The sequence below is a fragment of the Vulpes lagopus genome, chromosome 23, assembly GCF_018345385.1.
Source record: "Vulpes lagopus strain Blue_001 chromosome 23, ASM1834538v1, whole genome shotgun sequence".
Classification (NCBI taxonomy): domain Eukaryota; kingdom Metazoa; phylum Chordata; class Mammalia; order Carnivora; family Canidae; genus Vulpes; species Vulpes lagopus.
Window position 1 is genome coordinate 20,383,016 of NC_054846.1, and position 61,960 is coordinate 20,444,975.

At 38.8% G+C, this 61,960-nt stretch overlaps 1 protein-coding gene across 2 annotated transcripts; it reads left to right on the forward strand.

Moving 5' to 3' along the window:
* Nucleotides 1-15,269: 15,269 nt before the first annotated feature.
* Nucleotides 15,270-60,507, forward strand: OTUD4 (OTU deubiquitinase 4). 2 transcript variants are annotated; one of them, XM_041738246.1, is made up of 21 exons: nt 15,270-15,428; nt 20,797-20,880; nt 23,379-23,429; nt 29,789-29,835; nt 30,512-30,584; nt 32,635-32,716; nt 34,459-34,591; nt 37,323-37,380; nt 37,616-37,733; nt 37,828-37,892; nt 40,517-40,611; nt 41,813-41,916; nt 42,036-42,222; nt 47,423-47,585; nt 49,390-49,513; nt 49,810-49,865; nt 50,383-50,460; nt 51,874-52,012; nt 52,737-52,997; nt 54,003-54,043; nt 55,435-60,507. In XM_041738246.1, exons 1-21 carry the CDS (start codon nt 15,270-15,272, stop codon nt 56,641-56,643), a joined length of 3,327 nt encoding a protein of 1,108 aa, XP_041594180.1. In that variant the 3' UTR covers nt 56,644-60,507. The 2 variants fall into 2 exon arrangements, with proteins under 2 accessions (XP_041594180.1, XP_041594181.1); XM_041738247.1 differs by lacking the exon at nt 15,270-15,428 and adding an exon at nt 15,438-15,631.
* Nucleotides 60,508-61,960: the final 1,453 nt, after the last annotated feature.

Genomic DNA, 61,960 nt, shown 5'->3' on the forward strand with positions numbered 1-61,960 from the left:
TTTTTCAGTTCAGTCTTCCCTTTTTATTTTTTTATTTTATTTTATTAAAAAAATTTTGTTTAAGACTTTATCTATTCACGAGAGACACACAGAGAGAGAGAGAGAGGCAGAGGGAGAAGCAGGCTCCACACAGGGAACCCGACGTGGGACTCGATCCTGGGTCTCCAGGATCAGGCCCTGGGCTGAAGGCGGCGCTAAACCACTAAGCCACCCGGGCTGCCCAGTCTTCCTTTTTTTTTTTTTTTTTTCCAGTCTTCCCTTTTTAAAAGAAGAAGTGGATGCCCCTACATGTTACAGCTAGTGGAGCATAGTATTGTATCCATTGGAGTCCAATGAGGAAAAAGAAAAAGAAGATAAAAAAGTAAAACACTGGGTATGTTAACAGGGAGATTTTATAGAGACAACTAATTACTTGAGGGTTATAAAACTGAAAAAACAAGCATGGAGCAAGCAGGTAACCCAAAGCTAATGGCAGAAGCAATAGGTACACCTAGGCCTGGGGAAACAATAGGGACGACTTTGAGATTACCCGTCACCTCCTTGGACCAAGTGACCTTTGGAGCTGGGGATGAGGCTTCTGAGAAGTGCTGGCACCTGGCTACCTCCAAGGGGGTGATAAAGCTGGGGCTGCTGACAGAAGTTAGGCCAACACAGAAACAGCACAAAATCAGGAAAGAAGTCTATTCCTTCCTCCTCCCACCTTGTAATCTGGTTCAGAATTGGCAGAATTTAACACTAGCTGGCAAAGGAGTCTGGGAAATGTAATCAGCAAAGGCCAAGTTGAAGCATCAAGAGAGAAGCCACGAAAGGGTACATTTGAGGATGAGCGACGATAGGTGAATAATCAGTCTGGTGAGCTAGCGAGCTAGCTAAGGGGCATCATCTAAGAATTTTTTCTTGGGGCACCTGGGTGGTTCAGTTAGCTAAGCATCTGACTTTGGCTCAGATCATGATCTCAGGGTCCTGGAATCAAACCCTGAGTTGGGGTCCGCTCAACGGGGAGTCTGCTTGTCCCTCTTCCTCTGCTCTTTCCTCCACTTATGCGTGTGTGCACATGCTTTCTCTTTCTCAAATAAACAAATACAATCTTAAAAAAAAAAAAAAAGGAATTTTTTTGGGGGGGTGCCTGAGTGGCTCAATCAGTTAAGTGTCTGACTCTTGAGCAGCCCGAGTGGCTCAGTGGTTTAGCACCGCCTTCAGCCCAGGGCCTGATCCTGGAGACCCAGGATCGAGTCCCATGTCAGGTTCCCTTTCATGGAGCCTGCTTATGTCTCTGCCTCTCTCTCTCTCTCTCTCTCTCTCTCTCTCTCTGTGTCTTTCATGAATAAAGAAATAAAATCCTAAAAAAAAAAAAAAAGTGTCTGACTCTTAGTTTTGGTGAAGGTCATGATCCCACACCATAGGGCAGGTCTGAGATCAGGAGTTGCATGCTCTACTGACTAAGCCAGCCAGGCGCCCCATTCTTTAAATTCTTTTTTTTTTTTTTTAAGATTTTATTTATTCATTTATTCATGAGAGACACAGAAAGAGAGGCAGAGACACAGGCAGAGGAAGAAGCAGGCTCCATGCAGCCCAGTGTGGTACTCAATCTCAGAACCCCAGGATCATGCCCTCAGCTGAAGGCAGATGCTCAATTGCTGAGCCACCCAGGTGTCCCTTTAATTTCTTTTTAAACAAATTTTTAACAACTTTATAATTCACATACTACATAATTCACTAACTTAAATTGTACAATTCAATTGGTTTTAGTAGAGTTGTGACATCCTCACCACAATTAATTTGAGAACATATTCATCAGCCTCAAAAGAAACCCTGCATACTTATTTCCCACTTTTTCCTGTAACTTGTAGCCCGAGGCAAACTCTCATCTTTCTGTCCCTATAGATGAACCTATTCTAGAGATTTCCAGTAAGTCATACAATATGTAGTATTTTATGATTGACTTCTTTCACTTTAACACAATGTTTTTAGCATGTATAATTACCTCTCTGATTTTTATTACTGAATAAAAATGTATGGATATGATACATTTTATTTATTCATCCATCAGTAGATGATGGACATTTGAGTTTCTTTCACTTTATGACTATTATAAATTATGCACCTTTGAATATTCATATGGAGGTTTTGATACAGACAACTGTGCCTTCTTTAATTTCTTTTTGAAACTAAAGACGTTGTAAATAGAATTGTTTTCTTAATGTCTTTTTTATACTTTGTATTGCTAATGTGTAGAAATAAAATTGATTTTCGTATTGATCTTGTACTCCAGCAACCTTGCTGAACTTGTTTATTAAATCTTAAAATTTTCTGAAGGGCTCCATTTTCTTTTTTCTTTTTTTTTTTTCCATTTTATTTTTCAAAGTGAAAATATGTCTTTGGTATGTATCCCATATATACACTTCCTCCATTTTTAGAAAACCTTTTCTCTCCATTTACAACTCTATTGGTCATCTTTTGTTTAAAATCTTTCTCCTCTTATACTACTACCACTATTTTTGTATAACTTGTGAATTTGGTTATAACAGCATTTGCTGAACAAATCCTCAAATAAAAGTATATTTACACAAATCAATTAACAAACATGGATCAACATATAAATGTAATGAGGCAAACAGTTTCTCAAAATTAGAATGTTTATAAAGAATGATCTTTGTATACATCAATTTGTGCTTGTCCATTGCCACGTGATAGAAAGAAAAGCACAGGGCATTTCTAAAAGATAGATTGGATGCCTCAAGAAGGCATGACAGATAAAGATATAGAGATGATTGGGATTAGTCTCCAGTAGGAGCCAAGATAGTATAGCACTATTAGAGTCAAAATCAGGGAAATCCGAACTTATTTTGTGGCACAGCTGAAGAATCTATAAAAAGTAAAAATATTCATTGTTTGTCCTGTATTTGTTTTCAAATTATTACTTCAGACTTTAGCTTTTAGCCAAGATGGAGTAACAGGAACCTTATTTACCTTTCCTTCGAAAATGATGAAAAATCCAGACAAAGCATATGAAACCATGGCTTTTAAGACACTGGATATTAGACAACAAAAGATAATAATCACCGAAAGATGGGAAACAGATCATTTGAGTTCTCTGATTATCCAAGCTTAATGTCTTGAGTTTTCAGGCCGTGGTATAAGGAGAGGGACTTAAAGCCCAGGACTCTCTGAGTTGAGGAGATGAGGCACAGAGACAAGAAAAGACCAAGGCTGCTACAATTCACTGGACATGTTACAAGAAAGGAGAAGCTACACAAAGAAAGAATTGTGGTAGATTTGTGGAGACCCATCTTACCAATGCATGGATAGGAGGAAAGTACCAAGGTCAAGGAAAGAACTATCTGAGAAGATTAGAGACAACAATGCCCAGTGTATACAAAGGGCTTGAAATAGTCCTGTATCCCACCAGCCAGATTAGAAAATCTTAAAATTCTTGGGACATTGGGTACAATACTCAAGGTTTTCCTTGGAGTGGGGATTTGAGGCTAAGGGCTGCTTTGATCCCATCTAACAAACCTTCAAAGGCCTTCCCCTATTTGAACATTCAACCAAAGATACACAGACAACACAAAAGCATACTTAAGGATGCTCAACATCATTAGTCATTAGGGAAATTCATATTAAAATTATAATGAGGGGCACCTGGCTGGCTCAGTAAGAAGAACACGTGACTCTTAACCTTCAGGTCATATGTTCTAGCTCCACATTGGGTGAAGAAATTACTAAAAGAAAAAGTAAACTTAAAAAAAAATCATAATGAGATGCTACTGCTTACCTATTACAATAGCTAAAATTAAAATGTCTAACCAGGGACGCCTGGGTGGCTCAGCAGTTGGGCATCTGCCTTTGGCTCAGGGGGTGATCCTGGGGTCCCGGGGTGGAGTCCCACACTGGGCTCCCTGCACAGAGCCTGCTTCTCCCTCTGCCTGTGTCTCTGCCTCTCTTTCTCTCTGTGTCTTTCATGAATAAATAAATAAAATCTTTAAAAGATAAAATTAAAAAAAAAGATAAGAAAATAAAATGTCTAACCATACCAAGTGCTGGTATGGATGTGGAGGAAATGGAATTCTTTTTTTTTTTTTTTTTTTAAGGATTTTATTTATTTATTCATGAGAGACATAGAGTGAGAGAGGCAGAGACACAGGCAGAGGGAGAAGCAGGCCCCTCCCAGGGACCCCAATGCAGGACTGGACACAGGACCAGGTACCATGCCCTTAGCCAAAGGCAGATGCTCAACAGCTGAGCCACCCAGGCGTCCTGGAAATGGAATTCTTATATAATGCTGGTGGGAATGTAAAATGAAACAGCCCACCTGGAAAATAGTTTGGCAGTCTGATTCTGGCACCAGTTGCAATGTGTGTTTTTTTTTTTTCACATCACCAAGCAATGTTCTGACACCAGCTGAATGTCCTGTAATTCAACTGAATTCAGACACTATCTACCTGAAAATAGTGTCAACCCCAAAGTTTAAGGGCTCAGACCTGCAAGACTGTCTCTCACCTGCCCACAGCACTTCTGACACAGTCATAAGACCAGGTGTCACTGGTTTTTTTGACCAATCTGCTGCAGATTGGAGGTTATAAGGACTCCTCTCCCTAATTTGCTAGAGCTGCTCACAGAATTCAGGAAACATTTTAATTCCTATATTATCAGTTTATAATAAAAGGTTAACTGAGGAGGTGCCTGGGTGGCTCAGTTGATTGAGCGGCCAACTCTCAATTTTAGCTCAGTCATGATCTTAGGGTTGTGGGATGGAGCCGGTGGGCTCGGTGCAGAGTCTGCTTGAGATTCTCTCCCCTCCCTCCGCTCCTCTCCCTGCTCTTGTGCTCTCTATTTCTCTCAAATAAATAAATCTTGAATAGAATAAAATAAAATAAAATAAAATAAAATGTTAACTGAGGAATAGCCAGATGGGAGAGATGCAAGTATAGGAAGAGAGGCACAAAGTTTCCATGCTCTGAATGTTCTACTCTCTCCCAACCTATACATGTGTTCACCAACTCAGAAGCTGTCCTTTTGGCAATTTTATGGAGGCTTCATTACTTGGTCTGACTGATTAAATCGTTAGCCATTGGTGATTGAACTTAATCTTCAGCCTGTCTCCAATCCCCAGAGTTTGGGGTGGGACTAAAAGTTGGAATCTTCAGTTTGTGATTTCCTCCTTTGGTTATTTAGGGGCTTTCCCAAAGCCACCTATTAACATAACAAAGAAACCTTTATCACTCTTTTCACTTAGGAAATTCCAAGGGTTTTAGAAGCTCTGTGCCAGGTACTGAGATGGACAAAAACCAACTGCGTAGTTCTTATTATAAATCACTATATGACAGGCAATTTCTTAGAAAGTTTATACACACACTTACCATATGACCCAACAACTATTACACTCCTTAGTAATTTGCCTCAGAAAAATGAAGAGTTCGTAGCAGCTTCCTTTTTAACTGCCCAAACTGGAAATAACCCAAATATCCAACATCAGGGAAATGGATAAACAATGTGTAGCGGATCCGGACAATGAAATATTTCTATAAATAAAAAGAAATGAACTATTTATACGTGAATGGATCAATCTCAAAGTAATGCTGAGGAATGAAATCAGGCAAAAAAAGAGTTCATATGGAAAGAGTTCCACTCACACAAGCCTCTAGAAAATGAAAACTAATATACAGGGACTGTTCTAAGCTGCACTATGTACTCTCACAATTCATCTGTTGGAATTTTAACCCTCAGTACCTCAGAATGTCACTGTACTTGGAGACAGGGTCTTTAAAGAGGTAATTAAGTTAAAATGAAGTCTTCAGAGTGGGCCCTGATCCAATCTAAGTGGTGTCCTTATAATTTCCTTGAAGGAAATTTCTACTCAGATGGGTACAGAGTGAAGACCTTGTGAAGTCATAGTCAGGAGATGACGGTCTATAAACCGTGGGAGAAGACCCTCAAAAGAAATGTACTCTAAGCACACTTTGATATTGGATTTCTAATCTCCAGAACTGTGATAAAATAAATTTCTCTTCTGTAAGCCACCAGTCTGTGATATTTTATTATATAGTAGCCTTAGCCAATGCAGTAACAGAAAGCAGATCAGTAGTAGTTCATGGATAGTTGAGGGTTGAGGAGAGGAGGGGTGTAGAGTGTTAACAAAGGGCAATAGAGAATTTAAAGGAATAATGGCTCTGTTTACCATCTTGACCGTAGGGGAATGCTTTCATGGCTTTATACACATAGTATAGCAAGAGTTACCAAACTGTACGCTTTAAATATGTACAGTTTATTGTGTGTCAATTGCATCCTCAATAAAACCAGTTTTAAGAGTAGCGTGTTCCATATCTATTTTGATTTTGGTTATTATGGTACTTTTTAAAAAAATTTTATATATTTGTTTATTCATGAGAGACAGAGAGAGAGAGAGGCAGAAGACAGAGAGAGAAGCAGGCTCCCCGCAAGGATCCCGATGTGGGACTCGATCCCCAGACCAGGATCATGCCCTGAGCCAAAGGCTGGCACTCAACTGCTGAGCCACCCAGGTGTTCTATTATGGTACATTCTTGTACTTTTTATTATCGATGACTTTTGTATATTCTTATTTTAATTTTAAAATATTGATACTGTATTTTGCAACCATCTTAAGAAACCTAATTTTAGATGTCTTTGATAGTATCATATATAAAGTAATGAGTACAACATTAAGATTGGAGTCTTAAAGACTTTTTCATGATGCTTTAGGAATTATAAACATGAGAGTTTGTTTCCTCCTCTCATATTGATTTAAAAATCCATGATTTTCTTTTCTTGAGTGGTGTACACTGCCCCATGCCACCATCCCAATTTTCAGATGATCCCAGACCTGCTGGCTGATCTTTAGAATCACCTGGGGAAACTGATAATAAAAGAGATTCCTGTGTCCCATCCCTTGTTACTCTGGCTCAAGAAACATGAAGTTCAAAAGCCTTGCTTTTAACTTTTTTATTATAGAAAATTTCAAACTGTGTGCAAGGTAGACATAATAGTATAATTAACACCCACGTATTCATTACCTAATTTCAACAATAATTATTTATGGCCCAATCTTTGTTCATTCATCCCCATCCTCTCCCTTCAATTTCAGTGATCTGTAGTTTTGAGTTCTCTGGGTGATTGTGATAATAAAGACACACATGGAAACACACACACACAGACATCATTAAAAAACTCAATATTATTGTAATTATATGGACATATTAAAATGTAAGCAATTTTCTATTGTTGAACATATAGATTATCTTCAATTCTTTATAAGAAGGACAAAAAAACAAAAGAAGGACATGATGCATAACCTAACTTATAATTTTTTTGTTTGTTTGTTTTAAGATTTTACTGTTTGAGAGAGAGACAGTGAGAGAGAGCAGGAGATGGAGGGAAAGGGAGAAGCAGGCCTCCCTGCTAGCAGGGACTCAGGGCTCAATCCTGGGATCCTGGGATCATGACCTGAGCCAAAGGCAGATACTTTACCCACTGAGCCACCCAGGTGCCCCAACCTAACACATAATCTTGACCAAATATTTAGACCTCAACTATAATTTGCATGATTATAAATTTTCACTCTAAATGGTTTCCTCATTGAGAGATTTATTGGGAATGCATTAAAATGTGTAACAAATGTTGAAATATTCACCTAAATATGCAAAAATATTCTTAGACAGTTGGGAAATACAAAATAATCTTTAATTCTACAAAACTACAAAGAATTTATAATCCCACTGGAGATAATTCTCTGCAATGAGACTTTGGAGTTTGCATTGGTGAGAGTAGGAATTGAGAGGTGGTAGTGGAAAGAGGGGTAAAAAAGACTGGAAATGTGTGAGTTTATATAGAGAGATGAGGGCCTCTGCCTACCTGCTTGCATAAAAGCTTCTGTCTACTGTGAGATTGCTTAGTCTTTGCAGCTTGGGAATGGCCATGTGTTCACCTCACAAGGAAGTGACAGCCACGATAAGAAACTAAACCATGATTTGATTCTTCCAATCATGCTGATAATAAGGTTTTAGGACTACAGTTCTGTGGTTTAGAACTCACTCAGTTTATTCCCTGAAGCACAGATGAGTGTTCCCTCTCCTTTCCTTTGAGTATTCATATAGGGACCAGGCTAGAGTCTCATGACATATACTGTTTAGTCTTACAGAGCGGTCAAGCAGAGAAAGCCTGGTGCAGTTAACTAAAATGGCCGGTGGGAGATGCTCCCTAGTAGGGAGCCTAGGGGGCAGGATGAAAAGGACTCAGCCACCCTAGCTCTTGGGATCCCTAACCAAATTTCTTGCAAGATCCTTCTCTAGGTTTGCCCACCTGGCACTTAGTTGTCAGTTGGTACCAGGGGCATGCCAATTTATCCTCCCTCCTTTCTTCCCTCCCTTCTTTTTAAAAAAATTTAAGTTCTTGAATTAATCTTGAGAGATACTAAGGCAGAGGAAAACATTTTTTTTTTAATGTAGCAGCTGAAAGAGAATGTAGACTGGTGATAAAATCATTGGTTGAAATGATGGAAAACCTTTTTGGAAATCCTTTAACATTTAGGATTCCCAAATTTTCAGAAAAAACAATTTCTGAACTTCTCAGGAAAAAAAAAGTATGCTCTGTTCAACTCAGGAAGTAATTCTTACACATTTTATCTGGTCTCTGATATTACTATCTATTTAATATTGAAAGAAAAATATACTAGCACACATAGACTAAGTAGTTATAACAAGAGAATAGCAAAAAATGGACAGATAAATAAGTTTATTTTTCTCTCACAAAGTGACCTGATTGTGAGTGTTCCAATCCTTGATGGCAATGGAGCATGTAGTAGAAACGCTGGTTCCTTCATCTCCTGCTGTGTCATCTTTTAGGGTATACTCTTTGTGGTCGATGCTGGCTTACCTTCCACTGTTTTCTTTTTTTTAAAGAAAAGATTTTATTTATTTATTCATGAGAGACAGAGAGAGGGAGAGAGAGAGAGAGAGAAGCAGGCTCCATGCAGGGAGCCCGATGTGGGATTCGATACCGGGACTCCAGGATTACTACCGGGGCGGAAGGCAGGCGCCAAACTGTTAAGCCACCCAAGGATCCCCAACTTCCACTGTTTTCAAGCCAGCTTATGGGAGGTAGGAAAAGCAGGAGAGGGCAAAAGGCTTCATCTTTAGTGAGATGACCTGGAAGTTAAATGCATCAATTCTGTTCACATCACTGGCCTAAAATAGTCACATGGTCACATTTAGGTCCAAGGTAGGTTGAGAAATGTGGTCCAAGGCTGGGTGGTCATGCATCCAGCTAATACTGAGGAGAAATAAACTGAGAAGTGGACTATAGTTAGTAGTTTCTAGCACATAGAGTCTGAAAGAAATAGGTCTTTCCCAACAAAACAATTTTTTGTAGGATTCAACTGCTTGAATTTTGCTTATTCTTAGATCACTCTATTTTTGTAAAGAATTTTATAAATCAAAAAAAAAATTCCTTTCACTGGCTAGTTTACTAGAGACCTAGTATAACCATGAAGGGTATTAAATTAGTGATTATTTTCATGAATTATTTAAATATATTTTATGTCTACCTAGTAAAGAGAAATAATGGAGTATTAGATTTATATTCCTTGTTGGTTGCTGTGTAATAAATTATTCTAAAATGTAGAAGGTTAATATAACAAACATTTGTTATCTCACACAGTTTCTGAGGTTAAGAACCTCAGAATCTCAGAATTAAAGATGTCAGAGTTTAGCTCAGTGGTTTTGGGGCAGGGTTTCTCATGATGTTGCAATTAAGATTTTAGCCAAGACTGCAGTTATCTGAAAGCTTGACTGGGTTGGAGAATTCACTTCAAAGCTAACTTGATGGCTGTTGGCAAAGGGCTCTAGTTCCCTACCTAGAAAACTTCTCTGTTAAGTCTGTTCAAGAATCATGGCAAACTGCTTCCACCAGAGCAAGAGCCTAACAGAGCAACAAGGAAGATGTATTATGATACATCTCTTATAAACTCTTTAACATTTAGGATTAAATGACAAGCTGTCACCTTTGCTCGATTCAATTGATCACATGGATCAACCTTGATAATACAAGGTGGGGAGATTATACAAGAATGTGAATAATAAAGAGGCAGGGATCATGGAAGCCACCTTAGAGGCTGGCTACCACAGTACCCACCTTTTATCGGAAAAAAAACCCTCCAGGAAATCTATCATTTTTTAAAACAAAAAACTTCTATCCAAAGGTTTGTATGATTATTAATTCCAAAGTTTCTCAGTGCAAACTTGAGGTGTTTACTTTGTGTGCACAAGAAAAAGTTGACACATTTTAAGATGATAAGATGATTTGATTAATTTCATTCAGTTCTGAGGAGCATTCTGTCTGTCTTTCAGGTTTTATTTGATTAAAAATGTCTTTTTAAAAAGTTCTTCACTTTTGGGGTGCCTAGCTGGCTCACTTGGTAAAATATGTGACTCTTGATCTTCAGGTTGTGAGTTCGGGCCACATATTAAACATAGTGATCACTCAAAAAAATAAAGATAAAAAAAAGAGTTCTTCACTTTGCTGTGCACACATGGCTTCCTCAGAGTGAACATTTTCAATCAGATGTGGTTTCTTGGAAAGTTTCAGAAGTTAATGTTAACAAGGCCCTTTGAAGATTACGTTTTGTAAATTAGGGTCCAGTTTAAAGTCATAGGATCCTTTAACCTTGTCTGAACAGTGAGCTATATTTGGGGATTTGGAGTACAGAGGGTCTGTCTTGGATTAGGTCTCAAAATACCTAAAGGATTTCCTTAAACAGGCCCCGGGTCAGATACAACAGGTGGTTCATTTCTAATTTTGGAATCAGAAGAAGCCAGTTGAGAGTGAGGCTGTTCTTCACTCATTTAGCAGGAGTGAGAATAATTTTGCCAAGATGTCAAATATCGAAAACACCAGAAATGTGTTATTCTAATACTTCTGGTAACAAGCCACAATTTTAGAAGACAATATAGAAAAAAAAAAAAAAGAAGACAATATAGAATTTTGATGAATTCTGATAAAGGCTTATTGGTATTTAATAAATTTGTCTAAAAATATCAAAGATATGCATGTCAGATTCTATACTAGAATACTTATTTAATTGATCATGTACATTCTTTTTTTATAAGATTTTATTTATTTATTCATGAGAGAGAGAGAGAGAGAGAGGCAGAGACACAGGCAGAGGGAGAATCAGGCTCCATGTGGGGAGCCTGATGTGGGAATCAATCTGGGGTCTCCAGGATCACACCCTGGGCTGAAGGCAGCGCTAAACCACTGAGCCACCCAGGCTGCCCAATCATGTACTTTCTTATTTTGGTTATACTATTGTCAGTGAATTAAATTTTTGTAATGGAAAATAAAGACATGGTAAAGGATGTATCTAGGTTCCTTTTCTTTTCAAAGTATTCAAAGGAATTTTGGGGGCTTTAGGAGATGGTGATATTACTGTATTAAAAAATATATGTGTAGGGACACCTGGGTGGCTCAGTGGTTGAGTGTCTGCCTTTGGCTCAGGTCGTGATCCCAGTGCAGGGATCAAGTCTACATCAGGCTCCCTGTGAGGAGCCTGCTTCTCCCTCTGCCTGTGTCTCTGACTTTCTCTGTGTGTCTCTCATGAGTAAATAAATAAAATCTTAAATATATATATATATGTGTGTGTGTAAGCACATTTAAATAAGATTAAAATATGGTTAAGCTTTCAAATAAAAAATATGCCTGAAGCACAGTCACCGAAGATGAAATTATTGTGCATAGAAAAGTGAGCAAAACTTTTTATTTGAATGTATTTTTAAAAAACGGGGACGCCTGGGTGGCTCAGCAGTTGAGGGTCCGCCTTCAGCTGGGGCGTGATCTCAGGGTCCTGGGATTGAGTCCCGCATCCAGCTCCTCGCATGGAGCCTGCTTCTCCCTCTTCCTATGTCTCTGCCTCTCTCTCTGTGCCTCTCATGAATAAATAAAATCTTAAAAAAAATAAATATAAAAAAATAAATAAAAATAAATAAAAAATTAAAGCAATGTAATCATGAACTTTTTTTTTTAAAGATTTATTTTAGAGAAAGCTTATGCACATAGGGGGAGGGGCAGAGGGAAAGAATTTTAAGCAGACCCCTTCTCACCTCGGTGGAGTGTAGAGCCCAATTTGGGGCTCTACCTCAGGACCCTGAGATCATGACCTGAGAGGAAATCAACAGTGAAATAAATGCTCAAGGACTGAATCACCCAGGTGCCTGGAACATTTCAACTACAAAATCAAGGTTGATAAATTTTCAAATGTGAAGCTCCTGGAAATATATATATATATATATTTTTTTTTTTTAAAAGATTTTATTTATTCATGAGAGACACAGAGAGAGAGGCAGAAACAGAGGCAGAGAGAGAAGCAGGATTCCTTTTTTTTTTTTTTTTTGAGTATTTTATTTTTTTTAAGTTTTGTTTACTTATTCAAAGACACACAGAGAGAGAGAGAGAGGCAGAGACACAGGCAGAGGGAGAAGCAGGCTCCACGCAGGGAGCCCAATGTGGGACTCGATCACGGGTTTCCAGGATCACACCCCAGGCTGCAGGCAGCGCCAAACCCCTGCGCCACCGGGGCTGCCCGAGGAGCAGGCTCCCTGTGGGGACCCCGATGTGGGACCCTAAGCTGAAGGCAGATGCTCAACCACTGAGCCACCCAGGCGTCTCAAAATATAAGGTTTTTTTTTTTTTTTTAAATATAAGGTTTTAATATGGCCTCAAGATACTCAGCAATGCAATCTTAACATGATATATACCTTAGATTCCCTGTAAATACATACTGAACATGAGTTTAGCTTCAGAAAATCTTTTTGAAGTAATATTAAAATAAATATTAGAAAAGACTTAGTTTTCTTTTGGCACATCATAAAGTCTTTTGCTTATAAAATTAATACCATAGAATCTATTCACTTTAGGAACTCAATATTTAAGATCTACAGTTTAGATATTACTTGAATTTCTCTGTGGGTTTAAAAGGCAAAGCATGTTTCAAATTTCTTTCTTTTCTTTTCTTTTTTTTTAATTTGACAGCGAGCATGAGGGGGTTGGGTAGGGGCCGAAGAAGAGGGAGAAACAGGCTCTCCACTGAGCAGGGAGGGAGCCAATGAAAAGGCAAAACCTGTTAAAAAAAAAAAAAAAAAAAGATAAGCCACGTTGTAGGTAGTGGCAAAGTTGGTAATTCTTTGTGAATGAGAAATACATATATATGCAATGTAAATATATTTTTAAAACACTTTGAGAGGGAGAGTGTGAGAGAGCCCACAAGGGGGGAGGGCGGAGAGGCAGAGGGAGAAGCCCACTCCCCTGCCCAGCAAGGAGCCTGACTTGGGGCTTGATCTCAAGACCTTGGGACCATGACCCCAGGAGATGCTTAACCCACTGAGCCACCCAGGCGCCCTGTAATGTAGATATTTTTAAATAAAGAAAAGCAACAGGTCTGACTTGAAACTAGATTTTTCTAAAAGTGATTCCAACGTGTTTGTACAAAATGTACAAAATTTAATACTGGGACGAGAAAAAATTCATTTAGGTCACAGTAACTTTGTGTTCTCGAAAAACAGCACAATTACGCATGGACTAAACATTTAAGAATTCAAAATTAGCAGCGCCGAGGAACCCGAACACGGGCGTCATTAATGGCTTGCACCTAAAGTACTGAAAACAAATTTCTGAAACAGAATTTTGAGTAATCGCGTTGGATCCTGACCATCTGGCTTGCCTTGCGACCATTCCAGAGTTTACTTGACTGCAGGTCTAAGCCTAGGGTAACCCTACGCTTTCTCCGTCTCTCCCTCGCCCCAAGGCCTCGGACCGGAGTACAGTTTATGATTAACCGTGTATCTTGGTAATTAGGCCGCCAGACACGTTGTGTTTTAGCAAAGTGAATTCTGGTGTCCAAAAACCGCGCTGCATAAATTCTGGGTTCTGAAGCACAAGGTGTCTGAAGGTCGGAAGCCGCAGGTGCCGCCGGAAGCCATGGCAAATCCAGCCTGTTATCACGCAGTTAATTACCAGACGAATTTTTTTTAAGACAAAATCTTCTTCCTCTGACCCGCGACCTCTCTCTGCGCCGGGGAGCGCAGCTCCAAGCAAGGCATCGTCCGGCCGGCGTGCCCGCGGGAGCTGTGCTTGTAACGCCTCCTCGGAGCCGGCGGCCCACGGTTGGCTTGGGGCCAGCCTGTGTCGCCCTGCACCGGGCCGGTTCCAGGGGACCTCGCCAATTAGCTCTGTTTTCTGCCTAAGCCGTTAAAGCCACCTCCATGGAGACGCCAGAGGGGCGGGGGGGAGGGGGCCGACAGGTGCGCCCTCTGTTTGGGGAGACACAAAGGGCCGACCCACCGCGCCCGTGTCCCTGGCAACTCCACGCACGCACTCGTCGCGGCGCCGCGGCGCACTGGGCGGCCGCGCGGGCGGGACGGCGGGACGGCGGGACGGCGCGCGTAGGTAGCCGCGTGTCGGCTCGCGGACACCGTGGGCCTGCTCGCGGACGCGGGGCCCGGGAAGCGCCAGCCGGCTCCCGGCGGCGGCGCCCGCGCTGTAGGGACTTGTAGTCCGCGCGCCTGCCGGCACCTCCTCCGAGTAGGCCGCTCCGCGCGGCCCCGCCCGCCGCAAGCCGACTTCCTGCCGCCGGCAAAACTACACCTCCCGGCGTCCTCTCCGTTGTGCGGCCGAAAGTGAAAACAAATTCTGGGCTGCGAGGGTGCTGCCCTCCGCCGGCGCCCCCACCGCTCCCCGCCCCTCCGGCGCCCTCCCGCGAGGTGGGGAAACGAGAGGCCGCGTCTTTTCTCTTTCGGCTCCTCCGGCTCCCAGGGCGGGGAGCGCGCGAAGGACGCAGGCCCCGCTTCCCCTGAGCCGGCCCCGCGCACGCGGGAGGCGGGGGTTGCCTCGCCTCACCCCGGCCGGGACGAGGAAACTTGTGGGCGCGGCGCCCCCCGGCCGTGTTCCTGCGCGGGGCAGCGAGGCCGCCGGGCAGCGACTCCTCACGCGCGGGGTTCTCTAGGTCGCCCCCCGTTGCCGCCGGGCGCGTGGTCTCCCGGGAGGCGGCCGCGTGCGCACAGCCATGCATTAGGCAGGGCTCCCCTATGCGCGCGGGGAGCGCCGCCCGCCGCCTCGGGCCGCCGCCGCCTGCCGCCGCCCGCCGAGCCCGAGCCCGAGCCCGAGCCCGAGCCGCCGCCCGTCGTAGGCCGGGGCGTCGAGGAGCCGGCGGCGCGGCCATGTGGGGCTAGCCCGCGCCGCGCCTGGCCTGCGGTAGGACCCGCAACATGGAGGCGGCCGTCGGCGCTCCCGACGGCGTGGACCAGGGCGGCGCGGGGCCCCGCGAGGACGCGACGCCCATGGACGCCTATCTGCGGAAACTGGGCTTGTATCGGAAGCTGGTCGCCAAGGACGGGTCGTGCCTGTTCCGGGCCGTGGCGGAGCAGGTAGGGGGGGACCGGGAGGCTGGCGGGGCGGGCGGCCGCGGGCTGCGGTGCGGGCCGCCCACGTCTGGGCAGCGCGTGGCCCGGCTGTCGTCACCGCGGCCCATTGTAACGCAGGAGCGGGACGCTGCCCTGGGTCTGGGAGCTGCAAATCGAAACTTAAAAACCCGTAAATTAACTGGGTGTCGTCCCCTCCGGGTGGAGAGGTAACGAGGACAACCTGGGAGGCCTGTTGAGCGCGTGTACGGGGGATGATCGCCGGGCGCTTGGCGAAATGTTCTTCCACTCTGCTCCGCATTCACCTTCTCTCGGTTTTGTAAGCGCAGCGCTCACGCCAGTAAACCAGATGTTTGCTAGGGGAGGTGGTGCACCAGGCATTACTCGCAGAGCCTTGTTTTTTTCGGCTTCTGGACTTTGGAATGTGGGGGAGGCTAGCCTGTCCGTGTCCACTTGAATCGAGCGGAAAAATATGCAGTTTGGGAAAGGCAGTTTCTTAAAAAAAAAAATAGAATATTTTGAAAGAATTGTCTTTGAGTAGATGCTACTCTTTGTTACGCTCTGCAAGGTTTGCTGAAAGTACTTTACTTCTTAAAAGTCTGTTTTGGTGTTGGGGATTCTCTAGGCTTTTGACCGAATTTTTACTTGCTAATGGTCAACACGACTTTCTAACAGGAAGATTTTTTTTTTCTTTCATTAGAGATTTATTTTTTTCCGTGTTATATAACACTGTAGTTGGTATGCAATACCAAAACCCATCCTATATTGAAAAATAGCTGCTGAAATAGTTGGATAAAAGTTTCACATTACTGCCCTGGTGTATATTTCATACCTTTCACAGTTTGCTTTCCTTCAGCTTAAGATCTGTTCCTCCCTTCTCTTCCCCTCCCGTGGAGTTGTTATGATTCTGTTTTTCTCCCTTATTTTGAATGCTAACTAGTTTTTCGAAATTTGTGAGTAAATGTTTTACTTAACATCTTCAGACTCCTCTTTTTTTTTTTTTTTTTCTTCTGAAGAGCAGCCATTTATTTTCCGGAGGCCCTTGTTTTCACGTCGGTATCATAAAATCTTTTTTTCAAATAAAATTGACTTAACTACTTAAGCTTTGCATTATGTTGCGGGCATTGTCATACAGTTCTTTGTAAAACTCCTCAAATCCAGCTGTTTTTCAGCTCATTAGATTTCCCTCATTTTTAGAAATTTAAGATGCTCCAGTGCTGTGGGGTATGTCCACACACTCCCACCCCACCCTTTACTATTAGTGGATAAACAGTCTGTCCATTTGTGAATTTTTCGGATCTCCATCTGTCCTGCTGCTTCTGCCTCAGCCTCCCTGGACTCCTCAGCACCTCCGGAAGCAGAAGGAAGGAGTGGAAGTGAATTCAGGCCTTATTTTACACACAGTGTTAGCTCTAGCAAGAATTTGGTAAGGAAGGAGGTGGAAACGAATGGAAATAAGGGAAGTATGGTGCTTATTTGGTATTGGATTATCCAGATCCTGATTCCTACTGAAGTAGAAAAGTGTGTCTGATTTCAGTATCCTGTGCCATAATTGGCAAACTGGATTATACAGAAACCTCTTATTGAAGGAGGATTTCTGTTTTTAAGTAGAAAGGGGCAAAAACTAGTATCATTAAGAACTCTTTGCTCACATCATATAACACATTTTATTGTCTCTAGGATTTAAATCAGGCATAAGAAAATATCCCCTTCTAATTATGTGACTATGATTTTTAGTATATTAAGCTGAGTTTTGAGGGAAACTTGTTTCTTCAGTAGACGTGGACTAAGGGTGTAGCCTTCATGGGGTGGGGAGGGAAGTAACACCAACCTCAGGCTTAAAGGGTGTGCTCCGTAAAAATATGTACAGAGGATTTACTTTTTTGGCGACAGCTTTTCCAGTAATACCTAAATTTTTTGTTTTTAAGAAGGAGCCAGAATCTAAATGGCAGTCTTTGGGAGATAAGGTCGGGTAGAGACTTAAATTAGGGGTAGTCTTTTCCTCCAACTTACCTGATTAAATAGGCCCTTCCCTTTTTACACTTCTGGACTTGGGCCTGCAGAAGGCCTGACCTGAATCAGCTCTGTGACCATGGAGCTAAAAATAGGACGCTTTTAGAGGATTTGCTAAAGCAGTGTGTCACTTGGTCTTTCCCGGTGTTTATCACTATCTTGTCCCAAGGTAAAATCTGAAAGTCTCCCATTTTCTAGGTTATTTTCACATATATAATAATTTACAGAGATATTTGTCTTACCGTTTGCCTTTAGTGTCCTTGAACTTGCACAAAGTTACACTTTTTAACAGTTGTCATTTAACTTTCCCTTGCAGTGCTTGGCTTTGTAAAGCTTCAGCACCCTACAATTTATGGAAGTTGCTGAGAATTTTGCTTCTGAGAGACAGGCTCAGATTTTGTTTGCTAATAAGATCTTTTAAAAGAGGAGAAAAAAAAAAAGATACAATTGTCATTGTTTTTGATGGAAAATAAGCTTTATTCAGTTATGGCTGCCACCTGTTGCTAGGTAAATGGCTTAAAGACTATCTTCAGTTTGTCTGCCAATGGCAGGAAAGACCTATCAGACGATACTGATTTACTCAAAGTAATAATACCTTGATTCATAGTAGTGTCTAAAATCGCTCCTGTGGAAGAAATGTTGCTAAATGTCATTTGTTGAATTGGCAAAAATACTGTGGTGGTTATTTTTATATATGGGCATTTCTTCCAGGGCTGAAAGCTTAGGATATATAAATACGCTTTTTAATATTTTCCAAGATAGCAATGTAGGTGCACACTCCATTAAGCTGTAAACCAGAACACTGAAAACAAACTCATTGCTACCCTTAGTTAAGTAACATCTTTAGGGTATCTTAATGTAATGACATAATTAGCTGACCAGACAGTTGTGCCTCTGGTTCTGTGAGTATAAAGATTTTATTTATGTTAGAGAAAGTTGGGGAGGGAGGGGGAAGGGAGGGGAGAGCACAAGCCTGGGAAGGGGCAGAGGGGAGGGAAAGGGTGGAAAATCTCAAGCAGGCTCCAGTGTGGGCCTCTGTTTTATGACCCTGGGATCAAAGATCATGACCTGTGCTGAAACTAAGAGTTGGATGCTTAACTGAGTGAGCCACCCAGGCTCCTCTCTAGTACTCTTAAGTATAAATGAACCTTGGCTGTTATCCATAGAGACCTGTAAAATGTGCAGGAGGAGCCTCCCTTTTCCTGAATTCTCTGCTCACCTTCCACATGAGGAATCACTTATTTGGACCTGTAACTCTTTTTTTTTTTTTTTTTTAAGATTTTATTTATTCATCAGAGACAGAGAGGTAGAGACTTAGCAGAGGGAGAAGCAGGCTCCCTGTGAAGAGCCCAATATGGGATTCGATCCCAGGACCCTGGGATCATGCCCTGAGCCAAAGGCAGATGCTCAACTCCTGAGCTCCTGAGCCACTCAGGCGTCCCAGGACCTGTAATTCTTTTTTTTTAAAATTTATTTTATTTTTATTTTTTTAAATTTTATTTATTTATTCATGAGACACACACACACACACACACACACACACACACAGGCAGAGACACAGGCAGAAAAAGAAGCTGACTCCATGCAAGGAGTCTGACATGGGACTTGATCCTGGGTCTCCAGGATCACGCCCTGGGCTGAAGGCGGTGCTAAACTGTTGAACCACCTGGGCTGCCCAGACTTGTAGCTCTTTATATTGATATAATTTCTTAAGAGCCTTATTAGGAGTTTGACGTGGTTATTTTAAATATTTCAGGGTTTGTTCCCCCCACCCCTGATCCTTTAGGGATACCAAGAGCACCTTCATTTGAGATACTCACTAATAGAAAATAATTTCAATCTTTTAAGCATGATAAAATGTTGGAGGCTAGCCAAAAAGGGTTCTCAAGCATTTGATAATACTAGGTTGTTTCAAACCAAAGCTTCAGCATTTTATTAAGAGACAAAATGCTAAGAAATTATCCTTATGTTGAAGTAGTTTAACAAGAATACAGGGATCCCTGGGTGGTGCAGCAGTTTGGCGCCGGCCTTTGGTCCGGGGCGCGATCCTGGAGACCCGGGATCGAATCCCACGTCGGGCTCTCTGCATGGAGCCTGCTTCTCCCTCTGTCTGTGTCTCTGCCTCTCTGTCTCTCTCTCTGTGACTATCATGAATAAATAAATAAAATCTTAAAAAAAAAAAAAAACAAGAATACAGAGGCTACAAAAGGAGAGAATTGGATCATCTTTGTAGTGTGGCTTATTTCAGTTGGTTCTTTAAGATTTTAGGCCAGGGCTCTTGGCTGGCTGTTGGTAGAGTACATGGCTGTTGGTCTCAGGGTTGTGAGTTCGAGCCCCCTCGTGGGCATGGAGCCTACTTAAAAATAAAAGATTTTTGGGCCTAAGAGCAAATTTCAAGGCTATTGGGATGACAGCACATAGCAGCATGTTTGCATCATATGTGCTGCTCACTTGGCTATTTTGAGTTGTGTAAGCCTGACACCTAAGGATTTGAGAATGAGTACTTTAATTTTTCTGAAACCCCCAGTGGACTTAAATTTCTACAATAGGCAAGTAATTCCAAATTATTGGGAAAAAAATCTAATTCTTCCAGGCTTGCTTTTTTTTTTTTTTTTTTTAAAGATTTTATTTATTCATGAGAGACACAGAGAGATGCAGCGACATAGGCAGAGGGAGAAGCAGGCCCCATGCAGGGAGCCAGATGATTATTCTTACAGGCTTAATGTCCTAAAGAGGATTCCTGTTGAAGTTGCCTACTCTCTTTTCCAACAAGCATAGGATGAAGCTAAGCACTATGTAGCAGGGATTCTGTTAGTCTGCTTTGTGAAGAGGAAAGCTATAAGAGGGCTGGTCAGGAGAGGAAAAGCACGTTAAGTTTACAAAGATTTCCTCACAGGAGTGACCTAAAGGAGGAATGGTAATAAGCTTTTCATAAAATGACTTAAGGAGTAACCCTGATTGTGTGTTATGTCCTCTGGGTAGAGGAAGAGGTGAGAATGAATAAAGATTTAGAAATTACTGAACAGTGGGGGATCCCTGGGTGGCTCAGTGGATTAGCACCTGCCTGCGGCCCAGGGTGTGATCTGGAGTCCTGGGATCGAGTCCCATATCAGGCTCCCTGCATGGAGCCTGCTTCTCCATTTGCCTCTCTCTCTCTCTCTCTCTCTCTCTCTCTCTCTCTCTGTATCTCTCATGAATAAATAAATAAAATCTTTAAAAAAAAAAAAAAGGAATTACTGAACAGCAAATGGGGAGAGACCCATATATGTTACGAGGTTATGTAGGGTGTGAAAGTGCTAGCTTGTAACTTAAATCCTCTTTTAACAAAATGTGTAATAGCTGTGTTGCTTTTCCTTTTCAGGTGTTGCACTCTCAGTCTCGCCATGTGGAAGTCAGAATGGCTTGTATTCACTATCTTCGAGAGAACAGAGAGAAATTTGAAGCGGTAATTTATAATTTTAAACATGGAATGGTGTCTTGAATTTACATTTTAACCTTTGGAAGTGGTCTAATAGGAGTTTCACAGGCTAGATCTTAATGCAGGTTATGAAAAAAAGAACTTAAAAATAACTGCCTTATTGAATTTAAATCCAATTATATTCAGTTGTGATATTTTTAGGCTGTATTGTGATTTTCATTTCTTTAGACATTGAGAAAGCTTCTCTGATAGTTAAGAGACTGAGCTGTGGAAGATGGAAGGATGACTTGGAGAGAATCTTGCATATTAAGAGTGAGCTTTGTCATGGTCAGGGGATTGGGGGGTCATGGTTAATAGTTTTCTGTGAGTGGTAGATAACCCCCTATGGATTTAAAAAATTTCAGACTTGGAGTATAAGAAATATACTGAACATAGTTAATACTGAGCCTTTATCAGAAGGCATTTATAGGTTTTTAATTTTCAGGGTTCGTCAATGTGAATCACATCAGAACACTGTAATTATGTAAATAATGATTGATAGTTACTAGAATGTTGTATAACAACTTACTGTAATTTCTTAGTAGTATGTAGTAGGCTGTGAAATAATATGCCACAGTGGCCTGTTTTTGTTTTACACTGAAAACCTTAATAGGATTTACCAGTTACTGGTTTTATGACCTACAATTACATCATCTGACTTTCAGGGATATTTTTCCCCTTTGACTGCCAAAAAAACATTGACACCTTGCAAATAACTCAATTCTAAAACTTAACAGGTAAATAGTTCTTAACTTGGATTTTGGGTTGGTGTTCCTATATTCAAACTAGATGTTACTACTGGTGACATTCTGGGTGTATTTGGGTACCATGTTATAAGAAAGATAGTAATAAATATTCTAGGAAGGAGGGTTGCCCACAAATCAGGAGATTTGAGAACTTGTTCTACAAAACAGAACCTGGTAATGTCTTATCTGGAGGATAGATAAGAATATTGGGGTGTAATATTAAAGGGGTAGAGAGAGGTGGAGTGCTCTTTAAGTATTTTAGAGAAATTACAAGTGAATTAATCATTATTATTGGCCCCAGAGAATAGAACACTGTTGACAGTAATGGAAATTGCTTTCATTGGTTGAGCACTTCCTATGTGCTAGGCATTATTTAAATTCTTTGCATATATTTATTTAGTCCTCAACAGTCTTTGATCAGAGGTTGAAAGTTCCAAGGGAAGTAGTTTCACTTTCCTTTTGTAATTTATAATAAGTACCCTCAATTCTTATTGGCCAAAATTGGAAAACGCAGTCATGGGAAGGAGGGTGGGGTGTGTGGTTTGTTTGCTGACAGTGTTTAGTCAGAGTCTAGATGGATACTTTCTGATTAGAAAGGAGAATCTCAAATTGGTTGCAGGCTTGTGTCAGAACACTGCTTAGATCTCTTCCAACTTTAACTTTTCTCTTCCAACTTTGTGTTCTGTGCGTTTATTTTTTTCCCCAAAAGTATAAATAATCATCTAATACAGAATTGTGATTGGTGGGATATGTAAAATATATGGCTATAAAATACTGATTGACAGGATATTTAAAATATATGGCTGTTTTATTATAAACATGTGTTGAAACTTAGGATACTTTCTGGGAATTTGACAGCGCACAATCTATAAAAGAATTAATCTCAATCTCAAAAGAAATCCTTGGATGTTAAAAAGATTTTTATAGACTGGAGAGAGTACTTTCATGTCTTTAAGAGTATCACTTTGCTGAATTAACTGGGACTGTAAATAAAATTGAATTTGGTGTTATAGACGAATGTCTTTTAGAGATTTCACAGTTAAATTAGTGTGATGGCTAACAAAAAAAAGCTTGAGTAAACCTTTTATGTTAAACAATGAAGCAGGCTGTGTTAGAAAAATCTTTTTGGTTCTTCAGAATATCTTGCATTATTCTCATCTGTGTTTTTAGTGTGACTGAACTATGAGACAATATTCATATCTGTATTAGTAAAGTAATATTCCTTAGCTAGTATATTGTCTTTAATTCTGTTCTCCATGTTGGCCATTACTAAAGCAATTTGTATATTTCTCTGTTCATAATGTGACCGACAGTAACCTTGAATTGCCTTCTCCCTCAGTCTGCAATTCCTTCCTGGGCTCAGGGCCCTCTATAAACAGGTGTCTACTTGAGTTCTTCTCTCACTCTGTTCTCCACACCAAGTTGTCCAGTTCTTGCTGGCTGGTTTCTGTCTTCTCAATATGGTGCTCACTGCCTCTTCACTCTACATTGTACCTGCATACCTCCACGTCCTGTCCAGGAAATCTTTTCTGATAATGTTACCTTTTTAAAATTCTTTTTTATGTTTATAATCTTTACTTAGTGATTTTTATATATTTTAATAATTAGATTGTATACACATAAATATATATATTACTATTACTGTTGTATCCAACGTTCACATGAGAAGTCAGTAATTCACAATGAAAAGGTTTTTTGTTTTGATGTATTTCTGATAGCTTTTTTTTTTTTTTTTTGCAGTTTATAGAAGGGTCATTTGAAGAATATTTAAAACGTTTGGAAAATCCACAGGTATGCAGTGGTTCTGTAATATATTTCTATTTTTTATATTTTGAAGTATGTATTTAAAGTTCATTAGAATGTAATACAGTGTATGGAGGGGTTACAGCAAGTACTGTTTTTCATAAATATTTCTTAGTTGCATATTTTGCATATTTTAACTGGAAAATGGTTGGAGCTGTGTACTGGATGTTGCCTCAGTAAGGACAGAGTTGTGCTATCTTCATCTTTATCATAGTGTTACCTGAATGTAGCATTAAAAACCTACAATAACAGTGGTGATTATATTTAGGATACTGTATTGGTATGGGTATTGGGCTTGATGGACAGGGTATAGGATTTGCTTGCTGCTTTAGGCCACTGAGAAGACAGGTTCTTTTATGGAGGTTCCATTTCCCATCAGCATTTGAGAAGGAGGAAGAAACCATTGAGAGGAAAAAGATGGCACTTCTCCCAGTCCTGCTGTGCCATACTTTTATCAGTCATGTTGAAATTAAAATAATTTGTCTATTTTTTTTTCTGCTTACAAAACTAATATTCTCCCTGTAAAGATCCAAATATCATGAAATGCCACATGGAATGCTGGAAGAAACTAAGAAGAGGAGTCAAGGAGGGAGGGAAAGGAATAATAACATAGGAACCGGGTGTTTGATTAACAACTGGTGTCTCCATTTGATTCTCTGAAACTAATCTGAGTCCTTGTTGAGTGCCAAGAATTGACAGACACTCTGGGGATGCAGAGGTAACTGGGTTTTGGGTACTGTTTTCAGGACTTTTCCCTGTGGTAGGGAAAAATATCTAATAGAAGTGAAAAGCGTGGTCATAAGAAGTCTAAATAGTTTTTATAGGCATTCATAATTTTATTTTTACCTAGGTAGGCAAAGCAAGAGGTAGTGGGTTGGTATTTGAAGTCTGACTAGATTTTGAATGAGAATCTATCTTGTAGGAAGGGAAAATTGTGAGCAAGGCAGATTCAGAAAGCAGTTCAATTTGCATGGAGTATGCGAAGGTAAGAGTAAGAAATCAGAGGGCAGGCTGTAGAATGGATCATGGAAGAGCCTTCACTGCTAGTTTGGAGCTTATGCTTTAGGCTAGCATTTCTCACAAGTGTCAGCTATAAACTGTCTGCATCAGAATTTCCCGAGGTGGTTGTAAAAATGCAGATTCCCTAATCAGGTCTATTCCAGACCTGAACCAAAGTCTATGTCTGGGACCTGAGTATCTGGTATGGAGAAATCTTTCAAATTTTTTGATGCAGGAAGTGAGTATGTCACTGCTGAGAACCAAGAATAGTGCCTGGCATCCTTGTTGAATAGAAGAATATTGTGCAGAGGTGGTTTGGAAGTGGATGAGACCAGAGGTGGGAAGACCAATTGCATGGTTTAAAAAAAAAAAAAAAAAAAGAGTTTAATACATGGAAAAATGTGCACAGTACATGCAGTGTAAAAAAGGAAGTATTATGTTACTCCAGTTTTGGAGATAGATACCCTCTGAAGGCTTTTTCACTAAATCCATACCTTATTCCATTTTTATTTCTGTCATTTCAATAATAAGTTTTGCCCACATATTATGGTCACAAATACCATTTTCCTGAGGTTTTAATTTTTTTTCTCTTACCTTAAAGCCTCTTTGAAGACAAGGATTGGATATTTTATTGCTTTTGAGATTTTCATAGTTACCTTTTAATTTGGAGTGCTAAACTGATTTGTGTGTATGGTTTGACTGTTAAATCCACATGCATTTTATGGAACATACAGGAAGAGCAACACTAGAGTGTTACCTCTATGTAGTAATGTTCTTGGTGATTTTTACTCTAAAGGAAATGACAAAGTCTGTTTATTAACTGCCCCTCCACCTTTTTTTTTTTTTTTTTTTTTTTAAAGTAAGCTCTACCCCCAATGTGGGGCTTGGACTCATGATTCCGAGATCAAGAGCGAGATCAAGAGTCACAAGCCCTACTGACTGAGCCACTCAGCTGCCCCCTATGCATTAACTTTTTAATCAAGAAAAGTCTCACAAATTTTTTTTTTTTTAACTTTTTTTTTTTTAATTTTATTTATTTATGATAGTCACAGAGAGAGAGAGAGGGAGAGAGAGAGGCAGAGACACAGGCAGAGGGAGAAGCAGGCTCCATGCACCGGGAGCCCGACGTGGGATTCGATCCCGGGTCTCCAGGATCGCGCCCTGGGCCAAAGGCAGGCGCCAAACCGCTGCGCCACCCAGGGATCCCTCACAAATTTTTTTTAAGATTTTATTTATTCATGAGAGACACACAGAGGGAGAAAGCAGGCTGTCTGTGGGGAGCCTGATATAGGACTTGATCCTCGGATCTGGGATCACAACCCGAGCCAAAGGCAGACACTCAGCCACTTAGCCACCTGCCCACCTCCCCCGCCACGTATTTTATAGTAATCTTTGTGTAAGCAGTTCAGACTGTCAAGCTGTGAAGTTCTGAGAAAGGGTGGACATGATGAGAATGGAGAGAAAGGGGATAGAGGGGAGGAAATGAGGTAGTGTGAACTGAGACTGATTTGGGAGTCCATAGGAGGAGGAGGAGGAGGGAAGTTGCTATGGTTTTGAGCACCTGGGACAGGTCTCCTTCCCAGGATGCTGGCTGACCAGCTTTTTTATTTTCACGACCTCCCCCTTCCCAGTCTGATCACATTTCTCCTCCAGATGTTTTAGGACCTTCTGAACAGTTGTGTTTGTGCTTTTTAAAGATTTTGTTTATACGTATGTATGTATACATGCCACATGGATGGGGGCAGAGGGAGGGGGAGAAACAGATTTCCTGCTGAGTGTGAGCCCAGTGATGGACTCTATTACAAGACCCTGGGATCATGACCTGAGCCAAGGTCCGACGTTTGACTGAGCCACCCAGGAGCTCCCTGTGCTTCTTTATTAGCAGCATATATTTATGTCTTTATTTTTCTTTTTTCCTGATATATGGGATGTATGAAATGAAAGAGAAATATAGTTGATAAATTCTTATGTTTTGCTCAGTTTGCAGAGAAAACATCTTTATTCTTTACTTAAAATGCCAGTGGAACATTTTGAAAAATGCCTCAAACTTTTTGTAAGAATATATTTTTGTCATTTTATGGAGGTAAAAATGACATAGTGGAATTCACCAATTTTAAGTGTATAATTTGATGAGATTTGACAAAGGTATACAGTTGTATAACTACCACTACAAACACAATGGGACATTTCCATCACTTCACAGAGTTCCCTGTGCCCTTTTGCACTTAATCCCTTTTTCCCACCTTCTGGTTGTTGGCAATCATTGATATGCTTTGTTAAATTTTGCCTTTTCTAGACTATATATAAATGGAATGATATAGTTTATAGTCTTAGGTATCTGGCTTCTTTCAGTTAGCATAATGAAAACACATGGAGATTCATCCATGTTATTGTTGGGTGTATCAGTAGTTTGGCTCCTTTTTATTGATGAATAGTTGTTCATTATACGGATGTACCGGAATTTGCTCGTCCATTTATCATCTTATGAATATTTGAGTTCTTTTTTATTTATTTATTTATGATAGTCACAGAGAGAGAGAGAGAGGCAGAGACACAGGCGGAGGGAGAAGCAGGCTCCATGCACCGGGAGCCTGATGTGGGATTCAATCCCGGGTCTCCAGGATCACGCCCTGGGCCAAAGGCAGGCGCCAAACCGCTGCGCCACCCAGGGATCCCGAATATTTGAGTTCTTTCCAGTTTTAGACTGTTTCATGATTAAAACTGCCAAGAATATTTGCCTATAAGTGTTCATGTGGACATATGTTTTCTTTTCTCTCGGATTAACACTTAGGAGTGGAATTGGTCTGTCATATGGTGAATTTATGCTTAACTTCATGAGAAACTGCCAAACTCTTTCCAAGTGGCCCTGCCACTTTACTTTCTCATTGGCAATGTACAAAAGTTTCAACTGTTCTATGTCTTTGTTAACATTCAGTCTTGTCAGCCTATGAAATTGTAGCTGTTCTGGTGGTTGTGTAGTGGTATGTCATGATGGTTTTAACTTATATTTATTTCTCTAATGTTGAACATTTTCATGTGCTCATTTGCCATCCATGTATCTTTGTTGGTGAAATGTCTGTTCAAAGATTTTGCCCATCTTTTGTTATGCTGGTTTTATTGTAAGAATTTGTAAGAATTCTTTTTACTGGATATAAACTCTGTATTGGATATGTAGTTTTCAGATATTTTCTTCTAACTTTATCTTTTCATTTTCTTAATGGCATCCTTAGAAAGGTTTGTTTTTAGTAACTATTGAACATTTAAATTCGATGTTTTTGATATAGTTCATTAGTTAAAACAGATTTCTATTTTATTTACTTATTTATAGGTTTTATTTATTTATTCATGAGAGACAGAGAGAGGCAAAAACAGGCAGAGGGAGAAGCAGGCTCCATGCAGGAAGCCTGATGTGGGACATGATCCCGGGATCACCCCCAGAACCGAAGGCAGATGCTCAACTGCTGAGCCACCCAGGTGTCCAGGTTAAAACAGATTTTATAGAAATGCTCATTGTCACCTACGATAAGGAAGTATGTTAAACATTGTAAGAAGTGATGAGTAAATAAAATTACAGCTTTAAGGTGGAAGACAATGGTAGAACATAGGTACTTTTTATAATTTAAAATTGACCGTGGTTAGAGAAGATACTATGATAGCCATTGTTTATTTAACTAGACTACAACAAATTTATTCTGAAGATTAATAAGCACTTATAAAATAGTTCATTATTTGAGAGATGATATGTTGACAGTAATATAATAATAATCCTTTTTTAAAAGTGATTTAACACCTTTTGTATGGAGTAGATGTAGCTTATGTTTGTGATATAAGCAAACTGGTTTGAGTGAAGATTTTCTCTACACCAGAATGTCACTTGTAGCAGTGTATGAGAAGCCATGATTGTTTGGCAGAGACCTATTTAAAGAAATCTATTTTAATATATGGTACTCATTTCATTTTGAAAATCAGAGTCAACTTTTAAGAACTAATAGAATGAAAAATCTCTAGGGGAAAGATTATCCTTGCCTGAGATAAAAATATCTTTTCTTTACCTCAAATTTCTTTTCTTTAAAGGAAAAAGTAGCAGCATTCACTTACCATAGCTTGTTATTTTTAGTGTGTCTTGATATTAAGTCTTTAGTAATTTCACAAGTAGTATAGGAATGCATTCTCATAGTAAAAGATTTAATACAGAATAAAGAGTGAAAATACTTCGTTTTCCCTCATCTTGGATTTCCTGTCTCCACTGTCAGATTAGGATGTATCCTTCTAGTCCTCGTATACCTGCACATACATGTATTAAAGTACCTTTTTGTTTCTTTTACCCAAATGGGTTTTTTTTTTGTTTTTTTTTTTTTTACTGATTTAATGAATTCATTTTAGAGAGTGAGTGTGTGCACGAATGAGCAAGGGGAGAAGTGGAGGGAGAGAGAGAATCTCAAGCAGACTTTGCTGAGCATGGAGCCTGACTGGGGCTCAATGAAGTGCCCCATGACTGACTTCTTATACTTAATAGTCTGATCTTTCCAAGTCAGTTTATATAGGTATACCTCATTCTTAAACAATTGCATGGTGTGTCATACGTGGTGTGGATGAACCATAAATTGATTATTCCTTTCCTATTAGTAGAATATGTAGGCTTTCTTTAAAAAAATTTTTTTTAAAAAACTATTACAGATAGCTACAGTGAACATCTTTGTTTATGTACACTTTTGTGGACATATGAAATACTTTAGGATAGATACACAGAATTTGAATTGCTGGGTCAAAGGGTATATGTAGATACTTAAAATTTTGATATATACTGGCCGTTTCCTTCTAAAAGGCTTAAAGATGTAAAGTGACTCCTCTAGGGCTATAGTGACTATAGAATTTCTATCTCATATCAAAAAGATTGCTAGTACACTGTTCTCTTTGTACTTTTAATTACCCTAAAAATAACAGACCTACTCCTTTATTTCTTCTGATTCCTGAGTTCTCCTTCTATTCAGCATCTAATTTTTGGGGCATATAACATGTTCCAAGCTCTGTCCTGGGTGCTAGGAGGTTAGAGGACAAAACCCTTGCCTTCAGCAGGTTCTCCACTTGGAGATGCTACTCCATGGTCTTAACACAACAATCATGTCACCTTGTGTTACTGAATATTTTCATATAGGCTTAGGCTATTTTTGTTTTTAAGTAGCTTTTTAGTTATATAAGGTCCATTTTATATACGTGTTTTCATAATCACAATACTAATAATATTATTGGGCTTTTTCTAGCTCATTAGGTATATTGTACAAAAGTATGTATTAAGGTATTGTAGAAGTATGAGATACTTAAGTGACAACTTTTTTCTTCAATTACAGGAATGGGTTGGACAAGTGGAAATAAGTGCCCTTTCTCTTATGTACAGGTAAGCACTGTAGTAACATAAGTAAAAGAGTGAGTGGGAAATTAGCATATTCCATTATATTAAAATTATTAAAATAGCAAAACAGTTTTATGCCTTGATTGTGAAACATCTTTTCTAATTAAAAAAAAAAATTAAGTGCACCAATTAGATTTTGACATTAAATATGCCAGCATTTAGAAATTGTAATTCTCAAAATATTTTTGGAAAGGAGTACAGACATTTTTCCAGGCTTATAAATATGATTATCACTTATTAACTTGATAGAGGAATGATTTCCTACTTTGTCAGGGCTGGTAGCATCAGATAGGCACTAGAAACAGAAGAAAAACACCATATTACTATTAAACTACGTTTGTCTGGGAGAAGAGCAGGTGAATGCTTAATTTTTTCTTTTTGAAATGTCTGTATAAAATTTTGTCTTCACAATTTCTGTTATTTTAGAGTCTCTTTTTAGAATTATATCTGAAGTTAATGTATTTGAAGTTTTACTTTTTTAAAAAGGTACTTTCATATTGGTGTTTTACAACTTACTGTATTTACTATCTTGTTGACTGCTCTATCTCTACTGCCTGGAACATGGCTTCACACATATTAGGCTCTTCGTGAATGAATGAACAAATGTTTTTAAATCAGGAAATATGTTTCCTGAGAAGTAATTGCTAAATTTTATTTTCAGGAAAGATTTTATAATTTATCGGGAACCAAATGTTTCTCCTTCACAAGTAACTGAAAATAATTTTCCTGAGAAGGTAAGAATTTTTCTAAGTGTTTCTAAAGAATTTAAGTAAAAGAAACACTTACCACCTTGACCTTCTAAGCTATAATTTTAAGGTGACCTTTTGAAATACTTTTGTAGGAACATTATGATAATTTTATTTAAAGTTCCTGTTAATCATTATTGAGTCATATTTTGTATTTGTTTTTTTCCCCACAAATCACTGTGTTGAATGCTATCAGAACATTTCACGAGAGGGAAAAATCTTGAGATACTAGTGTAGATTATTAACTAGACTGTTTTGCATCACTATAAACGTCAAGTAGTAAAATAACTTGTGAAAGCAAGTTCTGCCATTGTTTCCAAAAATACTGGGTAATAGTAATATATTTTTCCTTACAAAGATAACTTACTGGCTGAGGTGTTATTATCTAGTCACAAACTGCAATCAACTGAAAAATTGAGGACTAGAAAGGGAAAAAAAAACCAACCCTCAATTGATTTATTGTTAAGAGAACTTTGTATTAATTAGCTGTTTTAGAATCATCCAGGCCAAGTTGAAGTGTTTTGTCATCATGCTATGGTAAGGGGGAGGGGAATTGAATGAAGTAACTACCTTTTATAAAAAGGATTTGAGAGTTTCTAAGGTGCTTGGCTCTGTATTAGGCCTTTCCCATACAGGTTTTGGAATATGACATAATCCAAACAAAATCAGTGTGTATTTCTCCTTGCATAAGTAATTGACTATTTATTTAAATTTTTAAAAAATATTTTATTTATTCATGAGAGACACGTAGGCAGAGACACAGAGGAGAAGCAGGCTCCATGCAGGGAGCCTGATGTGGGACTTGATCCCCGGACCCCAAGATCACGCCCTGGGCCGAAGGCAGGCGCCAAACCACTGAGCCACCCAGAGATCTCCAGTAATTGACTATTTAGAAAGTACTTTAAAACTATAAAGCAGGAAAAAAAAAAAAACAAAAAACTATAAAACAGGGATCCCTGGGTGGCGCAGTGGCTTAGCACCTGCCTTTGGCCCAGGGCGTGAGCCTGGAGACCCGGGATCGAATCCCACGTCGGGCTCCCGGTGCATGGAGCCTGCTTCTCCCTCTGCCTGTGTCTCTGCCTCTCTCTCTCTCTCTGTGTGACTATCATAAATAAATAAAAATTAAAAAAAAAGAAACTATAAAGCAGCGGGCAGTCCGTGTGGCTCAGCGGTTTAGCGCCGCCGTCAGCCTGGGGCATGATCCTGGAGACCTGGGATTGAGTCCCCTGTCTGCCTGCATGGAGCCTGCTTCTCCCCCGCCCCCCCCCCCCCGCCCCTGTCTCTCATGAATAAATAAAATCTTTAAAACAACACAAAATTGTAAAGCAGCAGAAAAAAATTTACTTTTGATTGTGCCTCTCAGAGGTAAGCATCTTAATAAGGTTTTGGATTATTTAGTATTTTCTTACATCTTTTAACTGTCTTTTTTAAGTAGTTGAAATTGTGTTGTGTATATTTTTTTGTGATCCCATAAGCATTTCCCCAGGTCATTAAGAACTTTTTGATTTAATAGCTGTGTAACATTTTAGCATTGGATATACCATAGTTGACCACATCAAAGCCTAGGTTGCTTCTAAAATAATCTTTTTCTTTTCTTTTCTTTTTTTTTGTAAAGATTTTATTTATTTATTCATGAGAGCCACAGAGAGAGAGGCAGAGGCAGAAGCAGAAGCAGGCTCCTTGCTAGGAGCCCAATGCGAGACTTGATCCCAGAATTCTAAGATCAAACGACAGGCAGAGGCTCTCAACCACTGAGCCACCCAGGTGGCCCAGTAATCTTTTCTTTTAAGTAAGCTCCATGCCCAGCATGCAGCCCAATCGGGGCTTGAACTCTGGATCCTGAACTCTGGATCCTGAGATCTAGAGCTGGGCTGAAATCAAGAATCAGACGCTTGACTGACTGAGTCACCAAAGCCCTCCTAAAATAATCATTTTCTATTTGGAAATTACTAGCAATTCAGAAAAATTTGAGATAAAAGTTTCTGTGTAAGTTTCATAAATGAAGGACTGAAAGGTGTCTTTAATTTTTTCCTTTCAGGTATTACTGTGTTTTTCAAATGGAAATCATTATGATATTGTCTATCCCATAAAGTATAAAGAGAACTCTGCAATGTGTCAGTGTGAGTATCACCCTTGTGTTTGTATAGGGAGTTCTATTTCTAAGCTATACAGTCTTAAATGCAAACAAGTCTGTTTTGTTGTATACAAAGATATACTAAGAATCTTAGGTTAGGAAAAATACTAATACTGTAATAAAAACATGTTTGACTAGGGAAAAATGGAGCTAGTAGCTTGAGTTTGACTTGTAATTACAGAGTTCTTTCCTGCAGTAATTCATTTCAGTAATAGAAACACAGAGAGAGAAGCAGAGACATAGGCAGAGGGAGAAGCATGCTCCATGCAGGAAGCCTGATGGGGGACTCGATCCTGGGACTCCGGGATCATGCTCCGAGTCAAAGGCAGATGCTCAACTGCTGAGCCACCCAGGTGTCCCCATGTGTGTTTTTAAAGCTGTTGGTCTAGGGCTTGAAAATCTGAATAAGCAAATCAAGCATTTATTTGATTGTTTTGCCTCTAGAACAAGGTTTCTTAATCTTGGCACTACTGACATTTTGGGCCGGATAATTCTTTAGAGCTGTTCTGTGCATTGTGGGATGTTTAGTAGTATCCCTGGCATGTACCATGTAGAGAGCTCTCTTTTCCATTGCAACAAACAAAACAAAATCTCTTCAGATTTTGCCAGGAATTTCCTGGAAGGATAAAAATCCCCTCTTCTTCCCAAGTTGAGAATTACTGCTCTAGTAGTTCCTTTCTACATTCTTACCCTTTATCATCTGACAAAATGCACATCACTCATACAGAGCATCAGTGCTAGGAATGTAACAAATTTTTCCTCTCTTGTTCAGCTTGTGGTGATCAGTAAAGATATGTGTAATGTGTAATGCAATTAGAAATTGATGGATCTGTTTTAAGTTGTGAAAGTCTAGCTGTCTGTATCCTGGACTATGTCCTCCTCTCCCCAACTGGTTAAAATCTAGACATTTCAGCTTTCGAAAGGCTAGCTCATGGAGCCTACCTTACCTGTACTTCTCAGTGCCTGTGGGTTGGATGATACCAGGAATGGAAGAAAGGTGATCTGTGAGAAGGTGGTCTCCTTGGGGACTCATTTAGAGGGTGGGCACCTATTGTTGATGAATTTTTAGTTTCATAAAGATCACTGCAGTATAACCAAGTGAGATTCCCAGATACCATGTGTAATGTCTTTGTGACTGTTTGGTAATCTGTATTTTCTAGAGGTTTTGTTTTGTATTTAAAGCAAAAAAAGTTGATTATGCTTCTTTCCTTTCATGGCTGCTCAGAATACATTTTTTAATAGTTGTCTTTTGAGTCCCTCATGAAAAGTTATCCTCTTCTAGGAATCTTAATGTTTCTGTCCATGTCTCTTAAGGTTGAGCAGGTTGTGTGACCTCTAATTCTCAAGTTTCCTAATTTGTACTGTTAGAATAATAATACTTTGCTGTGCCAGGGATTAAATATGAATATATGTAAAGGCTTTGCACAGTGCATGGAATGCAGTAATTGCCCAGTATGCATGTTTAGGTTTTACTGTCATACTTGTTTCACGGTTGTGATACTGTTTTGTGTTTTAAAATGGCAGTATTTTATGTAATGATTTCAAATTAATTATAGAGATAGAAATTCTAGTTGTTTTCTAGGTAACTTTTTGGTTACATTGTGTTATTGATCATAAAATGTTATAGGTCCCCTAGTTAGGATTTTGGAAACCTGTGCAATAGATATTGTCAATTTTGTGTTAAAACATAAAATTAATGTTGCATAACATTTCTCTTATTAATTGCAGCTCTCCTTTATGAATTGTTGTATGAGAAGGTATTTAAAACTGATGTCAGTAAAATCTTGATGGGACTAGACCCCTCTGAAGTAGCTGATGAAAACAACAGTGAAATATCAGATTCAGAGGATGACAGTTGCAAGTAAGAATGAATTTAAGTCCTAAAATACAGTGCCCTGTAAAGAAACAGTTCAATAAGGAATGTGAGGCATGGAGTTGCCTCACATATTGAGGTATCATGTATTCCTAAGATATAGCAGTTTGCAGTACAGGTTTCTTTTTTCTTGCCACTGATTTAATCTAATTTTTATTACAGGACTGTGTTAGAAAGTTGATGTTTTTGGTTGATAGGCTCTATTTCTACATAATCTAGATGTATATGTGTATAATAGATTAAGCCTTGCCTGTATGTATTGTAAAATTTTTAAGGTCAACATGTCATTTGTTTGCATATCCAGTGACGAAAAAATGACCATTTTATTTCTGTGACCATATTGTTTCCTTACTTTAGATAATGCCTTTCTCTTTCTTTATAGAAAATAATCCCAAGTTGGGGTACAAGTATGTGAACAGTTCTGGATAATGCCTCTGTTTCGGGTTGTGAACAAACACCTTTTAACATAGAGTCTCTGACGCTTTTATTTTCCACACAGGATGTGTAGGGTAATGGTTAAGAGCTTGGGGCTATAGACAGCCAAATCTGGTTTCAGTCCTGGCTTCCTTGCAAGTAACTAGACTTGGGGCAAGTTATTGAAGTTCACTAGGAAGCCCCAATTCTGTATAAAATTGAGATATGTTAGTATTTCCTTGAAGGAGGGAATTTGTAAGAATTAAAGGAAATAGTGTGTAATGTGTGTAGTCTAGTTTCTAGATACTGTGTCCAACATTTTTTAGTTTTTATTAACAATATTAAAACATTTACTCTCTATTAGAACCTACCCTGTTCCATTCCTAGTGAAGATAAAAGTATTTTATTCCTAGTGTGTGGGAGTATGAAAGTATCCTCCTTGGTATTACATACTGTAAATGGAATCAAGCTTTAGGGTATCTAATTCTTTATTAAATACTTGAAATCTCTCTCCTTTTGTCTGAAATACCAGGCATTTGTTGAGTTACATTTTTCTGATCCTTATTATTATTTTTTAAAGATTCTATTTATTCTTGAGAGCCACAGAGAGAGAGAGAGAGAAGAGAGAGGCAGAGACACAGGCAGAGGGAGAAGCAGGCTTCATGCAGGGAGGCTGATGTGGGACTCGGATCTTGGGACTCCAGGATCACGCCCTGAGCTGAAGGCAGGCACTTTAACCGCTGAGCCACTCAGGCATCCCATTCTGATCCTTTTTTTTTTTTTTTAAGATTTTTTAAATTTATTCATGAGAGACACAGAGAGAGAGAGAGAGGCACAGACACAGGCAGAGGGAGAAGCAGGCTCCATGCAGGGAGCCTGACATGGGGGACTCGATCCCGGGTCTCCAGGGTCACACCCTGGGCTGAAGGCGGCGCTAAACCACTGAGCAACCCAGGCTGCCCTAAGTTGAAGAAGTTTATGAGGAAAGTTGTGTTCATTGTAATGTATAGTCTTTTTATTCTGTGCTAGTGTGTAGCCCGTGGAACATGGAAGCCTTTTATTCCTCCAAAGATTTTATTTATTTGAGAGCGAGAGAGTGCACATGCTGCAGGCATGCACAAATGGGACGGGCAGAGGGAGAGGGAGAATCTTGGGCAGACTCCACACTTAGCACAGAGCCTGATGTGGGCTAAGTCTCATGACCCTGAGATAATGACTGAAGCTGAAACTAAGAATTGGATGCCCAACTGACTGCACCACCCAGGCTTCCCAACATGGAAGCCTTTTTCAAATTAACTTTTGTCGAATAAATAACGTTTCTTTTCACTTGCATCATGTCTGGCTTAAGGAGGGTAAGACTTCAATTAGGGAAGAATGCTGCATAATTATGGTACACTAAATAGGCATAGTTAGGTAATAAGGTGGAAAGACCAAGGATGTCATATTGGTCATCCTGAAGTAGTGGGGATTATGGGTAATTTTTTTTAGTCTAGACTATAGATACTTGGGGTCTCTTAAATATTGCTGCATTTAAGGACAGGTTTGGAGATTGTCCTGAAGACTAGAGATTGACTGGAGGAATTATAGGACAGAATACTACAGGTAGTCTCATCTCCTCTTCCATTCAGACTGCCATCACTGTGTTCCTGCTTTGCCAATTTCTTGGCCACCCCAGAGTCTTTTCCACTTGCTGTCCTCTCTGCCCAGAATACTCAATAGTCATTTGCTATTAACACCTTTATTTTTATTTTTATTTTTTTTTCTATCAACACCTTTAATTCTTTATTCAGAAAGGCATCTTAGCAAGTCCTTTCTTCATCTCAGTTTTTACTATTCAAACCTATGTCTCAGCGTTATTTCTGCGGCCTGAACCCCACCCCACTGCATAGATGGCACTTAAGACCATCATTTCACATACTGATTATTTACTTAGTTTGTGTCTGCTCTAATTAGATAGTTGTGGAATATCTGCATTGCATATTGAAAGGAAATTTTTATATTAAATGTTTAATAAACTCAATTTTTCTGTCTACCCAAATTTCAGTTTTGTTTCTGTTTTCTTGATGATTGGCCCTTACACAAAGAATTACTGATAAAAGTTTTGATTTTTATCTTAATATGCATACGCGTGTGTGTGTGTTTAAAAATGCATCCCTATACTAAAGCTTGTATGAGCTCACTGGACTGTATCTTTGATTATTTGGGATGTAGTTGTGACTGGAGATTTTTATGTGATGTTAAGATAAGTTATTCATGAACACATTTTTGTACTTTTAATTGTGGTTATATTTTTTTTCCTTTGTAGAAGTAAAACTACCACTGCTAATGATGTGAATGGAGTTAAAGCTTTGTCAAGTGATCAGGTATTTTTTTATTTAATGGTTTTAACTACTTTCTCCATATAAGCACATGAATTTAGTCTTCATTTTTTCTTGTACAATTTTAAGGGAGTCAGAATCATCTGTTTCAGAAAATATTTGGTGACTTCCTAATTTTTTAAGTTTTCTTCTTTTGATTTTACTCTTACACGTATCTCAAACAAAAATGTTTTTAAAAGCATTTCTGTGTTGATTGGACTTCCTGACTTTGTTTGTTTAGCACCCGAAAAACAATGGGAACTCTTCTAGCCTCCCTTTGTCTAGAAAGGTTCTTAAGTCACTCAATCCAGCAGTCTATAGAAATGTGGAATATGAAATTTGGCTGAAGTCTAAGCAAGGTAAGTTAAACAATCTGTGTATTTTCTATAAATTTGCTTTGTGGCACCTGAAAATAATTAAGTCAACTTGATATTATACTGATATTGTTTACAGCTCAACAAAAACGTGATTATTCCATTGCTGCTGGCTTACAGTATGAAGTTGGAGATAAATGCCAAGTAAGTGATAGATGAAGAAGAATATTTCACATGAAATCTTCTTCTTCTTCTTTTTTTTTTTTTTTAAGATTTTATTTATTCATGAGAGACCTAGGCAGAGAAGCAGGCTCCCTGTGGGGAACCTGATGTGGGACTCTACCCTAGGACCCCCGGGGTCACGACCTGAGCCAAAGGCAGACAGACCCTCAACCACTGAGCCACCCAGATGCCCTGATTTTACTTGAAATCTTAATTGATTCTGATAGGAACTAAGAAAAAACAGTTTAAGTTTGAATGTGTTATTAGTATGAGATTTCAGAATATGCTTAATCACATACATATTTTAATAGTTGTAAATATTTAGCTTTTTGACCCATTAGAATACATTACCAAAACTGTATGTTTATAAAAACCATGACATCTCATCAAATGATCCTTAAGTACAGTGTCAGTGTTTGATACTACTTGTTTGAAAGAAGTAACGATAACATCTTAGATTTTTAGATATTTTCATTACAGTTAGCAAATTACCAAAATTGATTCAAACTTGACATTATAGGCTAGTTTTGTTTTATGAAAGTCACCCTGGAAGATTTTGATAGATACAAAAAAGTTTTCTGTAGGATTAAGAAAGAGTGAATAGCAGTGAAAGGAGTTTTGCTGTTTAATTTGAATAAACTATTGTACTGGTCTATAGTAGCTGGTTGTTAAAGGGGAATGTTGGATTAGATCAGTTCTCAATTTGGAGTGATTTCGCAGTCCTCACTCCCCATTTGGCAGTGTTTGCAGAAACCTTTTGTAGTCACAACCTGGGAGGTGCTACTGACATCTACTGGGTAGAAGCCAGGGATACTGCCAAACATCCTACGATGCTCTGAACACCCTCCTTCCCCCCCACCCAAGAAAGACTTGTCCAGTCTCTAGGGTCAATATGCAAGGCTGGAGAAACTGGATAATTTCCAAGGTTCTTTTTCTATTTTTTATGTATGAAAAAACAGTAATATTTTCAAAACAACCTATGTACACAAAAATTATTTGGAGGTAATTTTCATAAAAAATAGTTTTCAGTGAAGTGTTGCCTTTTTAAATTACTTTAAAATAGCCAATGACAGACATTTTTCCTTGCTCTTGGAGGTTAACACTCATTTCCTGTGTGGTAAAGTGCCTTGTGAAAAGTATCTGATTGACCAGGATTATATCAGCATCAGTGACAGACTACTACCTTTCTTAAGAACTTAAAAAGTGTTCTGATTCTGAGGTATTGAAAGAAAAGGAAGAAGAGGATATGATTCATTTATGTTCTTCCTTACAGAATTGTTAGAAACGTATTATAATCACAGAACAGGATTATGGAATCTTTTGTTATAGTGATTTGGAAAACTTGGAAAAAACAGAAGAGTGAATCTAGGGCTTAGGGCCTCCCCTCCCTTCTTGCTCCCCCTTAACAGAGGATTACTTCTCTTATGGTGCATTTCTAAAACTGTTATTTGTTATTTTAAATCAAGCTTACTTCCTTTCACGTTGCAGTTGTTTTTGGTCACATAGGTGCTGTTGGTAAAGTAGATGGTAAAGCAGATATTTGAAATAGTTTTTTTCTTTTTTAGAGTATTTTGTTTCTATACCTAGTAGGCTTCTCATTTGGGTAAAATTTAATTGAAATTCTTCGATGGAAACTGCTGTGACTCAAAGGTGATCCTTATTTACTCAAGGATTTAAGGTGTAGTTTAAACTTTCGATATAGATTAACTTCAGAAAGATCTGTTTTATTGCTAGACTGTTGAAGAGAGGAAGGCAAAGTGTCCTTTTGTGGTTAATGAAGGTGGAGACATCAGCTTTAGGACTTGGATCTTCTAAAAGAAGTGGGAGGTTAACTTGCAGCAGTGCTACCTACATCGGGCCCCTAGTGCAGTGATTGGCAGGTGCCCTGTTCCCTGAGTACCGTTTGATTCTGGGAAGAAACCTAAAGACTTCCTCTTGTCGGTTTGCTATTAGGTAATATGAATTGTGTATTAGAGAATATGTCATGGTTCTATTTTTATGGAGAAGAAAGGTCACAGTTACACAATTTAAGTATTGGAAAAGTGAGAAGATAATAGTAATATTAGTTGCTCTCATTTATAGAGTGGTTGCTGTGTACAAGTTAGTAGTGTCCTTTTTGTATATCATATGTACCTCATTCCATCTCCATGAGGCCTATGACCTAGGTACTATTATTAGCTCCATTTTGCATGTGAGGACACTGAAGCATGAAATCAGTAACTTGCCAGAGGTCATATTGCTGGTAAATAAAAAAGACAGGCCTAGAACCTTGGTGTATGTGGTGCTATAGCCCTTTGTTCAGAACCAGGGCATGCTGCCACTTTTGTTTGGAGCCTTGATAGGTTGTGCTCCTACTTCTCCCTGAATTACTGAGAGAAACATTTTATAAAATTTTGGAAGTATAAACAAAGAAAAGTAATTTGGCTAGAGGTACAGAGGTCTGGGAGGTCAGAAAAACACTATGGTGTGCCCTTTTGAACTTGGTTGTGTTTTTAACAGTGTATAGTCATTTTCTTTTTCATTGAAAACAAAATAAAAATTTAAAAGGTGATCACTGATGCAAAGGAAACAAGTGACTGATTTTTCTTTCTGGAATTGTTCAACAGGTCAGGTTGGATCACAATGGAAAATTTTCTAATGCAGACTTTCCAGGGGTTCACTCGGAGAATGGACCAGTTTTGGTTGAAGAACTTGGAAAGAAGTATGTATTGCTCTTCAACTAAGGCGTTTATTGTCTCTCCCACTTATTGTAATCATGAGGATTTCTAAATGGCCCTGTGTGTTTGTAAATGAGTCCAAGATAATTGCCTATGTGTAGAAAATGTATTCGTTTAGAACTCTTCAAGTTCACATTTGTGTTTTCCATGTGAACAGATTTTTAAAAACTTGCTGCTTACAGTTTAAAATGTGTCATTCTTCACAAAGGCAGTTTGGGAAATTGATTCTATCGTAACTGTTAAGTGGGGAGCATTGGAGGACAGGGACCATATTCATTTCGAATTTTCACTTAGTACTGTATTGCATGTACTTAGATTTCCCTAGATGTTTGTCACATGGAGTAGTAAAATGCTGTGGTTGACTTGCTGTGGTTGAGTCTTATGTTATAGCGCCTTTTGTTTCCATTGTCTCTATTAGGAAACAGGGTAATAAGTCACACCTAAAACTTTACTGGGAAAATTTCAAACATAACACAAATCTAAAGAGAGTATAGTAAACCCCACCATAAGGATCTCCCTGTTTTATCAACTAACAGTGTTTGGCAATCTTTTTCTAATCTCTTCTCCCTAACCCCCTTTTTAAAAAATGGGAATGGAATTGAATATTTAAAAGCAAATCCCAGATACCACATCATTTCTTTTTTTTTTTTAAGTGCTGAGCAATTTATTTTTATAAAATCTTATTCTTTTGTTACATATTTAATCTTAAATATTCTTCCTGTCTAAAATGTTCGTTATATTACAACTTTTTCTCTGTTTCTTATCTGTTCAGGATGAGACAGTACCTTATTTAGAATATCTTTGACATCCCATCATTTTTTAATAGATACCTAGATGCTTATATGTTTCTCTAACATAGTAAGAACTCTTCCCTCCCCACATTAACTGTAGTATCATCATCACATTTCACAGAATAAAGTCATTCCTTTTTTTTATCCAGTCTTTTGCTTAGATTGTGTTTAAGGTCTTTTAGTCTTCCATTTTTTTAGGTTAGAAAATATGCTTTTGATTTATGTCATCTTAGTTGATTAGAATTACATCTGGATTGCTAAGTGCTTTGTACTTTAATTTTTAAATAAGAACTAAAACTAATTTATTTTGTAAATTAAAAATACTTATGCAGAATACTTAGGTAGATATTTTTACTAGGAATACCTTGTTGTTATAAGTGTTTTTCTTTTGAAGACACTCCCCGAAGAATCTCAAACCACCTCCCTCAGAAAGCTGGAACACCGTATCAGGAAAGAAGATGAGAAAACCTTCCACTTCTGGACAAAATTTCCACTCTGGTTAGGATTTTATCAAATTAGTTTTTTTTTTTTTTGAGGGTGGAGGGGAGGATGTTGGTACTTGGAATTTTTTTAAATAGGAAAACTATTTAAAAGGTATTTTTGGCTTCTTGTCACAGACATGGATTACAGAGGGCCAAAGAATCCAAGCAAGCCAATAAAAACTCCATCAGCACTACCTCCTCGACTCCAACATCCTTCGGGAGTAAGACAACATACATTCTCTAGTCATTCTGCAGGGTCACAGTCTCAGAAACCCTCCAGTGAGCACAAAAATCTTAATAGGACACCCTCACAGATCATAAGGTAACCTTCCTGAATGTAAGAGAAATATAAATTGAGTGGCATTTCCTTCATCTGCCACATTACATGCATTTAAATTTAAAGTTACAACTTTGTGTTCGTTTACTTGTCTGTACTATAACAGTAAAAGTATTGTTGATTAAATATACCACGTGAGGATTTTAGTTCTGTATAGTTAAATGTTTAATTCTCTTTAAATAAAGTAATTTTAGGGCAAGGCATCTTTTTTGAATAATTTTTCTTCAGATGTTTTGAGAGACCTTATTCCCAGCAAAGTCTTATTCTTGCACTTTTTTTTTTAAAGATTTGTTTATTCATGAGAGACAGAGAGAGAGGCAGAGACACAGGCACAGGGAGAAGCAGGCTCTTTGCAGGAGCCCGATGTGGGACTTGATCCTGGATCCTGGGATTACGACCTGAGCCGAAGGCAGCCTCCCAACCGCTGAGCCACCCAGGCATCCCTTATTCTTGCACTTAATAGTTTTCTGGTAGCTTGCATTTTGTTAAATACTGAATGCCAAATTGCATTTCTATTCCTAGGTTATGAATGTTCCCTTTATATAGGAACTTAACGAACTTAACCAAAATGTTGGATTTACTTTATTCTGATAAGTTTGGGTTGTTTGTGGTAAGTGCCTTATATTAAATGGGCCTATAAGTTTTATAAGTCAGTGTAAACATGCATATTAGTCTGAATATCCAGAGACAAGATGAACTTCAGGATCATAATTTTCCTGTGCAGTGCATTTTATTTTTTCCCTAATCTGCTTTTCTGTGGAGTATATAGTACTTTGGAGAAACTTTGAGAGGATGTGTTTTAGTTGAGGCCGTCCTTTTCATGCAAACTTAGCCATTGGAGCCCCCCTTGTAGGTTACTGTGACCAATGCCTTCGTCCTTCCAAGCTTCCTTTTTCCAATTGCCTGGGCATCAGCTTATGTGCTTCCAAGTTCTGGTCTTAAGTTCCTTTATTTCTGGCTTTTGGGCAGTCCCCTTTCTTGGGAATGTACTTTTCCTTTTTTTAGAAGATATTTATTTACTTATTTTAGAGAGCACACTAATTGGGGAAGGGGCAGGGGGAGAAGGAGAGGGAGAGAATCTCCAGCAAACCCTCATCTGTGTAGGGCTTAATCTCACAACTATGAGGACTCTGAGAACATGGTGTGAGCCAAAATCAGGAGTCAGACGCCTAACAACCACCCAGGCGCCCCCTTAACTTTTTGTCATTAAAGACTGCTTATGTAATGAAGATCTTCAAGGTAGAGTTGTAGGTTCTTAGGCTGAGATACACGAAATACTTGTTAGTTTTCTGGGGCCATGGCAAGGTACCACAAACTGGATGGCTTAAAACCACAGAAATTTATTTTCCCAGGTCTGGAGGCTAGAAGTCTAAAATCAAGTTGTCAGTAAGGCCATATGCTCTTTCTGAACACTCTAGGGGAGAGTGTTTCATATCCCTCTCCTACTTCGCCTGTTGCCTGTAGTCCTTCGTGTTCCCTAGCTGGTGAATGTATCACCCTGGTTTCTGCCTCTGTCATCACGTGGTGTTCTCCCTGTGTGTCTGTTTTTTTTCTAATAAGGATATTAGTTGTATTGGGACCAGGGGTCCCACCCTACCTTAGTATGACCTCATCTTAACCTTAGTATGACCTCATCTTGACTTGATTACTTCTGTAAAGACCCTATTTATAAATAAAATCATATGCACAGGTACCAGGGGTTAGGATTTGAATATATCTGTTTGGAAAGAACAGTTCAATCATGAACACCAGTACTTCATTAATTACATTTTTCTTTTTAGTCTAACAAACTATTATGAATAGGAAATTAATTTATGTTGTTCAAAGTCTGAAACATTCCGAAGTTTGTTCATTCTGGTAATTCTTCCTATCCCTATTTTCCCAGTGATGTAGTTTCCTTCTGTAGAGGCATCCAGTGTTTATAGATTCTTGTGTATCCCTACAAGGATACCTTACATATGTGTAAAAAGTACATATATATTCACAAACCAAAAGTTCTAATGAGAACAAATGGTTAAAATTCAGTCAGAAGAAGGGATGTTACCTCATTCCTGAAGATTGGTCTATATAGACAATCCTGAGAATTAGCCTGGGTAAAGAGTGGTCAGGGCCTTGCATTCTTGGCACGGCCAGAGCAACAGTGCTCAGGGCCATTCAGGGCTCCTGGTGGGTTATTGCTCCCAGCAGACAGAATTGGAGTCATTCATTAATCAACTGGTTGTGACTAAAGTCTTTTTGGACATTAGACTCCTCTAACATCTGTGGAATCTTATTCAGAGCAAGCACAGTACCTAAGAGGACCAGCTTATTTTGAATATTAACTTTTGAAACCTAAAAATGTGAAGTACATACATGAAGGTCATAGACAGAATGAAGATTTTCCTTTAACAAAATTCTCACTTTTTTAATAGATTAGAAAAACATTTTTTTCCCTTGAACACAAAGGTACTCTTTAGTGTTTTAAATATTAAAGAAAATACATATAGGTTACTAAATGGCTGATTTTTTTTTTTAAAGGATCCTATTTATTTATTCATGAGAGACAGAGACAGAGACATGGGCAGAGGGAGAAGCAGGCTTCTTGCAAAGAGCCCAATGTAGGACTTGATCCTAGGCCTGGGGTCACACCCAGAGCCAAAGGCAGACACTCAACCTCAGCCACCGAGACGTCCCCTAAATGGCTGATTTTATACTTTTGTTTACCATAAACTAAATTTATGGCTAGAGTGTTTGTGGTGTTGTATCCAATCTCCTAGGAATTGGTAGAATAATGAGAAAGTTGTGAAATGCCTTTGTCTTCCTAGGATATTTTTTTATATGTTAGCTACTTGATATATAAAAATACTTGCTGGCAGAAGACAGTGTGTATGTAATACATAGACATGAAGCTTTAAAGAATTTTTTTTAAAGATTTATTTATTAATGAGAGACATACAGAGAGGCAGAGACATGGGCAGAGGGAGACTTGATCCCAGGATTCAAGGATCACGACCTGAGCCAAAGGCAGCGGCTCAGCCGCTGAGCCACCCAGGCACCCCAAAGAATTTTTTGATGTTGTAACTAATTATATAGGAACCTCCTTGGATTTGTAGTGTGCCTTCTCCACTGTGGTTGAGAGTGAATTTTGTTAATATATTGAAACAAAATTAGGAGACCACTGATGATTAAATATTCACAGAGTTTTAAAACTAAAGTATGGAATTTCATAGTTAATAGTCCAATTGATTTAAGCTCATTACTTTATCTTGACTTTATTTCTTAAAAAAATTTTTTTTTTTTTAAGATTTTATTTATTCATGAGAGACAGAGAAAGGGAGAGAGGCAGAGACACAGGCAGAGGGAGAAGCAGGCTGCATGCGGGAAGACTGATGTGGGACTCGATCCGGGTCTCCAGGATCACGCCCTGGCCGAAGGCAGGCGCCAGACCCCTGAGCCACCCAGGGATCCCTCTTCTATTTAACACATCAGTTTTGAACTCTTTTAGTTACAGAATAAAATAACTCTAATGTTGGACGTGAGACCTTTATGACCTCTCACTTTTTCATTTCCTACTGGTATTGGTCTCTCTCTTTGGAGATAATAAAATAAATCAGCGCAGGATTGCCACGTATGCTTTCACTGTGCAAGTGCTGAAATAATGTAATGTTGCTGATTATCTCCTTTCCAGCTAACTGCAAATAGGAAGGATTTGGTTCTTGCTGTGTGATGGGTGAGGGTGAGGTGGACAGTTTGGGTGATGGGACACAGTGGTGAGATAGTGTTAGCTTTCCAAGGAAGCCTGGCACTTGCTGAATCCTCTCTGGAGTCTGAGGAAGACTGGTCTGTGAATTTGAGGGTCCAGTTTGCCTTCTTTTCCTCTGTTGAAATGAGGGTGTGATTTTATAATTTATTTATTTGTTTATTTTTTTAAAAAGATTGTATTTTTATTTATGCATGAGAGACACACAGAGAGGCAGAGACACAGGCAGAGGGAGAAGCAGGCTCCCTGCAGGGAGCCCGATGTGGGACTTGATCCCGGATCTCCAGGATCACACCCTGGGCCGACGCGGTACTAAACTGCTGAGCCACCTGGGCTGCTCTAGGGTGTGATTTTATATGGGACTATGTGAGGACATGAAATGGATATTCTTTATATATATACATATATATGTGTATATATATGTGTATATATATACATATATATGTATATATATATATATATTTTTTAATCAGGTGGTATTGTGTCCTCACGTTTTTGTTTTTGTTTAAGATTTATTTATTTTATGGTGGGGGCAGGGCAGAAGGAGAGAATCTCAAGCAGACTCCCTGCTAAGTTTGGAGCCCAACACAGACTTTGATCTCGTCACCCTGAGATCATGACCCGAGCTGAAACCAGGAGTCAGATTTTTAACGAACTCTAACACCCAGGTGCCCTGTGTCCTCACTTTTAAAAGGAAGATTATATGTCTTGACATTGTGACATTGTATTTTTCCTGTATGTTTTGGATTTTCATTTCTACTCTTGTGGAACCGTTAGACATGGTAGAAATAATATTCCTATTGCTTATAATAGTTACAAGTCATAAGCATATTAGAGTTTTGTTATAAGCTACTAAGCTATTCATGGATTTATTGTCATCCTTCTCAGACCATAATTATATTGAGTTGATGGCTGTCTTATCTCTGCAGTTAGTAAGTTAGTATCTAGTCTGGTGTATTTTAATTTTTATTCTTTCTAGCTTTTCATCTCTCAGTGGTATCATCAGAAAACGGGAGAATAGTCCTCGTGTCTGCTTTGAATGGTTGCCCTTAGTACAGAAAATGAGAGTGCTCATGAGATCCAAATTAATAACTTTCCCTTCATTTAGAAAATGAATTTTGTGACAGTATTGGACTATGACACAACAAAGAATATATATAGTGCTTAAATTTCTACCATGATGAAAAAAAGTTTTCAGTTATTTCTATACCACTTGGTACAGTGAGTTATGTTTTTTCTTTTTTTCTCTGTTTTTAGTTTTGACTGTCATGTGGCCTAAACTACAGGAACTTCCATTTTCTAAACATTCATTAGTCAGGCTGCCAAAAGTTCTATAATGTCACAGTGTAGCTAAATTAGTCAAATATTTGTATTGCAAAAAGGTATTTTATTTTAGGTACTCAATATATTTTGTCTTTTTCATGACGAGAATGTTTTATTTGACAGAAAACCTGATCGTGAGAGAGCTGAGGATTTTGATCACACGAGTCGAGAATCTAACTATTTTGGCCTCTCCCCAGAAGAGCGCAGAGAGAAGCAAGCTATAGAAGAATCTCGTTTACTCTACGAGATTCAGAACAGAGATGAACAGGCTTTCCCAGCCCTTTCCGTATGTATGAAAAGAGATTTTAAAAGTTCTTTAGAAGTCTATCCTTAATATAGTTTTTATATTAAACTGTAGTTTCTAATCGTAGACTAGTAATTTTTAAAGTAAAGGTACCTTAAAATTCATGTAGTTTCCCCCTCTTTATACATTTTTCATGAAGAAGATGAGGTTTGAAAATACTACTCGTTGGCAGAGTTGAGACAAGTAAGTTGGTTAGCTCTTCCAGTTTAGTATTTTCTCTTGAACCAAAACAAAAATAAATTTTGCTACCTAAAATTATGTAGTAGAGGTTCACATTCCATAAACAAGATATGTCTATAGAACCAGGAAACTCTTTTTAGTGTCCTTTACTGATCATACCAGGACCTAATTAATACGGTAAGAATTGTCATTCAGTGTTTGCTGTTAGAGGTGGTGTACATGTAATCCTGTGGCTTGCCCTTGCTCTGTGTGTCAGACACCGGGCTGTGATGGATACTTCTCTGATGCAAGACATGTTCTCTACTCTTGGTTTTCTAAATTCTTTTGGGAGAGTTAACAGGGATGGGAAAACAGTTCTCATGTAAAGTGTGAAGTGAAATGCTCTTATGAGGAGGGTTCATTGGCAGCACATGGAGAAAGGTAACTAATTCACTCTGGGGCACTGGAGGCCTTGTGCCTGTGAGCTTTTTATTGGTAAGTGTACCAAGTACTGTGTGATTCAGAGTGGTGGTTGGACACTTTTTCCTAAGATGGATGCTACCGGGTATACCAGTATTAAAAATTAAAGCACCATATACTCAATTCTCTGGCTTCTGTGGAATCCTTTAGAGGTGTGAGTGAGATGCTCTGCTGAAACTGCTGTTCTGGAGTAGTAGTTCAGTCTGGCTGCAGGAGTTGGAGCTTAGGAATTTTTGGAAGATGTGCCCAAATCCATATAGTGCACTAGGTGTGGTCTGTATGTTAAGTATATTTGTCTCTATGTGATAGATGTTATTTTCCCACAACATAACATGTAGATAATAAAAAAGTTCAAATGATCTACCCTTGTATCCTAGCTTTTTGTCCTGTTGTTGTTAGGTAGTATTAGTTGTATTGTTAGGTAGAATAGTAAAAATATAACTACTGTAATGTGGGGATAAATTGAAAGTTTTTAATAAAATGTGTCCTTTTACTCATCATTTTTAGACCTATCTTGGACTTGATAGTGACTAAAGTTTTTCTTCTAGAAAACTGTCACAGAGGGCTGAGATCCTGTTCTCAGCTGTGTGTAACATTTACAGAGAGCTAGAGAAGTAAAGGACTTTCAGTGATAGTTTAGCTTAGAAACCCAACTTTGTCCCTTTGTTTCACCAGTTAGAAGGTTTGATCTCATACAGAGCTTAAGTAATTTGCTGATGATCAGCATTTCAGTGGTAAGAATCCTAGTGCACGGTATTTGCTAATTTGCACTTAGGTATTTTTCCCTCACAAAGAACTGTGGCCCTGCAGTGGCTGCTTTTGAAGGTTGGTTTGAAGGGTATTGTTCTTGGTGCAAAGAATATAAGTATAAATTGCAAGGGGAAGGTTTGGTCTGGATGGCTTCCTGAAGAGGGGATATGAAGAAGTCCCTCTACTAATTTAGGCTAAAGGTCTGATTGCCTAATACTTTTGAGTTACTAATAATAAGCCTATTGTCATAGAGTATGTAAGTAAACGTGAACCCTATGTCCTTTTTTTTCTTTAAAGTTTTGGAAATATAAAGACATAGGGCTGTGAATTTTGAAATTTACAGTGAAATGTATGAAAAGTAAGCTTAACAAAATGTTGGGTTTTTGTTCATTTTAAGAGCTCATCAGTTAGTCAGTCAGCTTCTCAGAGTAGCAACCCATGTGTCCAGAGAAAATCATCACATGTAAGTGACAGAAAAGGAAGCAGGCGGAGAATGGATACCGAAGAACGGAAAGATAAAGGTATGTTATTTCATCATTTGAAAGCAGATGCTACAGCTCTGTGTCTGGTTTAAAGCCATATGTTGGAAAAGAACCCTTTGTAAATCATTAAGTAGTGTAATGTTACATATCTCACTGTTGCAGAGATACATTGACTCAGGCTAAAGCATGTTAAATGTTATTCTGAAAACTGTGTTTTTCACTGACTACACATAGTTCATGTAGTACTTTTGGCTTTGTCTTCATATTTTGTTGTTCTGTCCTCAGACCTGTCCAGTGGCTAATACAGTCTTTTTTTTTATCTTGATCTTTTACAGACTCTGTTCATGGACATACTCATTTGGATAAAAAACCTGAGCCAAGCACATTGGAGGTGAATGTTTTAAATAATAATTGTATCTTTTTTTCCCCCCTTAGACATGATAAAATATAGCAGAAGTAGAAGGAGAAGCTGGAGATGATTTCATCATTTCATTACTTAAGTGTTATGGAAGTAGAAAAGCAAAAAAGTGGGAAAACCTGATAGTGCCTGAGGAGAATTCACTCACAAATTATAACTATTTCTTCATGATAACCTATCTCAATCAGTGGAAAGTAGCTTTTAGTTTCCAATTTTCTATAATAGATTGAGATTTTTAAAACCACATCCTCAGTAAAAACTGCCTAGTAGTTTTGGTACAGTCAAGATGTGTGCAGGCCAAGGTACCTGTTGAAGACCAGATATAATTGAAAAAATACTTAGTCATGAGAGGGTTCACTCAGGTGCAGATAAGGGATAAGGTGAACTGTATAGGCAACCATGATTATTCTAGAATCCAGGTCTTTGAAACATAAAGTTTTGCTTTTGTAAAAAAAAAAAAAAAAAATTTGTTTTTGTTTTACTTCCAAAGAATATTAGTGACGATAAATGTGCAAGAATATCATCACCATCAAAGTCAAAGAAATTAGAGTGCCCACCTGTGGAGCAAGTAAGTACATTGTTGCATTTGACATTGAATGTTTCATTTTCTAGGTTTCTTATGTCTTTATATATGATCATTTAAAAAACAAAATGGGAAGACTTACTCTAGTATAACTTGGGGGCAGTTATGATTAACCTATAATTGTTGCTTACTTAATCTAGAATATTTTCATTTTTTTCTGTATATTTTAAATATATATTTTTAAATTTTATTTTTAAAAAGATTTTATTTATTTATTTATGAGAGACAGAGACATAGACAGGGGGAGAAGCAGGCTCCCTGCAGGCAGCCCGATGCTGGACTGATCCCAGGACCCCGGGATCATGACCTGAGCCAAAGGCAGATGCTCAACTGCTGATCTACCCAGGAGCCCTTTTATTAAGATTTTATTTTTAAGTAATCTCTACTCCCAACGTGGAGCTCAAACTCAGAACCCTGAGATCAGGAGCTGCAAGCTCTACTGACTGAGCCAGCCCAGTGCCTCTGTGGAATGTTATTTTGATAATGCCATTTTTTGGACATAGAAGCAATATTTCTGAATTGATTTCAAATAAGTTTATGTTTGGTATCTTCTGTTGTCTTTGTGATGGGTTCAGTTGGCTTGAAAATTAGATTTTTGAAGGGGAATTAAAATTTCTACTTTCGGGATGGCTGGGTGGCTCAGCGGTTTAGCGTCTGCCTTTGCCTTAGGATGTGATCCCAGGATCTGGGATCAAGTCCCACACTGGGCTCCCTGCAAGGAGCCTGCTTTTCCCTCTGCCTTTGTCTCTGCCTCTCTCTGTGTCTCTCATGAAGAAATAAAACTTGAATAAAATTTCTACTTTATTTCAAAACTTTAAAAAGAGTTGTCCAAACCTTTAACAGTTAAACCTTTAAGGTTAACTGTTAACCTTTAACTTTAACAGTTATTTCATAGGAGGGAGGGAATGTAAGGATTGAAGAGATTAGAAAAACATATTTAGAAAGCAGTGCCACCAATTTACAAATGTGATGAAGAAGGATCTTGAGTGTCCGACATCTTGAGTTTCAGTCTAATACAGAAAGAAAGTTATTAGTCTTTCCTTATCTTTCAGTTAACATCTTTCATATCATTTAGAAAGCATACAGTTTAGGGTATGTCTTTGTATGAGGAGCAGTTATAAATAACTCATGGATTTCAAAACAATTTCAGGGATTTGTATATTCTTTCCTTAAAAGCGTAATGTTTAGATTGCTTTATATCTTTTGATAGGCAGCCCCTGGTTACGATCAAATTTGTTTGTTTGGAATTTTTAGCTACTGCATTTTTCTTTCATTTCTAAGATCAGAAAGACTATATAAAAACTATAGTTATGTAAAAGGTAGTTGAGGGTACATTTGGTGTTAAAATTAATGTTAAGCACAATGAACTCTTGTCTTTTTCCTCCCCCTCTCTTGAAGAAGCCAGCAGAACATGTGTCTTTGTCAAATCCAGCTCCCCTTCTAGTTTCTCCAGAGGTACATCTAACTCCTGCGGTGCCTTCTTTACCAGCCACTGTGCCAGCCTGGCCAAGTGAACCTACAACTTTTGGACCAACAGGTTAGATTGGAATTGAAAAAATCTTTGAACCAACCAACAAAACCTTTCCAAGTCAGAGACCCTTCAAGTTCTTTTTATTTTTGTCATTATCATCATCATTATCATTTAATATTTTATTTTAGAAAGTAACCTTTACACCCAGTGTGGGGCTTGAACTCCCAACCCCAAGATCAGGAATCGCATGCTCTATTGACTGGGAGCCAGCTAGGTGCCCCAAAGATTTCAAGTTCTTGTTGGCTTTAAACTCAGACTAGCTGTGTATGTGGAACCTTAGAGCTTTTTATGATCCTCTGCTTTGCTGTTTCCAGTGTGGGAGGGCCAGTTTAACCTGGTATTCATTTGAGATATACGCTCAAAATCTCAGGTACAAGATGCCTGAGCTGGTTGTCTCCACTGACAACCACTGACCAGCTCTGTATATTCCCACTGTCCCAGCCATTGAATTTTGGCTGGGCTCTGTGTCTTTCTCATGTTTGTAAGAGCTACTGTTAGAAGACATTTGACTCAAAGCTAGTTTCCTGGGCTTATTTCCTATGTGTCTAAGAGAGTTCTTAGTTGATATAAAAGATACTCTTTTAGATTTCTTATGTATCTTTTTATCTATCTATCGCTCTATCAGTTGTATAGCATTATTTGCCTTTTCGCTTAATGTAAACATATTTGTAGGGAGAAATATTTTCACTTTTTATATACAGTTTTTGATTCCTTTCCCTCTGTTTTGTAGGTGTCCCTGCTCAAATTCCCGTTTTGTCAGTGACACAGACGCTGACCACTGGACCTGATTCTGCTGTGTCCCAAGCTCATTTAACACCCTCTCCAGTTCCTGTGTCAATACAGGCAGTTAACCAGCCCTTGATGCCTTTGCCTCAGACATTGAGCCTGTACCAAGACCCACTCTACCCTGGGTTTCCTTATAATGAAAAGGGAGATCGAGCCATCGCACCACCTTATTCACTGTGTCACACTGGGGAGGACCTGCCTAAAGGTGAGATCCTTCTCTTAAGTTCCACTTGATTTTATTTATCAAGTGCTGATAGGAGTTCAGAGGGAACACACAGTGGGAAGTGTGAGTAGAGGTCAGAGGTTATGTTACTGAGTAAGCCGAAGGACTGACTTTGAGAAGGAGAGAAGAGATTTGGCTATAAGTGGTTAACTTTTTTGTTTTAGCTTGTGTTTGATTTGAATATGGTTTTTTGTATGTTTAGTAACTGTCCCTCCGTTGTGTCATTTTTTTCAAAAGCGTCCTTAAAGCCATTTTGAATTAAATCTTAATATTACTAACTAGGTAACTAAACATTATTGAGTTTTCTCATCACTGGACTGGCTTTTGAAACCACTCCTATTACTTCATCCATGAAAAAATGACAGAGAAGAATAATATAACAATCTATATATTTTAAGAATTTCTTTTAAATTTGGCCCTTTTTTTAAAGGAATTTTTGTTTGCAAAATTTCCTGTCTGGAAAAACTGAAAGAGTCATGCAGTGACTGATTGCTCTTTACTTGGATTTTTGTGCCTAATTTTGTTAGTGTTTTGATCAAGTTGGAGCCTGTGGATAACTGGTTAATGTCAAATGAATACCTACTAATCTTATGTTATCAGTGAGGTTTATGTTGATTTTTGCCCATATCCCCCAACATTTTTATTTCATAATTTTTAAACCCTGCAGAATTGAAAAAGAAATACAGTGAACAGCTAAGTTTCCTTCACACAAAATTAATCTTAATCAGATAAAAATCTCAGCTTAAGCCATTTTTGGACTTAGATGTTAGGATAGACAAAGCGTTTTGAACCTGGAATTACCCTATAGTAACAGAGCTTGCTTTTGGTTATATTAGGGTTTTTAATCTTTGTTTTATATCACAGGCTAGAGAAAGCAATTTCAGTAGGCAAAATTGCCTTTGAGCTATATATTGTTTGAGGATAGTTGGAGGGGGGCTTTTTGAATGTATAATTTTAGTGAGTGATTATTATGTCATTTATTTTTAGATAAGAACATTCTTCGATTCTTCTTTAATCTTGGTGTAAAGGTATTTATGTTTTATCATTTTAAAGTTATTTTTAAGTTAATACTGTGTTAAATTGTTAGTATATAAACAGTCTTAACTCTTACCCTGTTGGTGAATAACTTAAGTTTACTGAATCACATTTTAAGAACTAGGGTTTTTCAGTCCTGTATAGTTTGTTTTTAATAGTGGCTGAGGCTCCAGTATTTGCTTGCTTTTCCTTTTAACTGGCAATGGTATAACCCTATGAGAATATTTGGGAAATATTCCTTGTCCCTTGCGCAGCCTAGTGAAAATGCACTCATTGAGGAATTCAGTGAAAGATCTGGGTTTGAAATTCTGCTCATCACTTTTTTAGCAGTATATATCCCTGGGCACATCATTTAATGTCTCTTAGCCTAGCTATTTTCATTTGTGTTATGTGAATAATATTCTTCTATCTGCCTATTTGTTGAAAGGATCAAAAGAAAGAACTTGTGGAAGTTCTCCTGTGGAAGGTGGCATTGTTCACTAGCATAGCAGAGGTATTTTTTTGGGAAGTGGTCAGCCTAGAAATAGCTTGTCTTAGAGAGGCTGGAGAACTCTTATGTCCTTGTCAGTGCTGTGTTATATCTCCTGTTCTGGATTAATTTCTGTGGGTTTTAGACCATTAAAATATGAAATGAAGTGCCCTACTGTAGCCTAGTGGTCATTTCATAAAAGGAGACTCAATTTTATCGCCTGTGGTATTCACTGCCTAGTTTTATATTTAAGTAGTTAATGTTTGCTTCAGCTAATTAATTTGCCGTTTAACTGGTAATTTTTTCTTTATGTTTGGTGTTCAGCTGGCCCTTTTGCAAGGGGATAGATTTGCTTTATTTTCAGTATTACCTTTCTCTGACTGGAGGTCTGACTTTTCATCTATGCAGTTGGAATGCTCTCAGGGCTTCTAAACCTGCAGTTTCCCATTTTTCTGGTAGAACAGAGAGGTCCAGACCAATTAACTTGTTGGCATGGGGTCACACAGAGAGTTGGTGGTAGAGCCAGAACATGAATGCAGGTCAAGCTAGAGAACCTGTGATTGAGATACTCCAAGCTGGAGGCTCAAGTACTTGATGGTGGTGGTTTCTGGGATGTGTATCACCCAAAATTATTTCCATGCAATTCTACCCAAAGGATGGAATTAATGATCATGGAATATGTGGGTGAGTTCATCATATTGTCTCCAGTCACCTCAATACCATGGGACCTTGGGTTAGTTTCAGGATAGGAATAAAGAATGGAATGTTAGAGTAGTGACTTACTTTTGTAATTCCTTTTCATGTTACATATCGCAGTGATGATATGGTCTTGGCAGGCATGAGCAACTTGAAGCACTCGCTCTAAGCTCCCGCCCCCCCCCCTTTTGTTAATATTTCTGTTTTTGTTTCTTTTAGGCATATAGTTGTCCTATGTGGGCTCCGCATTCTTACCTGTACCCTCTGCACCAGGCCTACCTGGCAGCTTGCAGGATGTACCCAAAGGTCTCTGTCCCAGTGTATCCTCCAAATCCTTGGTTCCAGGAAGCTCCTTCTGCTCAGAACGAAGGTGATTGTACCTGTACCGACGCACATTTTCCTATGCAGACTGAGGCCACTGTTAATGGTCAGATGCCACAGGCTGAGATTGGACCGCCAACGTTTTCTTCACCTCTGGTTATCCCTCCATCTCAGGTGTCTGAAAGTCATGGACAGTTGTCTTACCAGGCTGATATTGAATCTGAAAACTCTGGGCAGCTTCTTCATGCTGAGTATGAAGAGTCACTAAGTGGCAAGAATATGTTCCCGCAGCCGTCCTTTGGACCGAATCCATTCTTAGGCCCAGTTCCCATTGCACCTCCTTTCTTTCCTCATGTTTGGTATGGGTACCCTTTCCAGGGATTTGTAGAAAATCCAGTCATGCGGCAGAATATTGTTCTCCCCTCTGATGAGAAAGAATTGGATCTGCCCCTGGAAAGCCTGGATCTGTCTAAGGAATGTGTTTCAGTTTCAGCAGTGGATGAGTTTCAGGAGGCCAGAGGTGAAGGCACACATTGTCTCCCTGAAGCAAGTGTGGGTAAGCATGAAGGCCGGGCGGAGCAGTCATCCCAGACCCCTAAGGTGGATCTGGCACGGCCTTCCATCCTTCCTGTGGCGGAGGAAGAGGCTCATCTGCCCACTCAGATTCTAAACAGAGAGAGAGAAACTGTGCCTGTTGAACTTGAGCCTAAAAGGACCATTCCAAGTCTGAAAGAAAAATCAGAAAAAGTGAAAGATCCTAAGACTGCTGCCGATGCGGTCAGTGGGGCCAACTCTGTGGAGAGCAGAGTGCAGAGACCAAAAGAAGAGAGTTCGGAAGATGAAAATGAAGTGTCTAATATTTTGAGAAGTGGTCGATCCAAGCAATTTTATAACCAGACTTATGGAGGCAGGAAGTACAAAAGTGATTGGGGCTCTTCTGGTAGAGGAGGGTATCAGCACGCAAGAGGTGAGGAGTCCTGGAAAGGGCAGCCTGGCAGAAGCCGAGATGAAGGTTACCAGTACCATCGAAATGTCCGAGGACGGCCCTATCGCGGGGATAGGAGGAGATCGGGGATGGGAGATGGCCATCGGGGGCAAAACACTTGACGCTTGTTGCTGTGCTATTTTAGAGCAGAAACCTCGGAGGTGGAATGTTTCTGAAGGCTTTAAAAAAAAATACATTAAAATAAAAACCCAAATTGGAACTATCTCCTCCCCTCCCCCTTTGACCCCCGCCCCCAATCCTGGACAAGAGATTTTGGATATGCATTCAAGGGGCAGGTGAATTCCTGGCATTGCCATTTTTCTTTGTTCAGAATCTGTTTATCAGGTAACTGCCCCTATAAAAAGTAGAAAATAACTTTGTTAAAGTATTTTTTATAAACCGCTTAATATAAAACTTAGATTTAGTGTTTGGTTTTTTTCCTTATTATAAGTTTAATTTCAAATGTTGGAAACGTGTGCTTTATAGTGTTTACTAAAGTGACAAGAAAAATATACCATTTGACACACTATAGATTCCAAAACATAACATTGCACCAAATAGAAATGTATATTTTATTATGCAATGCCTTAGTCATAAACTGGGCTCAAATAATTCTTAGCCTAAAACACTGTTGTCTTTTGAAATGCTTCCAACCCAAAGGCCTTTCATCTCAATATCTGTCAAACTTGAATAATGTCTTCTCTTTAATATTACACATAAGGCAGCCTATTAACCTGTGTCTTAGAAACGTTGTATATAGTTCTTTTAATATTCATAGGGTCTATTTTTGAATTTTGGTGAGTTTTTGTTGAACTTGAGATCGCATACAAGACAGATGTTTAAGAAATAATAGGATAACTAATGAAATGGCTGTTTCCACCAAGAATTCCTAGCACTGGTGTAAATATCATGGTGCCTACTTGAAAGAAATGTAGATGCTATGCATTTTGAAAATAATCTGCATCTGTTAAAACTGCAGAAGTTTTTTAATGCCACTTTAACACTAATGCACTGACAGATTTAAATATTTTGTGAGAAGAAATGTTAAAAATTTTTAGCTTGACAGGTTTCTATGGAGTTACTGTGTTTTGTTTTTCTGTTTGCACCATTGGGTTATGTGTATCACTTTACATTTGCATGTTCAACTTGTCACACGCCTGGAACTATTGTACAAAAAAAAGGATGATTGTGATTTCTAGTTCTTTTCTAGAAGATGCTGCTAGAAAGTGGTTGCTTTGCATTTTATGGCTTGTTACCCCTTAGGTAACCTAGCTCTTCTGATCCTGCTTCTTTTCTGTCTTTGCAGTATTTGCAGAAATTCCCTTTGCATGTTGCACTCTGTTCTCAGTTCGGGATTTAACTCTGAATCAACACAGTATTCATGCACCTGTGTCACTCTTTAAAAATAACTATGGCTTATGGTTCTTGTTTGTACATATACCAATGTGAGAATCTACCCCTTTTTTATGTTCTCTTTTGATCAGGAAGTTTGAGTGCTATGCAAATAATGTAGTGATTTCTCTTTGCATGCTGTGTGTAATATACCTAGCCAAAAATAGACTTTTGTTTTTTTAAAGGCAAATTACTTTAAAGGCAAATACAATTCACTTGAATTTGACAAACTGAAGCAGATGAGTTTTCTGGGTTCTCTGATTACCCACAGGAATGTTTGGATGCCAGCTAGGCTCAGTTGAATCTCCACTGTACTGTAATAATGGTTATTTACCTCTGTGTTGTTTTAATTACCTAATGTCTGTGTAACTGCTGATTTGAGTAGTGATTAGCATTTAGATGTTTTGTAACGTAGGATTTTAGAGAGCACTTTGAAAGATAACATTTTATTATGATGGTGCTAGGTAAACATTTGTAAAGATGGATGGTTGTGTGGAAAAGAACAAGTTTCTTGAGAGAACTTGTTGAGAGGAGTTTCTCTTGTCACCTAAGCTAGAACAATTCGGGAAGGTACTGCTGAAGCCATTTTGTTTTCTTCATTAACATCAACAGTAGTTAATGGAATGAGAAGATTATAGGGTTCTCCACTTTCAGCTCCTGCTTTTTTATGGCATGTTAGCTTACCTGATAATTTTTATGAAAACACATTTAGATACAGTGACCAGACTTAAAAAATTCAGTAGAAGCTTGATCTCAGGAGTCCAAAAGAAATTGCTATTTCTGGTGTCTTTCTGTTTTATTGACTGAGATTTGATCTCTGTTTCTTCTGGAAATGTCTCAAAAGTGGATAGGAAAGAATACTGTTCATTTCTTCACTGTCACTCTGTCTTACCTCAGCGGAGTAATGGAATGCTCTATAGTTCCTGCAGGAAATACCCAGTGGCTTCCTGTTTCCCGTATCTCACCTCCAGGGCTTGATGGAAACAGAGCTGAAAGAGAACTTCAGCGGATCGTACTTGACGCAGTGACCTCTGGAATAAAAGAACTCTGACTCTTGATAATTAGTTTTAAAATTCTTAGTCTTTGCATGAAGGTCAGTTTTATTTTTTCCTTTAGTTTTGTTTTAAATGTATTATGAGTGCAGGGGATTTTGCCTTATGCTGAGGTCAAACTAGGGCCAAGCAAGCTTTTGTCCTCCTTCATTTTAACGGAATCATAAGGTATGTTGACATGAGATATAATGTTTCTATATATAAGAAAAAAATAAAAGGTTAGAAGTGAGAATCATTTGTATTTTGAGGTAGAAATTATGGAACTCCACTGTATTACGATTACACACGTTTTGAAGAACAGATGTTTAGAACGACCAAAGCTCACCTGTTCATTTGAGTTAGTTGCTTTTGCTGAACTTGATCCCTGTCCCTTTTAATACTGCGTGTATTTCTGTTCAAGTCCAGTTTCCTCTTCAGCTTTTGTTCCATGTACTCTGGCAGCAGGATGCTCGCCTCCGTGCGGTCCTCGTCTTGTTTCCTGGTAACCAGCCCATATGTTCATTTTCATGGCTGACTGAAGCTCAGACCCTGCCTTGACCTGGCAGGAGTAGGTCTTCCCAAACCACAATGTTGATAACCGCTTATTTGATGCAAACCATGTTATATTCTTGCAGTGTGTTTCCTTTGTGACTCAAGGTTGAATTAAAATGCCTGTGAACTGCAAACTTGCTTATGATTGACTTGGTGCAATAAAGTTCCTTTCTAACCGTTTCTGGTTTAGAAAACATTCAGCCATCCTAGAAACTAGCAATATTTATTTATGCCTCATTTATTTTACCTTTGGTTTTTAGATGAGGTAACCTTAGTCTTTCACTTATGGGTACTAAGCAAGGTCCATTTCAGTGTAGCTGAAGAGAACGTGTATTTGGCTACACGATTTCTGTTTACTGTATTTTGCTTCCTATTTAATGTCTAAATGCTATTGTGTTTTTGTTTAAAATCTTAGTAATGGCTCAGTTCCAGTATGTCTTTTTTTTTTTTTTCCAGTATGTCATTTTCAAAGAACTAAGGTTTTGCTACTAGTGTCAGCCATTTATTTTCCCACTAATTGGGATGTCCCACTAATTGGGAATTTTTTCCCCCCTGAAATATAAGTTTTAGAAAATCTTAGAAGAGGGGTGGGTGCATGTCTTAATGCTGGGAAACAGCAACTTTGGGGTTGAATTTACTTGAATGGATTAAAAATTGTTACAGAGCTAGAAGAAAATTTATGTATGAAAAATGATAATAGCCTTACACTGAGTACAAATAATACTTAAAAGCATGTGAAGATGTGATCATTTGTGATGTTACTTGTAAAAAAAAAAAGCATATATACATATCTTTTGAAGTGTTGAAAGGAAAATAGTACTTTATATTCTTTATCATATCACTTTTTGTAAGTGTTGAATATATTCCTGTTTATTTTTCTATGTTCTGTTTTGTAGCCTTAAGAAGTGTTTCAAACATATCTGAATGTATAAAATAAGAGTAAATGCCCTACATGGTGTGATGCTGCATTATATATAAAACTGTGTGCATATATTAAATTTTGTCTCTTGATTCTGCTTGTGATTCTTTGGTTCCAGGGTTAACCAAGTAAATAGCATAAATCTTAGGAGGGTGTGTTAGTAAGCATCTGAAAATAGAGGATTTCCATGGTTTCTATCCAGGCAGAAGATAATTCTGGTATGTACAACTTTTTAGTGGGATTTATAATCTGTGGGGTAGATTAATTTACTTTCTCTACTTAATATATGTAATAAAATTGAGCTAGGCCAAGTAATTTAATTTAATGAGGCTCATGCAGCTAATAAGTGGTAGAATTTGGAGTTTTACCTAGCTCTGAGTGGTTTTAGAACCAGTGCTCTACCATTTTTTTCCAGCATTCATTAAATGAAATGAGATGTGTGGACCAAGAATATAATTTATAGATTCAATGACTTTTTTAAAATTCTTTTTAAAAGATTTTATTTATTCATGAGGGACACAGAGGCAGAGAGACACAGGCAGAGGGAGAAGCAGGCTCCGTGCAGGGAGCCCGATGCAGGACTCGATCCTAGGACCTTGGGTCACACCCTAAGCCGAAGGCAAACGCTTAACCACTGAGCTGCCCAGGTGCCCCTAACTAAATGACTTTTTTTTTTTAAATGTGGTATTCAGTGCAGGCATACCTTGTTTTACTATGGTTCGCTCTATTGTGCTTAGTAGATACTGTGTTTTTTTTCAAAGAGGAGGTTTGGGGCAGCCCCGGTGGCGCAGCGGTTTAGTGCCGCCTGCAGCCTGGGGTGTGATCCTGGGGACCTGGGATTGAGTCCCACGTCGGGCCTCCTGCATGGAGCCTGCTTCTCCCTCTGCTTGTGTCTCTGCCTCTCTCTCGTTCTCTCTGAATGAATGAATGAATGAATGAATGAATGAATAAATAAATAAATAAATATTTAAAAAAAAAACAGGTTTGTGGCAACCCTGCTTGGAGCAAGTCCATTGGCACCATTTTCCCAACATTTGCCCACTCCGTCACATTTTGGCAATTCTTGAAATATTTTAAGGTTTTTCATTTTATCTGTCATGATCTGTCATCCATGATTATTGACTTGCTGAAAGCACAGGTGATGGTTAGCATCTTTTAGTAATAAGATAGTTTTCAGTTAAGGTTACGTACATTGTCTTTATTTATATATATATTTTTAAAGATTTTATTATTTATTGATGAGAATACACAGAGGAGACAGAGAGGCAGAGGCACAGGCAGAGGGAGAAGCAAGCTCCATGCAGGGAGCCCGACATGGGACTCGATCCAGGGTCTCCAGGGTCATGCCCTGGGATGAAGGCAGGCGCTAAACCGCTGAGCCACCCGGGCTGCCCCGTACATTGTCTTTATACATAATGCTGTCATTGCATACTTAAAATAGACCACAGCGTAAACATTCATATGCACTGGGAAGCGAAAGCTTTGATTCCGTTAGGCGCACAGTATTGCTGAGGTATGCCTTGATGAAGATGGATAGATCATTTG

Coding starts and splice junctions, on each gene's coding strand:
- OTUD4 (XM_041738246.1), top strand. CDS start 15,270: ATGGAGGCGGCCGTCGGCGCTCCCGACGGCGTGGACCAGGGCGGCGCG. Junction 37,734..37,827: donor TTGGCTGAAGTCTAAGCAAG/GTAAGTTAAACA, acceptor TATTGTTTACAG/CTCAACAAAAACGTGATTAT. Junction 50,461..51,873: donor AGTGCCCACCTGTGGAGCAA/GTAAGTACATTG, acceptor CCTCTCTTGAAG/AAGCCAGCAGAACATGTGTC.